This window comes from Chrysoperla carnea, unplaced genomic scaffold (genome assembly GCF_905475395.1).
Source record: "Chrysoperla carnea unplaced genomic scaffold, inChrCarn1.1, whole genome shotgun sequence".
NCBI lineage: Eukaryota > Metazoa > Arthropoda > Insecta > Neuroptera > Chrysopidae > Chrysoperla > Chrysoperla carnea.
The window spans coordinates 1,226,806-1,298,894 of NW_025408233.1; positions in this window are offsets into that span (position 1 = coordinate 1,226,806).

Sequence of the window (72,089 nt, forward strand, 5' to 3'; positions counted from 1 at the left end):
CATAAAAGACCTATATATATGCATATCGACTTACCTGGATCAAAATTTCACTCTTTTGTATAGTCCTGGCACTCTAGTTTCGACATCGAAAATTTTCAAAAAATTTGTTTTTTATCAAAAAATGTCAAATTATGATCATTTTTGGCTTATTTAGACTGGGACCAATCATAAAAGACCTATATATATGCATATCGACTTACCTGGATCAAAATTTCACTCTTTTGTATAGGCCTGGCACTCTAGATTCGACATCGAAAATTTTCAAAAAATTTGTATTATATCAAAAAATGTCAAATTATGATCATTTTTGGCTTATTTAGACTGGGACCAATCATAAAAGACCTATAGATATGCATATCGACTTACCTGGATCAAAATTTCACTCTTTTGTATAATCCTGGCACTCTAGATTCGACATCGAAAATTTTCAAAAATTTGTTTTTTATTAAAAAATGTCAAATTATGATCATTTTTGGCTTATTTAGACTGGGACCAATCATAAAAGACCTATATATATGCATATCATCTTACCTGGATCAAAATTTCACTCTTTTGTATAGTCCTGGCACTCTAGATTCGACATCGAAAATTTTCAAAAAATTTGTTTTTTATCAAAAAATGTCAAATTATGACCATTTTTGGCTTATTTAGACTGGGACCAATCATAAAAGACCTATATATATGCATATCGACTTACCTGGAGCAAAATTTCACTCTTTTGTATAGTCCTGGCACTCTAGATTCGACATCGAAAATTTTCAAAAAATTTGTTTTTTATCAAAAAATGTCAAATTATGATCATTTTTGGCTTATTTAGACTGGGAACAATCATAAAAGACCTATATATATGCATATCGACTTACCTGGATCAAAATTTCACTCTTTTGTATAGTCCTGGCACTCTAGATTCGACATCGAAAATTTTCAAAAAATTTGTATTTTATCAAAAAATGTCAAATTATGATCATTTTTGGCTTATTTAGACTGGGACCAATCATAAAAGACCTATATATATGCATATCGACTTACCTTGATCAAAATTTCACTCTTTTGTATAGTCCTGGCACTCTAGATTCGACATCGAAAATTTTCAAAAAATTTGTTTTTTATCAAAAAATGTCAAATTATGATCATTTTTGGCTTATTTAGACTGGGACCAATCATAAAAGACCTATATATATGCATCTCGACTTACCTGGATCGAAATTTCACTCTTTTGTATAGTCCTGGCACTCTAGATTCGACATCGAAAATTTTCAAAAAAATTGTATTTTATCAAAAAATGTCAAATTATGATCATTTTTGGCTTATTTAGACTGGGACCAATCATGTAAGACCTATATATATGCATATCGACTTACCTGGATCAAAATTTCACTCTTTTGTATAGGCCTGGCACTCTAGATTCGACATCGAAAATTTTCAAAAAATTTGTATTATATCAAAAAATGTCAAATTATGATCATTTTTGGCTTATTTAGACTGGGACCAATCATAAAAGACCTATATATATGCATATCGACTTACCTGGATCAAAATTTCACTCTTTTGTATAGTCCTGGCACTCTAGATTCGACATCGAAAATTTTCAAAAAATTTGTATTTTATCAAAAATTGTCAAATTATGATCATTTTTGGCTTATTTAGACTGGGACCAATCATAAAAGACCTATATATATGCATATCGACTTACCTGGATCAAAATTTCACTCTTTTGTATAGTCCTGGCACTCTAGATTCGACATCGAAAATTTTCAAAAAATTTGCATTTTATCAAAAAATGTCAAATTATGATCATTTTTGGCTTATTTAGACTGGGACCAATCATAAAAGACCTATATATATGCATATCGACTTACCTGGATCAAAATTTCACTCTTTTGTATAGTCCTGGCACTCTAGATTCGACATCGAAAATTTTCAAAAAATTTGTTTTTTATCAAAAAATGTCAAATTATGATCATTTTTGGCTTATTTAGACTGGGACCAATCATAAAAGACCTATATATATGCATATCGACTTACCTGGATCAAAATTTCACTCTTTTGTATAGTCCTGGCACTCTAGATTCGACATCAAAAATTTGTATTTTATCAAAAAATGTCAAATTATGATCATTTTTGGCTTATTTAGACTGGGACCAATCATAAAAGACCTATATATATGCATATCTACTTACCTGGATCAAAATTTCACTCTTTTGTATAGTCCTGGCACTCTAGATTCGACATCGAAAATTTTCAAAAAATTTGTATTTTATCAAAAAATGTCAAATTATGATCATTTTTGGCTTATTTAGACTGGGACCAATCATAAAAGACCTATATATAAGCATATCGACTTACCTGGATCAAAATTTCACTCTTTTGTATAGTCCTGGCACTCTAGATTCGACATCGAATATTTTCAAAAAATTTGTATTTGATCAAAAAATGTCAAATTATGATCATTTATGGCTTATTTAGACTGGGACCAATCATAAAAGACCTATATATATGCATATCGACTTACCTGGATCAAAATTTCACTCTTTTGTATAGTCCTGGCACTCTAGATTCGACATCGAATATTTTCAAAAAATTTGTATTTTATCAAAAAATGTCAAATTATGATCATTTTTGGCTTATTTAGACTGGGACCAATCATAAAAGACCTATATATATGCATATCGACTTACCTGGATCAAAATTTCACTCTTTTGTATAGTCCTGGCACTCTAGATTCGACATCGAAAATTTTCAAAAAATTTGTATTTTATCAAAAAATGTCAAATTATGATCATTTTTGGCTTATTTAGACTGGGACCAATCATAAAAGACCTATATATATGCATATCGACTTACCTGGATCAAAATTTCACTCTTTTGTATAGTCCTGGCACTCTAGTTTCGACATCGAAAATTTTCAAACAATTTGTTTTTTATCAAAAAATGTCAAATTATGATCATTTTTGGCTTATTTAGACTGGGACCAATCATAAAAGACCTATATATATGCATATCGACTTACCTGGATCAAAATTTCACTCTTTTGTATAGGCCTGGCACTCTAGATTCGACATCGAAAATTTTCAAAAAATTTGTATTATATCAAAAAATGTCAAATTATGATCATTTTTGGCTTATTTAGACTGGGACCAATCATAAAAGACCTATAGATATGCATATCGACTTACCTGGATCAAAATTTCACTCTTTTGTATAATCCTGGCACTCTAGATTCGACATCGAAAATTTTCAAAAATTTGTTTTTTATTAAAAAATGTCAAATTATGATCATTTTTGGCTTATTTAGACTGGGACCAATCATAAAAGACCTATATATATGCATATCATCTTACCTGGATCAAAATTTCACTCTTTTGTATAGTCCTGGCACTCTAGATTCGACATCGAAAATTTTCAAAAAATTTGTTTTTTATCAAAAAATGTCAAATTATGACCATTTTTGGCTTATTTAGACTGGGACCAATCATAAAAGACCTATATATATGCATATCGACTTACCTGGATCAAAATTTTACTCTTTTGTATAGTCCTGGCACTCTAGATTCGACATCGAAAATTTTCAAAAAATTTGTATTTTATCAAAAAATGTCAAATTATGATCATTTTTGGCTTATTTAGACTGGGACCAATCATAAAAGACCTATATATATACATATCGACTTACCTGGATCAAAATTTCACTCTTTTGTATAGTCCTGGCACTCTAGATTCGACATCGAATATTTTCAAAAAATTTGTATTTTATCAAAAAATGTCAAATTATGATCATTTTTGGCTTATTTAGACTGGGACCAATCATAAAAGACCTATATATATGCATATCGACTTACCTGGATCAAAATTTCACTCTTTTGTATAGTCCTGGCACTCTAGATTCGACATCGAAAATTTTCAAAAAATTTGTATTTTATCAAAAAATGTCAAATTATGATCATTTTTGGCTTATTTAGACTGGGACCAATCATAAAAGACCCATATATATGCATATCGACTTACCTGGATCAAAATTTCACTCTTTTGTATAGTCCTGGCACTCTAGATTCGACATCGAAAATTTTCAAAAAATTTGCATTTTATCAAAAAATGTCAAATTATGATCATTTTTGGCTTATTTAGACTGGGACCAATCATAAAAGACCTATATATATGCATATCGACTTACCTGGATCCAAATTTCACTCTTTTGAATAGTCCTGGCACTCTAGATTCGACATCGAAAATTTTCAAGAAATTTGTATTTTATCAAAAAATGTCAAATTATGATCATTTTTGTCTTATTTAGACTGGGACCAATCATAAAAGACCTATATATATGCATATCGACTTACCTGGATCAAAATTTCACTCTTTTGTATAGTCCTGGCACTCTAGATTCGACATCGAAAATTTTCAAAAAATTTGTATTTTATCAAAAAATGTCAAATTATGATCATTTTTGGCTTATTTAGACTGGGACCAATCATAAAAGACCTATATATATGCATATCGACTTACCTGGATCAAAATTTCACTCTTTTGTATAGTCCTGGCACTCTAGATTCGACATCGAAAATTTTCAAAAAATTTGTATTTTATCAAAAAATGTCAAATTATGATCATTTTTGGCTTATTTAGACTGGGACCAATCATAAAAGACCTATATATATGCATATCGACTTACCTGGATCAAAATTTCACTCTTTTGTATAGTCCTGGCACTCTAGATTCGACATCGAAAATTTTCAAAAAATTTGTATTTTTACAAAAAATGTCAAATTATGATCATTTTTGGCTTATTTAGACTGGGACCAATCATAAAAGACCTATAGATATGCATATCGACTTACCTGGATCAAAATTTCAATCTTTTGTATAGTCCTGGCACTCTAGATTCGACATCGAAAATTTTCAAAAAATTTGTATTTTATCAAAAAATGTCAAATTATGATCATTATTGGCTTATTTAGACTGGGACCAATCATAAAAGACCTATAGATATGCATATCGACTTACCTGGATCAAAATTTCACTCTTTTGTATAGTCCTGGCACTCTAGATTCGACATCGAAAATTTTCAAAAAATTTGTATTTTATCAAAAAATGTCAAATTATGATCATTTTTGGCTTATTTAGACTGGGACCAATCATAAAAGTTCTATATATATGCATATCGACTTACCTGGATCAAAATTTCACTCTTTTGTATAGTCCTTGCACTCTAGATTCGACATCGAAAATTTTCAAAAAATTTGTATTTTATCAAAAAATGTCAAATTATGATCATTTTTGGCTTATTTAGACTGGGACCAATCATTAAGACCTATATATATGCATATCGACTTACCTGGATCAAAATTTCACTCTTTTGTATAGTCCTGGCACTCTAGATTCGACATCGAAAATTTTCAAAAAATTTGTTTTTTATCAAAAAATGTCAAATTATGATCATTTTTGGCTTATTTAGACTGGGACCAATCATAAAAGACCTATATATATGCATATCGACTTACCTGGATCAAAATTTCACTCTTTTGTATAGTCCTGGCACTCTAGATTCGACATCGAAAATTTTCAAAAAATTTGTATTTTATCAAAAAATGTCAAATTATGATCATTTTTGGCTTATTTAGACTGGGACCAATCATAAAAGACCTATATAAATGCATATCGACTTACCTGGATCAAAATTTCACTCTTTTGTATAGTCCTGGCACTCTAGATTCGACATCGAAAATTTTCAAAAAAATTGTATTTTATCAAAAAATGTCAAATTATGATCATTTTTGGCTTATTTAGACTGGGACCAATCATGTAAGACCTATATATATGCATATCGACTTACCTGGATCAAAATTCCACTCTTTTGTATAGTCCTGGCACTCTAGATTCGACATCGAAAATTTTCAAAAAATTAGTTTTTTATCAAAAAATGTCAAATTATGATCAATTTGGGCTTATTTAGACTGGGACCAATCATAAAAGACCTATATATATGCATATCGACTAACCTGGATCAAAATTTCACTCTTTTGTATAGTCCTGGCACTCTAGATTCGACATCGAAAATTTTCAAAAAATTTGTATTTTATCAAAAATTGTCAAATTATGATCATTTTTGGCTTATTTAGACTGGGACCAATCATGTAAGACCTATATATATGCATATCGACTTACCTGGATCAAAATTTCACTCTTTTGTATAGTCCTGGCACTCTAGATTCGACATCGAAAATTTTCAAAAAATTAGTATTTTATCAAAAAATGTCAAATTATGATCATTTTTGGCTTATTTAGACTGGGACCAATCATAAAAGACCCATATATATGCATATCGACTTACCTGGATCAAAATTTCACTCTTTTGTATAGTCCTGGCACTCTAGATTCGACATCGAAAATTTTCAAAAAATTTCTATTTTATCAAAAAATGTCAAATTATGATCATTTTTGGCTTATTTAGACTGGGACCAATCATAAAAGACCTATATATGAATATCGACTTACCTGGATCAAAATTTCACTCTTTTGTATAGTCCTGGCACTCTAGATTCGACATCGAAAATTTTCAAAAAATTTGTATTTTATCAAAAAATGTCAAATTATGATCATTTTTGGCTTATTTAGACTGGGACCAATCATAAAAGACCTATATATATGCATATCTACTTACCTGGATCAAAATTTCACTCTTTTGTATAGTCCTGGCACTCTAGATTCGACATCGAAAATTTTCAAAAAATTTGTATTTTATCAAAAAATGTCAAATTATGATCATTTTTGGCTTATTTAGACTGGGACCAATCATAAAAGACCTATATATAAGCATATCGACTTACCTGGATCAAAATTTCACTCTTTTGTATAGTCCTGGCACTCTAGATTCGACATCGAATATTTTCAAAAAATTTGTATTTGATCAAAAAATGTCAAATTATGATCATTTATGGCTTATTTAGACTGGGACCAATCATAAAAGACCTATATATATGCATATCGACTTACCTGGATCAAAATTTCACTCTTTTGTATAGTCCTGGCACTCTAGATTCGACATCGAATATTTTCAAAAAATTTGTATTTTATCAAAAAATGTCAAATTATGATCATTTTTGGCTTATTTAGACTGGGACCAATCATAAAAGACCTATATATATGCATATCGACTTACCTGGATCAAAATTTCACTCTTTTGTATAGTCCTGGCACTCTAGATTCGACATCGAAAATTTTCAAAAAATTTGTATTTTATCAAAAAATGTCAAATTATGATCATTTTTGGCTTATTTAGACTGGGACCAATCATAAAAGACCTATATATATGCATATCGACTTACCTGGATCAAAATTTCACTCTTTTGTATAGTCCTGGCACTCTAGTTTCGACATCGAAAATTTTCAAAAAATTTGTTTTTTATCAAAAAATGTCAAATTATGATCATTTTTGGCTTATTTAGACTGGGACCAATCATAAAAGACCTATATATATGCATATCGACTTACCTGGATCAAAATTTCACTCTTTTGTATAGTCCTGGCACTCTAGATTCGACATCGAATATTTTCAAAAAATTTGTATTTTATCAAAAAATGTCAAATTATGATCATTTTTGGCTTATTTAGACTGGGACCAATCATAAAAGACCTATATATATGCATATCGACTTACCTGGATCAAAATTTCACTCTTTTGTATAGTCCTGGCACTCTAGATTCGACATCGAAAATTTTCAAAAAATTTGTTTTTTATCAAAAAATGTCAAATTATGACCATTTTTGGCTTATTTAGACTGGGACCAATCATAAAAGACCTATATATATGCATATCGACTTACCTGGAGCAAAATTTCACTCTTTTGTATAGTCCTGGCACTCTAGATTCGACATCGAAAATTTTCAAAAAATTTGTTTTTTATCAAAAAATGTCAAATTATGATCATTTTTGGCTTATTTAGACTGGGAACAATCATAAAAGACCTATATATATGCATATCGACTTACCTGGATCAAAATTTCACTCTTTTGTATAGTCCTGGCACTCTAGATTCGACATCGAAAATTTTCAAAAAATTTGTATTTTATCAAAAAATGTCAAATTATGATCATTTTTGGATTATTTAGACTGGGACCAATCATAAAAGACCTATATATATGCATATCGACTTACCTTGATCAAAATTTCACTCTTTTGTATAGTCCTGGCACTCTAGATTCGACATCGAAAATTTTCAAAAAATTTGTTTTTTATCAAAAAATGTCAAATTATGATCATTTTTGGCTTATTTAGACTGGGACCAATCATAAAAGACCTATATATATGCATATCGACTTACCTGGATCGAAATTTCACTCTTTTGTATAGTCCTGGCACTCTAGATTCGACATCGAAAATTTTCAAAAAAATTGTATTTTATCAAAAAATGTCAAATTATGATCATTTTTGGCTTATTTAGACTGGGACCAATCATGTAAGACCTATATATATGCATATCGACTTACCTGGATCAAAATTTCACTCTTTTGTATAGGCCTGGCACTCTAGATTCGACATCGAAAATTTTCAAAAAATTTGTATTATATCAAAAAATGTCAAATTATGATCATTTTTGGCTTATTTAGACTGGGACCAATCATAAAAGACCTATATATATGCATATCGACTTACCTGGATCAAAATTTCACTCTTTTGTATAGTCCTGGCACTCTAGATTCGACATCGAAAATTTTCAAAAAATTTGTATTTTATCAAAAATTGTCAAATTATGATCATTTTTGGCTTATTTAGACTGGGACCAATCATAAAAGACCTATATATATGCATATCGACTTACCTGGATCAAAATTTCACTCTTTTGTATAGTCCTGGCACTCTAGATTCGACATCGAAAATTTTCAAAAAATTTGCATTTTATCAAAAAATGTCAAATTATGATCATTTTTGGCTTATTTAGACTGGGACCAATCATAAAAGACCTATATATATGCATATCGACTTACCTGGATCAAAATTTCACTCTTTTGTATAGTCCTGGCACTCTAGATTCGACATCGAAAATTTTCAAAAAATTTGTTTTTTATCAAAAAATGTCAAATTATGATCATTTTTGGCTTATTTAGACTGGGACCAATCATAAAAGACCTATATATATGCATATCGACTTACCTGGATCAAAATTTCACTCTTTTGTATAGTCCTGGCACTCTAGATTCGACATCAAAAATTTGTATTTTATCAAAAAATGTCAAATTATGATCATTTTTGGCTTATTTAGACTGGGACCAATCATAAAAGACCTATATATATGCATATCTACTTACCTGGATCAAAATTTCACTCTTTTGTATAGTCCTGGCACTCTAGATTCGACATCGAAAATTTTCAAAAAATTTGTATTTTATCAAAAAATGTCAAATTATGATCATTTTTGGCTTATTTAGACTGGGACCAATCATAAAAGACCTATATATAAGCATATCGACTTACCTGGATCAAAATTTCACTCTTTTGTATAGTCCTGGCACTCTAGATTCGACATCGAATATTTTCAAAAAATTTGTATTTGATCAAAAAATGTCAAATTATGATCATTTATGGCTTATTTAGACTGGGACCAATCATAAAAGACCTATATATATGCATATCGACTTACCTGGATCAAAATTTCACTCTTTTGTATAGTCCTGGCACTCTAGATTCGACATCGAATATTTTCAAAAAATTTGTATTTTATCAAAAAATGTCAAATTATGATCATTTTTGGCTTATTTAGACTGGGACCAATCATAAAAGACCTATATATATGCATATCGACTTACCTGGATCAAAATTTCACTCTTTTGTATAGTCCTGGCACTCTAGATTCGACATCGAAAATTTTCAAAAAATTTGTATTTTATCAAAAAATGTCAAATTATGATCATTTTTGGCTTATTTAGACTGGGACCAATCATAAAAGACCTATATATATGCATATCGACTTACCTGGATCAAAATTTCACTCTTTTGTATAGTCCTGGCACTCTAGTTTCGACATCGAAAATTTTCAAAAAATTTGTTTTTTATCAAAAAATGTCAAATTATGATCATTTTTGGCTTATTTAGACTGGGACCAATCATAAAAGACCTATATATATGCATATCGACTTACCTGGATCAAAATTTCACTCTTTTGTATAGGCCTGGCACTCTAGATTCGACATCGAAAATTTTCAAAAAATTTGTATTATATCAAAAAATGTCAAATTATGATCATTTTTGGCTTATTTAGACTGGGACCAATCATAAAAGACCTATAGATATGCATATCGACTTACCTGGATCAAAATTTCACTCTTTTGTATAATCCTGGCACTCTAGATTCGACATCGAAAATTTTCAAAAATTTGTTTTTTATTAAAAAATGTCAAATTATGATCATTTTTGGCTTATTTAGACTGGGACCAATCATAAAAGACCTATATATATGCATATCATCTTATCTGGATCAAAATTTCACTCTTTTGTATAGTCCTGGCACTCTAGATTCGACATCGAAAATTTTCAAAAAATTTGTTTTTTATCAAAAAATGTCAAATTATGACCATTTTTGGCTTATTTAGACTGGGACCAATCATAAAAGACCTATATATATGCATATCGACTTACCTGGATCAAAATTTTACTCTTTTGTATAGTCCTGGCACTCTAGATTCGACATCGAAAATTTTCAAAAAATTTGTATTTTATCAAAAAATGTCAAATTATGATCATTTTTGGCTTATTTAGACTGGGACCAATCAAAAAAGACCTATATATATACATATCGACTTACCTGGATCAAAATTTCACTCTTTTGTATAGTCCTGGCACTCTAGATTCGACATCGAATATTTTCAAAAAATTTGTATTTTATCAAAAAATGTCAAATTATGATCATTTTTGGCTTATTTAGACTGGGACCAATCATAAAAGACCTATAGATATGCATATCGACTTACCTGGATCAAAATTTCACTCTTTTGTATAGTCCTGGCACTCTAGATTCGACATCGAAAATTTTCAAAAAATTTGTATTTTATCAAAAAATGTCAAATTATGATCATTTTTGGCTTATTTAGACTGGGACCAATGATAAAAGACCTATAGATATGCATATCGACTTACCTGGATCAAAATTTCACTCTTTTGTATAGTCCTGGCACTCTAGATTCGACATCGAAAATTTTCAAAAAATTTGTATTTTATCAAAAAATGTCAAATTATGATCATTTTTGGCTTATTTAGACTGGGACCAATCATAAAAGACCTATATATATGCATATCGACTTACCTGGATCAAAATTTCACTCTTTTGTATAGTCCTGGAACTCTAGATTCGACATCGAAAATTTTCAAAAAATTTGTATTTTATCAAAAAATGTCAAATTATGATCATTTTTGGCTTTTTTAGACTGGGACTAATCATAAAAGACCTATATATATGCATATCGACTTACCTGGATCAAAATTTCACTCTTTTGTATAGTCCTGGCACTCTAGATTCGACATCGAAAATTTTCAAAAAATTTGTATTTTATCAAAAAATGTCAAATTATGATCATTTTTGGCTTATTTAGACTGGGACCAATCATAAAAGACCTATATATATGCATATCGACTTACCTGGATCAAAATTTCACTCTTTTGTATAGTCCTGGCACTCTAGATTCGACATCGAAAATTTTCAAAAAATTTGTATTTTATCAAAAAATGTCAAATTATGATCATTTTTGGCTTATTTAGACTGGGACCAATCATAAAAGACCTATATATATGCATATCGACTTACCTGGATCAAAATTTCACTCTTTTGTATAGTCCTGGCACTCTAGATTCGACATCGAAAATTTTCAAAAAATTTGTATTTTTACAAAAAATGTCAAATTATGATCATTTTTGGCTTATTTAGACTGGGACCAATCATAAAAGACCTATAGATATGCATATTGACTTACCTGGATCAAAATTTCAATCTTTTGTATAGTCCTGGCACTCTAGATTCGACATCGAAAATTTTCAAAAAATTTGTATTTTATCAAAAAATGTCAAATTATGATCATTATTGGCTTATTTAGACTGGGACCAATCATAAAAGACCTATAGATATGCATATCGACTTACCTGGATCAAAATTTCACTCTTTTGTATAGTCCTGGCACTCTAGATTCGACATCGAAAATTTTCAAAAAATTTGTATTTTATCAAAAAATGTCAAATTATGATCATTTTTGGCTTATTTAGACTGGGACCAATCATAAAAGTTCTATATATATGCATATCGACTTACCTGGATCAAAATTTCACTCTTTTGTATAGTCCTTGCACTCTAGATTCGACATCGAAAATTTTCAAAAAATTTGTATTTTATCAAAAAATGTCAAATTATGATCATTTTTGGCTTATTTAGACTGGGACCAATCATTAAGACCTATATATATGCATATCGACTTACCTGGATCAAAATTTCACTCTTTTGTATAGTCCTGGCACTCTAGATTCGACATCGAAAATTTTCAAAAAATTTGTTTTTTATCAAAAAATGTCAAATTATGATCATTTTTGGCTTATTTAGACTGGGACCAATCATAAAAGACCTATTTATGCATATCGACTTACCTGGAGCAAAATTTCACTCTTTTGTATAGTCCTGGCACTCTAGATTCGACATCGAAAATTTTCAAAAAATTTGTTTTTTATCAAAAAATGTCAAATTATGATCATTTTTGGCTTATTTAGACTGGGACCAATCATAAAAGACCTATATATATGCATATCGACTTACCTGGATCAAAATTTCACTCTTTTGTATAGTCCTGGCACTCTAGATTCGACATCGAAAATTTTCAAAAAATTTGTATTTTATCAAAAAATGTCAAATTATGATCATTTTTGGCTTATTTAGACTGGGACCAATCATAAAAGACCTATATATATGCATATCGACTTACCTGGATCAAAATTTCACTCTTTTGTATAGTCCTGGCACTCTAGATTCGACATCGAAAATTTTCAAAAAATTTGTTTTTTATCAAAAAATGTCAAATTATGATCATTTTTGGCTTATTTAGACTGGGACCAATCATAAAAGACCTATATATATGCATATCGACTTACCTGGATCGAAATTTCACTCTTTTGTATAGTCCTGGCACTCTAGATTCGACATCGAAAATTTTCAAAAAAATTGTATTTTATCAAAAAATGTCAAATTATGATCATTTTTGGCTTATTTAGACTGGGACTAATCATGTAAGACCTATATATATGCATATCGACTTACCTGGATCAAAATTTCACTCTTTTGTATAGTCCTGGCACTCTAGATTCGACATCGAAAATTTTCAAAAAATTAGTTTTTTATCAAAAAATGTCAAATTATGATCAATTTGGGCTTATTTAGACTGGGACCAATCATAAAAGACCTATATATATGCATATCGACTAACCTGGATCAAAATTTCACTCTTTTGTATAGTCCTGGCACTCTAGATTCGACATCGAAAATTTTCAAAAAATTTGTATTTTATCAAAAATTGTCAAATTATGATCATTTTTGGCTTTTTTAGACTGGGACCAATCATAAAAGACCTATATATATGCATATCGACTAACCTGGATCAAAATTTCACTCTTTTGTATAGTCCTGGCACTCTAGATTCGACATCGAAAATTTTCAAAAAATTTGTATTTTATGAAAAAATGTCAAATTATGATCATTTTTGGCTTTTTTATACTGGGACCAATCATAAAAGACCAATATATATGCATATCGACTTTTTTGGATCAAAATTTCACTCTTTTGTATAGTCCTGGCACTCTAGATTCGACATCGAAAATTTTCAAAAAATTTGTATTTTATCAAAAAATGTCAAATTATGATCATTTTTGGCTTATTTAGACTGGGACCAATCATAAAAGACCTATATATATGCATATCGACTTACCTGGATCAAAATTTCACTCTTTTGTATAGTCCTGGCACTCTAGATTCGACATCGAAAATTTTCAAAAAATTTGTATTTTATCAAAAAATGTCAAATTATGATCATTTTTGGCTTATTTAGACTGGGACCAATCATAAAAGACCTATATATATGCATATCGACTTACCTGGATCAAAATTTCACTCTTTTGTATAGTCCTGGCACTCTAGATTCGACATCGAAAATTTTCAAAAAATTTGTATTTTATCAAAAAATGTTAAATTATGATCATTTTTGGCTTATTTAGACTGGGACCAATCATAAAAGACCTATATATATGCATATCGACTTACCTGGATCAAAATTTCACTCTTTTGTATAGTCCTGGCACTCTAGATTCGACATCGAAAATTTTCAAAAAATTTGTATTTTATCAAAAAATGTCAAATTATGATCATTTTTGGCTTATTTAGACTGGGACCAATCATAAAAGACCTATATAAATGCATATCGACTTACCTGGATCAAAATTTCACTCTTTTGTATAGTCCTGGCACTCTAGATTCGACATCGAAAATTTTCAAAAAATTTGTATTTTATAAAAAAATGTCAAATTATGATCATTTTTGGCTTATTTAGACTGGGAACAATCATAAAAGACCTATATATATGCATATCGACTTACCTGGATCAAAATTTCACTCTTTTGTATAGTCCTGGCACTCTAGATACGACATCGAAAATTTTCAAAAAATTTGTATTTTATAAAAAAATGTCAAATTATGATCATTTTTGGCTTATTTAGACTAGGACCAATCATAAAAGACCTATATATATGCATATCGACTTACCTGGATCAAAATTTTACTCTTTTGTATAGTCCTGGCACTCTAGATTCGACATCGAAAATTTTCAAAAAATTTGTATTTTATCAAAAAATGTCAAATTATGATCATTTTTGGCTTATTTAGACTGGGACCAATCATAAAAGACCTATATATATGCATATCTACTTACCTGGATCCAAATTTCACTCTTTTGTATAGTCCTGGCACTCTAGATTCGACATCGAAAATTTTCAAAAAATTTGTATTTTATCCAAAAACGTCAAATTATGATCATTTTTGGCTTATTTAGACTGGGACCAATCATAAAAGACCTATATATATGCATATCGACTTACCTGGATCAAAATTTCACTCTTTTGTATAGTCCTGGCACTCTAGATTCGACATCGAAAATTTTCAAAAAATTTGTATTTTATCAAAAAATGTCAAATTATGATCATTTTTGGCTTATTTAGACTGGGACCAATCATAAAAGACCTATATATATGCATATCAACTTACCTGGATTAAAATTTCACTCTTTTGTATAGTCCTGGCACTCTAGATTCGACATCGAAAATTTTCAAAAAATTTGTATTTTATCAAAAAATGTCAAATTATGATCATTTTTGGCTTATTTAGACTGGGACCAATCATAAAAGACCTATATATATGCATATCGACTTACCTGGATCAAAATTTCAATTTTTTTGTATAGTCCTGGCACTCTAGATTCGACATCGAAAATTTTCAAAAAATTTGTATTTTATCAAAAAATGTCAAATTATGATCATTTTTGGCTTATTTAGACTGGGACCAATCATAAAAGACCTATATATATGCATATCGACTTACCTGGATCAAAATTTCACTCTTTTGTATAGTCCTGGCACTCTAGATTCGACATCGAAAATTTTCAAAAAATTTGTATTTTATCAAAAAATGTCAAATTATGATCATTTTTGGCTTATTTAGACTGGGACCAATCATAAAAGACCTATATATATGCATATCGACTTACCTGGATCAAAATTTCACTCTTTTGTATAGTCCTGGCACTCTAGATTCGACATCGAAAATTTTCAAAAAATTTGTTTTTTATCAAAAAATGTCAAATTATGATCATTTTTGGCTTATTTAGACTGGGACCAATCATAAAAGACCTACATATATGCATATCGACTTACCTGGATCAAAATTTCACTCTTTTGTATAGTCCTGGCACTCTAGATTCGACATCGAAAATTTTCAAAAAATTTGTATTTTATCAAAAAATGTCAAGTTATGATCATTTTTGGCTTATTTAGACTGGGACCAATCATAAAAGACCTATATATATGCATATCGACTTACCTGGATCAAAATTTCACTCTTTTGTATAGTCCTGGCACTCTAGATTCGACATCGAAAATTTTCAAAAAATTTGTATTTTATCAAAAAATGTCAAATTATGATCATTTTTGGCTTATTTAGACTGGGACCAATCATAAAAGACCTATATATATGCATATCGACTTACCTGGATCAAAATTTCACTCTTGTGTATAGTCCTGGCACTCTAGATTCGACATCGAAAATTTTCAAAAAATTTGTATTTTATCAAAAAATGTCAAATTATGGTCATTTTTGGCTTATTTACACTGGGACAAATCATAAAAGGATTATATATATGCATATCGACTTACCTGGATCAAAATTTCACTCTTTTGTATAGTCCTGGCACTCTAGATTCGACATCGAAAATTTTCAAAAAATTAGTATTTTATCAAAAAATGTCAAATTATGATCATTTTTGGCTTATTTAGACTGGGACCAATCATAAAAGACCTATATATATGCATATCGACTTACCTGGATCAAAATTTTACTCTTTTGTATAGTCCTGGCACTCTAGATTTTACATCGAAAATTTTCAAAAAATTTGTATTTTATCAAAAAATGTCAAATTATGATCATTTTTGGCTTATTTAGACTGGGAACAATCATAAAAGACCTATATATATGCATATCGACTTACCTGGATCAAAATTTCACTCTTTTGTATAGTCCTGGCACTCTAGATTCGACATCGAAAATTTTCAAAAAATTTGTATTTTATCAAGAAATGTCAAATTATGATCATTTTTGGCTTATTTAGACTGGGACCAATCATAAAAGACCTATATATATGCCTATCGACACACCTGGATCAAAATTTCACTCTTTTTTATAGTCCTGGCACTCTAGATTCGACATCGAAAATTTTCAAAAAATTTGTATTTTATCAAAAAATGTCAAATTATGATCATTTTTGGCATATTTAGACTGGGACCAATCATAAAAGACCTATATATATGCATATCGACTTACCTGGATCAAAATTTCACTCTTTTGTATAGTCCTGGCACTCTAGATTCGACATCGAAAATTTTCAAAAAATTTGTATTTTATCAAAAAATGTCAAATTATGATCATTTTTGGCTTATTTAGTCTGGGACCAATCATAAAAGACCTATATATATGCATATCGACTTACCTGGATCAAAGTTTCACTCTTTTGTATAGTCCTGGCACTCTAGATTCGCCTTCGAAAATTTTCAAAAAATTTGTATTTTATCAAAAAATGTCAAATTATGATCATTTTTGGCTTATTTAGACTGGGACCAATCATAAAAGACCTATATATATGCATATCGACTTACCTGGATCAAAATTTCACTCTTTTGTATAGTCCTGGCACTCTAGATTCGACATCGAAAATTTTCAAAAAATTTGTATTTTATCAAAAAATGTCAAATTATGATCATTTTTGGCTTATTTAGACTGGGACCAATCATAAAAGACCTATATATATGCATATTGACTTACCTGGATCAAAATTTCACTCTTTTGTATAGTCCTGGCACTCTAGATTCGACATCGAAAATTTTCAAAAAATTTGTTTTTTATCAAAAAATGTCAAATTATGATCATTTTTTGCTTATTTAGTCTGGGACCAATCATAAAAGACCTATATATATGCATATCGACTTACCTGGATCAAAGTTTCACTCTTTTGTATAGTCCTGGCACTCTAGATTCGCCTTCGAAAATTTTCAAAAAATTTGTATTTTATCAAAAAATGTCAAATTATGATCATTTTTGGCATATTTAGACTGGGACCAATCATAAAAGACCTATATATATGCATATCGACTTACCTGGATCAAAATTTCACTCTTTTTTATAGTCCTGGCACTCTAGATTCGACATCGAAAATTTTCAAAAAATTTGTATTTTATCAAAAAATGTCAAATTATGATCATTTTTGGCTTATTTAGACTGGGACCAATCATAAAAGACCTATATATATGCATATCGACTTACCTGGATCAAAATTTCACTCTGTTGTATAGTCCTGGCACTCTAGATTCGACATCGAAAATTTTCAAAAAATTTTTATTTTATCAAAAAATGTCAAATTATGATCATTTTTGGCTTATTTAGACTGGGACCAATCATAAAAGACCTATATATATGCATATCGACTTACCTGGATCAAAATTTCACTCTTTTGTATAGTCCTGGCACTCTAGATTCGACATCGAAAATTTTCAAAAAATTTGTATTTTATCAAAAAATGTCAAATTATGATCATTTTTGGCTTATTTAGACTGGGACCAATCATGAAAGACCTATATATATGCATATCGACTTACCTGGATCAAAATTTCACTCTTTTGTATAGTCCTGGCACTCTAGATTCGACATCGAAAATTTTCAAAAAATTTGTATTTTATCAAAAAATGTCAAATTATGATCATTTTTGGCTTATTTAGACTGGGACCAATCATAAAAGACCTATATATATGCATATCGACTTACCTGGATCAAAATTTCACTCTTTTGTATAGTCCTGGCACTCTAGATTCGACATCGAAAATTTTCAAAAAATTTGTTTTTTATCAAAAAATGTCAAATTATGATCATTTTTGGCTTATTTAGTCTGGGACCAATCATAAAAGACCTATATATATGCATATCGACTTACCTGGATCAAAGTTTCACTCTTTTGTATAGTCCTGGCACTCTAGATTCGCCTTCGAAAATTTTCAAAAAATTTGTATTTTATCAAAAAATGTCAAATTATGATCATTTTTGGCTTATTTAGACTGGGACCAATCATAAAAGACCTATATATATGCATATCGACTTACCTGGATCAAAATTTCACTCTGTTGTATAGTCCTGGCACTCTAGATTCGACATCGAAAATTTTCAAAAAATTTTTATTTTATCAAAAAATGTCAAATTATGATCATTTTTGGCTTATTTAGACTGGGACCAATCATAAAAGACCTATATATATGCATATCGACTTACCTGGATCAAAATTTCACTCTTTTGTATAGTCCTGGCACTCTAGATTCGACATCGAAAATTTTCAAAAAATTTGTATTTTATCAAAAAATGTCAAATTATGATCATTTTTGGCTTATTTAGACTGGGACCAATCATGAAAGACCTATATATATGCATATCGACTTACCTGGATCAAAATTTCACTCTTTTGTATAGTCCTGGCACTCTAGATTCGACATCGAAAATTTTCAAAAAATTTGTATTTTATCAAAAAATGTCAAATTATGATCATTTTTGGCTTATTTAGACTGGGACCAATCATAAAAGACCTATATATATGCATATCGACTTACCTGGATCAAAATTTCACTCTTTTGTATAGTCCTGGCACTCTAGATTCGACATCGAAAATTTTCAAAAAATTTGTTTTTTATCAAAAAATGTCAAATTATGATCATTTTTGGCTTATTTAGTCTGGGACCAATCATAAAAGACCTATATATATGCATATCGACTTACCTGGATCAAAGTTTCACTCTTTTGTATAGTCCTGGCACTCTAGATTCGCCTTCGAAAATTTTCAAAAAATTTGTATTTTATCAAAAAATGTCAAATTATGATCATTTTTGGCTTATTTAGACTGGGACCAATCATAAAAGACCTATATATATGCATATCGACTTACCTGGATCAAAATTTCACTCTTTTGTATAGTCCTGGCACTCTAGATTCGACATCGAAAATTTTCAAAAAATTTGTATTTTATCAAAAAATGTCAAATTATGATCATTTTTGGCTTATTTAGACTGGGACCAATCATGAAAGACCTATATATATGCATATCGACTTACCTGGATCAAAATTTCACTCTTTTGTATAGTCCTGGCACTCTAGATTCGACATCGAAAATTTTCAAAAAATTTGTATTTTATCAAAAAATGTCAAATTATGATCATTTTTGGCTTATTTAGACTGGGACCAATCATAAAAGACCTATATATATGCATATCGACTTACCTGGATCAAAATTTCACTCTTTTGTATAGTCCTGGCACTCTAGATTCGACATCGAAAATTTTCAAAAAATTTGTTTTTTATCAAAAAATGTCAAATTATGATCATTTTTTGCTTATTTAGTCTGGGACCAATCATAAAAGACCTATATATATGCATATCGACTTACCTGGATCAAAGTTTCACTCTTTTGTATAGTCCTGGCACTCTAGATTCGCCTTCGAAAATTTTCAAAAAATTTGTATTTTATCAAAAAATGTCAAATTATGATCATTTTTGGCTTATTTAGACTGGGACCAATCATAAAAGACCTATATATATGCATATCGACTTACCTGGATCAAAATTTCACTCTTTTGTATAGTCCTGGCACTCTAGATTCGACATCGAAAATTTTCAAAAAATTTGTGTTTTATCAAAAAATGTCAAATTATGATCATTTTTGGCTTATTAAGACTGGTACCAATCATAAAAGACCTATATATATGCATATCGACTTACCTGGATCAAAATTTCACTCTTTTGTATAGTCCTGGCACTCTAGATTCGACATCGAAAATTTTCAAAAAATTTGTATTTTATCAAAAAATGTCAAATTATGATCATTTTTGGCTTATTTAGACTGGGACCAATCATAAAAGACCTGTATATATGCATATCGACTTACCTGGATCAAAATTTCACTCTTTTGTATAGTCCTGGCACTCTAGATTCGACATCGAAAATTTTCAAAAAATTTGTATTTTATCAAAAAATGTCAAATTATGATCATTTTTGGCTTATTTAGACTGGGACCAATCATAAAAGACCTATATATATGCATATCGACTTACCTGGATCAAAATTTCACTCTTTTGTATAGTCCTGGCACTCTAGATTCGACATCGAAAATTTTCAAAAAATTTGTATTTTATCAAAAAATGTCAAATTATGATCATTTTTGGCTTATTTAGACTGGGACCAATCATAAAAGACCTATATATATGCATATCGACTTACCTGGATCAAAATTTCACTCTTTCGTATAGTCCTGGCACTCTAGATTCGACATCGAAAATTTTCAAAAAATTTGTATTTTATCAAAAAATGTCAAATTATGATCATTTTTGGCTTATTTAGACTGGGACCAATCATAAAAGACCTATATATATGCATATCGACTTACCTGGATCAAAATTTCACTCTTTTGTATAGTCCTGGCACTCTAGATTCGACATCGAAAATATTCAAAAAATTTGTATTTTATCAAAAAATGTCAAATTATGATCATTTTTGGCTTATTTAGACTGGGACCAATCATAAAAGACCTATATGTATGCATATCGACTTACCTGGATCAAAATTTCACTCTTTTGTATAGTCCTGGCACTCTAGATTCGACATCGAAAATTTTCAAAAAATTTGTATTTTATCAAAAAATGTCAAATTATGATCATTTTTGGCTTATTTAGACTGGGACCAATCATAAAAGACCTATATATATGCATATCGACTTACCTGGATCAAAATTTCACTCCTTTGTATAGTCCTGGCACTCTAGATTCGACATCGAAATTTTTCAAAAAATTTTTATTTTATCAAAAAAAGTCAAATTATGATCATTTTTGGCTTATTTAGACTGGGACAAATCATAAAAGACCTATATATATGCATATCGACTTACCTGGATCAAAGTTTCACTCTTTTGTATAGTCCTGGCACTCTAGATTCGACATCGAAAATTTTCAAAAAATTTGTTTTTTATCAAAAAATGTCAAATTATGATCATTTTTGGCTTATTTAGACTGGGACCAATCATAAAAGACCTATATATATGCATATCGACTTACCTGGATCAAAATTTCACTCTTTTGTATAGTCCTGGCACTCTAGATTCGACATCGAAAATTTTCAAAAAATTTGTATTTTATCAAAAAATGTCAAATTATGGTCATTTTTGGATTATTTAGACTGGGACCAATCATAAAAGACCTATATATATGCATATCGACTTACCTGGATCAAAATTTCACTCTTTTGTATAGTCCTGGCACTCTAGATTCGACATCGAAAATTTTCAAAAAATTTGTATTTTATAAAAAAATGTCAAATTATGAACATTTTTGGCTTATTTAGACTGGGACCAATCATAAAAGACATATATATATTCATATCGACTTACCTGGATCAAAGTTTCACTCTTTTGTATAGTCCTGGCACTCTAGATTCGACATCGAAAATTTTCAAAAAATTTGTTTTTTATCAAAAAATGTCAAATTATGATCATTTTTGGCTTATTTAGACTGGGACCAATCATAAAAGACCTATATATATGCATATCGACTTACCTGGATCAAAATTTCACTCTTTCGTATAGTCCTGGCACTCTAGATTCGACATCGAAAATTTTCAAAAAATTTGTTTTTTATCAAAAAATGTCAAATTATGATCATTTTTGGCTTATTTAGACTGGGACCAATCATAAAAGACCTATATATATGCATATCGACTTACCTGGATCAAAATTTCACTCTTTTGTATAGTCCTGGCACTCTAGATTTGACATCGAAAATTTTCAAAAAATTTGTATTTTATCAAAAAATGTCAAATTATGATCATTTTTGGCTTATTTAGACTGGGACCAATCATAAAAGACCTATATATATGCATATCGACTTACCTGGATCAAAATTTCACTCTTTTGTATAGTCCTGGCACTCTAGATTCGACATCGAAAATTTTCAAAAAATTTGTATTTTATCAAAAAATGTCAAATTATGATCATTTTTGGCTTATTTAGACTGGGACCAATCATAAAAGACCTATATATATGCATATCGATTTACCTGGATCAAAATTTCACTCTTTTGTATAGTCCTGGCACTCTAGATTCGACATCGAAAATTTTCAAAAAATTTGTATTTTATCAAAAAATGTCAAATTATGATCATTTTTGGCTTATTTAGACTGGGACCAATCATAAAAGACCTATATATATGCATATCGACTTACCTGGATCAAAATTTCACTCTTTTGTATAGTCCTGGCACTCTAGATTCGAGATCGAAAATTTTCAAAAAATTTGTTTTTTATCAAAAAATGTCAAATTATGATCATTTTTGGCTTATTTAGACTGGGACCAATCATAAAAGACCTATATATATGCATATCGACTTACCTGGATCAAAATTTCACTCTTTCGTATAGTCCTGGCACTCTAGATTCGACATCGAAAATTTTCAAAAAATTTGTATTTTATCAAAAAATGTCAAATTATGATCATTTTTGGCTTATTTAGACTGGGACCAATCATAAAAGACCTATATATATGCATATCGACTTACCTGGATCAAAATTTCACTCTTTTGTATAGTCCTGGCACTCTAGATTCGACATCGAAAATTTTCAAAAAATTTGTATTTTATCATAAAATGTCAAATTATGATCATTTTTGGCTTATTTAGACTGGGACCAATCATAAAAGACCTATATATATGCATATCGACTTACCTGGATCAAAATTTCACTCTTTTGTATAGTCCTGGCACTCTAGATTCGACATCGAAAATTTTCAAAAAATTTGTATTTTATCAAAAAATGTCAAATTATGATCATTTTTGGCTTATTTAGACTGGGACCAATCATAAAAGACCTATATATATGCATATCGACTTACCTGGATCAAAATTTCACTCTTTTGTATAGTCCTGGCACTCTAGATTCGACATCGAAAATTTTCAAAAAATTTGTATTTTATCAAAAAATGTCAAATTATGATCATTTTTGGCTTATTTAGACTGGGACCAATCATAAAAGACCTATATATATGCATATCGACTTACCTGGATCAAAATTACACTCTTTTGTATAGTCCTGGCACTCTAGATTCGACATCGAAAATTTTCAAAAAATTTGTATTTTATCAAAAAATGTCAAATTATGATCATTTTTGGCTTATTTAGACTGGGACCAATCATAAAAGACCTATATATATGCATATCGACTTACCTGGATCAAAATTTCACTCTTTTGTATAGTCCTGGCACTCTAGATTCGACATCGAAAATTTTCAAAAAATTTTTATTTTATCAAAAAAAGTCAAATTATGATCATTTTTGGCTTATTTAGACTGGGACCAATCATAAAAGACCTATATATATGCATATCGACTTACCTGGATCAAAGTTTCACTCTTTTGTATAGTCCTGGCACTCTAGATTCGACATCGAAAATTTTCAAAAAATTTGTTTTTTATAAAAAAATGTCAAATTATGATCATTTTTGGCTTATTTAGACTGGGACCAATCATAAAAGACCTATATATATGCATATCGACTTACCTGGATCAAAATTTCACTCTTTTGTATAGTCCTGGCACTCTAGATTCGACATCGAAAATTTTCAAAAAATTTGTATTTTATCAAAAAATGTCAAATTATGATCATTTTTGGATTATTTAGACTGGGACCAATCATAAAAGACCTATATATATGCATATCGACTTACCTGGATCAAAACTTCACTCTTTTGTATAGTCCTGGCACTCTAGATTCGCCATCGAAAATTTTCAAAAAATTTGTATTTTATCAAAAAATGTCAAATTATGATCATTTTTGGCTTATTTAGACTGGGACCAATCATAAAAGACCTATATATATGCATATCGACTTATCTGGATCAAAATTTCACTCTTTTGTATAGTCCTGGCACTCTAGATTCGACATCGAAAATTTTCAAAAAATTTGTATTTTATCAAAAAATGTCAAATTATGATCATTTTTGGCTTATTTAGACTGGGACCAATCATAAAAGACCTATATATATGCATATCGACTTACCTGGATCAAAATTTCACTCTTTTGTATAGTCCTGGCAATCTAGATTCGACATCGAAAATTTTCAAAAAATTTGTATTTTATCAAAAAATGTCAAATTATGATCATTTTTGGCTTATTTAGACTGGGAACAATCATAAAAGACCTATATATATGCATATCGACTTACCTGGATCGAAATTTCACTCTTTTGTATAGTCCTGGCACTCTAGATTCGACATCGAAAATTTTCAAAAAATTTGTATTTTATCAAAAAATGTCAAATTATGATCATTTTTGGCTTATTTAGACTGGGACCAATCATAAAAGACCTATATATATGCATATCGACTTACCTGGATCAAAATTTCACTCTTTTGTATAGTCCTGGCACTCTAGATTCGCCATCAAAAATTTTCAAAAAATTTGTTTTTTATCAAAAAATGTCAAATTATGATCATTTTTGGATTATTTAGACTGGGACCAATCATAAAAGACCTATATATATGCATATCGACTTACCTGGATCAAAATTTCACTCTTTTGTATAGTCCTGGCACTCTAGATTCGACATCGAAAATTTTCAAAAAATTTGTATTTTATCAAAAAATGTCAAATTATGATCATTTTTGGCTTATTTAGACTGGGACCAATCATAAAAGACCTATATATATGCATATCGACTTACCTGGATCAAAATTTCACTCTTTTGTATAGTCCTGGCACTCTAGATTCGACATCGAAAATTTTAAAAAAATTTGTATTTTATCAAAAAATGTCAATTATGATCATTTTTGGCTTATTTAGACTGGGACCAATCATAAAAGTCCTATATATATGCATATCGACTTACCTGGATCAAAATTTCACTCTTTTGTATAGTCCTGGCACTCTAGATTCGACATCGAAAATTTTCAAAAAATTTGTATTTTATCAAAAAATGTCAAATTATGGTCATTTTTGGCTTATTTAGACTGGGACCAATCATAAAAGACCTATATATATGCATATCGACTTACCTGGATCAAAATTTCACTCTTTTGTATAGTCCTGGCACTCTAGATTCGACATCGAAAATTTTCAAAAAATTTGTATTTTATCAAAAAATGTCAAATTATGATCATTTTTGGCTTATTTAGACTGGGACCAATCATAAAAGACCTATATATATGCATATCGACTTACCTGGATCAAAATTTCACTCTTTTGTATAGTCCTGGCACTCTAGATTCGACATCGAAAATTTTCAAAAAATTTGTATTTTATCAAAAAATGTTAAATTATGATCATTTTTGGCTTATTTAGACTGGGACCAATCATAAAAGACCTATATATATGCATATCGACTTACCTGGATCAAAATTTCACTCTTTTGTATAGTCCTGGCAATCTAGATTCGACATCGAAAATTTTCAAAAAATTTGTATTTTATCAAAAAATGTCAAATTATGATCATTTTTGGCTTATTTAGACTGGGAACAATCATAAAAGACCTATATATATGCATATCGACTTACCTGGATCAAAATTTCACTCTTTTGTATAGTCCTGGCACTCTAGATTCGACATCGAAAATTTAAAAAAAATTTGTATTTTATCAAAAAATGTCAAATTATGATCATTTTTGGCTTATTTAGATTGGGACCAATCATAAAAGACCTATATATATGCATATCGACTTACCTGGATCAAAATTTCACTCTTTTGTATAGTCCTGGCACTCTAGATTCGCCATCGAAAATTTTCAAAAAATTTGTTTTTTATCAAAAAATGTCAAATTATGATCATTTTTGGATTATTTAGACTGGGACCAATCATAAAAGACCTATATATATGCATATCGACTTACCTGGATCAAAATTTCACTCTTTTGTATAGTCCTGGCACTCTAGATTCGACATCGAAAATTTTCAAAAAATTTGTATTTTATCAAAAAATGGCAAATTATGATCATTTTTGGCTTATTTAGACTGGGACCAATCATAAAAGACCTATATTTATGCATATCGACTTACCTGGATCAAAATTGCACTCTTTTGTATAGTCCTGGCACTCTAGATTCGACATCGAAAATTTTCAAAAAATTTGTATTTTATCAAAAAATGTCAAATTATGATCATTTTTGGCTCATTTGGACTGGGACCAATCATAAAAGACCTATATATATGCATATCGACTTACCTGGATCAAAATTTCACTCTTTTGTATAGTCCTGGCACTCTAGATTCTAAATCGAAAATTTTCAAAAAATTTGTATTTTATCAAAAAATGCGAAATTATGATCATTTTTGGCTTATTTAGACTGGGACCAATCATAAAAGACCTATATATATGCATATCGACTTACCTGGATCAAAATTTCACTCTTTTGTATAGTCCTGGCACTCTAGAATCGACATCGAAAATTTAAAAAAAATTTGTATTTTATCAAAAAATGTCAAATTATGATCATTTTTGGTTTATTTAGACTGGGACCAATCATAAAAGACCTATATATATGCATATCGACTTACCTGGATCAAAATTTCACTCTTTTGTATAGTCCTGGCACTCTAGATTCGACATCGAAAATTTTCAAAAAATTTCTATTTTATCAAAAAATGTCAAATTATGATCATTTTTGGCTTATTTAGACTGGGACCAATCATAAAAGACCTATATATATGCATATCGACTTACCTGGATCAAAATTTCACTCTTTTGTATAGTCCTGGCACTCTAGATTCGACATCGAAAATTTTCAAAAAATTTTTATTTTATCAAAAAATGTCAAATTATGATCATTTTTGGCTTATTTAGACTGGGACCAATCATAAAAGACCTATATATATGCATATCGACTTACCTGGATCAAAATTTCACTCTTTTGTATAGTCCTGGCACTCTAGATTCGACATCGAAAATTTTCAAAAAATTTGTTTTTTATCAAAAAATGTCAAATTATGATCATTTTTGGCTTATTTAGACTGGGACCAATCATAAAAGACCTATATATATGCATATCGACTTACCTGGATCAAAATTTCACTCTTTTGTATAGTCCTGGCACTCTAGATTCGACATCGAAAATTTTCAAAAAATTTGTATTTTATCAAAAAATGCCAAATTATGATCATTTTTGGCTTATTTAGACTGGGACCAATCATAAAAGACCTATATATATGCATATCGACTTACCTGGATCAAAATTTCACTCTTTTGTATAGTCCTGGCACTCTAGATTCGACATCGAAAATTTAAAAAAAATTTGTATTTTATCAAAAAATGTCAAATTATGATCATTTTTGGTTTATTTAGACTGGGACCAATCATAAAAGACCTATGTATATGCATATCGACTTACCTGGATCAAAATTTCACTCTTTTGTATAGTCCTGGCACTCTAGATTCGACATCGAAAATTTTCAAAAAATTTCTATTTTATCAAAAAATGTCAAATTATGATCATTTTTGGCTTATTTAGACTGGGACCAATCATAAAAGACCTATATATATGCATATCGACTTACCTGGATCAAAATTTCACTCTTTTGTATAGTCCTGGCACTCTAGATTCGACATCGAAAATTTTCAAAAAATTTTTATTTTATCAAAAAATGTCAAATTATGATCATTTTTGGCTTATTTAGACTGGGACCAATCATAAAAGACCTATATATATGCATATCGACTTACCTGGATCAAAATTTCACTCTTTTGTATAGTCCTGGCACTCTAGATTCGACATCGAAAATTTTCAAAAAATTTGTTTTTTATAAAAAAATGTCAAATTATGATCATTTTTGGCTTATTTAGACTGGGACCAATCATAAAAGACCTATATATATGCATATCGACTTACCTGGATCAAAATTTCACTCTTTTGTATAGTCCTGGCACTCTAGATTCGACATCGAAAATTTTCAAAACTTGTTTTTTATCAAAAAATGTCAAATTATGATCATTTTTGGCTTATTTAGACTGGGACCAATCATAAAAGACCTATATATATGCATATCGACTTACCTGGATCAAAATTTCACTCTTTTGTATAGGCCTGGCACTCTAGATTCGACATCGAAAATTTTCAAAAAATTTGTATTTTATCAAAAAATGTCAAATTATGATCATTTTTGGCTTATTTAGACTGGGACCAATCATAAAAGACCTATATATATATGCATATCGACTTACCTGGATCAAAATTTCACTCTTTTGTATAGTCCTGGCATTCTAGATTCGACATCGAAAATTTTCAAAAAATTTGTATTTTATCAAAAAATGTCAAATTATGATCATTTTTGGCTTATTTAGACTGGGACCAATCATAAAAGACCTATATATATGCAAATCGACTTACCTGGATCAAAATTTCACTCTTTTGTATAGTCCTGGCACTCTAGATTCGACATCGAAAATTTGCAAAAAATTTGTATTTTATCAAAAAATGTCAAATTATGATCATTTTTGGCTTATTTAGACTGGGACCAATCATAAAAGACCTATATATATGCATATCGACTTACCTGGATCAAAATTTCACTCTTTTGTATAGTCCTGGCACTCTAGATTCGACATCGAAAATTTTCAAAAAATTTGTTTTTTATCAAAAAATGTCAAATTATGATCATTTTTGGCTTATTTAGACTGGGACCAATCATAAAAGACCTATATATATGCATATCGACTTACCTGGATCAAAATTTCACTCTTTTGTATAGTCCTGGCACTCTCGATTCGACATCGAAAATTTTCAAAAAATTTGTATTTTATCAAAAAATGTCAAATTATGATCATTTTTGGCTTATTTAGACTGGGACCAATCATAAAAGACCTATATATATGCATATCGACTTACCTGGATCAAAATTTCACTCTTTTGTATAGTCCTGGCATTCTACATTCGACATCGAAAATTTTCAAAAAATTTGTATTTTATCAAAAAATGTCAAATTATGATCATTTTTGGCTTATTTAGACTGGGACCAATCATAAAAGACCTATATATATGCAAATCGACTTACCTGGATCAAAATTTCACTCTTTTGTATAGTCCTGGCACTCTAGATTCGACATCGAAAATTTTCAAAAAATTTGTATTTTATCAAAAAATGTCAAATTATGATCATTTTTGGCTTATTTAGACTGGGACCAATCATAAAAGACCTATATATATGCATATCGACTTACCTGGATCAAAATTTCACTCTTTTGTATAGTCCTGGCACTCTAGATTCGACACCGAAAATTTTCAAAAAATTTGTATTTTATCAAAAAATGTCAAATTATGATCATTTTTGGCTAATTTGGACTGGGACCAATCATTAAAGACCTATATATATGCATATAGACTTACCTGGATCAAAATTTCACTCTTTTGTATAGTCCTGGCACTCTAGATTCGACATCGAAAATTTTCAAAAAATTTGTATTTTACCAAAAAATGTCAAATTATGATCATTTTTGGCTTATTTAGACTGGGACCAATCATAAAAAACCTATATATATGCATATCGACTTACCTGGATCAAAATTTCACTCTTTTGTATAGGCCTGGCACTCTAGATTCGACATCGAAAATTTTCAAAAAATTTGTATTTTATCAAAAAATGTCAAATTATGATCATTTTTGGCTTATTTAGACTGGGACCAATCATAAAAGACCTATATATATATGCATATCGACTTACCTGGATCAAAATTTCACTCTTTTGTATAGTCCTGGCATTCTAGATTCGACATCGAAAATTTTCAAAAAATTTGTATTTTATCAAAAAATGTCAAATTATGATCATTTTTGGCTTATTTAGACTGGGACCAATCATAAAAGACCTATATATATGCAAATTGACTTACCTGGATCAAAATTTCACTCTTTTGTATAGTCCTGGCACTCTAGATTCGACATCGAAAATTTTCAAAAAATTTGTATTTTATCAAAAAATGTCAAATTATGATCATTTTTGGCTTATTTAGACTGGGACCAATCATAAAAGACCTATATATATGCATATCGACTTACCTGGATCAAAATTTCACTCTTTTGTATAGTCCTGGCACTCTAGATTCGACATCGAAAATTTTCAAAAAATTTGTATTTTATCAAAAAATGTCAAATTATGATCATTTTTGGCTTATTTAGACTGGGACCAATCATAAAAGACCTATATATATGCATATCGACTTACCTGGATCAAAATTTCACTCTTTTGTATAGTCCTGGCACTCTAGATTCGACATCGAAAATTTTCAAAAAATTTGTATTTTATCAAAAAATGTCAAATTGTGATCATTTTTGGCTAATTTGGACTGGGACCAATCATAAAAGACCTATATATATGCCTATAGACTAACCTGGATCAAAATTTCACTCTTTTGTATAGTCCTGGCACTCTAGATTCGACATCGTAAATTTTCAAAAAATTTGTATTTTATCAAAAAATGTCAAATTATGATCATTTTTGGCTTATTTAGACTGGGACCAATCATAAAAGACCTATATATATGCATATCGACTTACCTGGATCAAAATTTCACTCTTTTGTATAGTCCTGGCACTCTAGATTCGACATCGAAAATTTTCAAAAAATTTGTTTTTTATCAAAAAATGTCAAATTATGATCATTTTTGGCTTATTTAGACTGGGACCAATCATAAAAGACCTATATATATGCATATCGACTTACCTGGATCAAAATTTCACTCTTTTGTATAGTCCTGGCACTCTAGATTCGACATCGAAAATTTTCAAAAAATTTGTTTTTTATCAAAAAATGTCAAATTATGATCATTTTTGGCTTATTTAGACTGGGACCAATCATAAAAGACCTATATATATGCATATCGACTTACCTGGATCAAAATTTCACTCTTTTGTATAGGCCTGGCACTCTAGATTCGACATCGAAAATTTTCAAAAAATTTGTATTTTATCAAAAAATGTCAAATTATGATCATTTTTGGCTTATTTAGACTGGGACCAATCATAAAAGACCTATATATATATGCATATCGACTTACCTGGATCAAAATTTCACTCTTTTGTATAGTCCTGGCATTCTAGATTCGACATCGAAAATTTTCAAAAAATTTGTATTTTATCAAAAAATGTCAAATTATGATCATTTTTGGCTTATTTAGACTGGGACCAATCATAAAAGACCTATATATATGCAAATCGACTTACCTGGATCAAAATTTCACTCTTTTGTATAGTCCTGGCACTCTAGATTCGACATCGAAAATTTGCAAAAAATTTGTATTTTATCAAAAAATGTCAAATTATGATCATTTTTGGCTTATTTAGACTGGGACCAATCATAAAAGACCTATATATATGCATATCGACTTACCTGGATCAAAATTTCACTCTTTTGTATAGTCCTGGCACTCTAGATTCGACATCGAAAATTTTCAAAAAATTTGTTTTTTATCAAAAAATGTCAAATTATGATCATTTTTGGCTTATTTAGACTGGGACCAATCATAAAAGACCTATATATATGCATATCGACTTACCTGGATCAAAATTTCACTCTTTTGTATAGTCCTGGCACTCTCGATTCGACATCGAAAATTTTCAAAAAATTTGTATTTTATCAAAAAATGTCAAATTATGATCATTTTTGGCTTATTTAGACTGGGACCAATCATAAAAGACCTATATATATGCATATCGACTTACCTGGATCAAAATTTCACTCTTTTGTATAGTCCTGGCATTCTACATTCGACATCGAAAATTTTCAAAAAATTTGTATTTTATCAAAAAATGTCAAATTATGATCATTTTTGGCTTATTTAGACTGGGACCAATCATAAAAGACCTATATATATGCAAATCGACTTACCTGGATCAAAATTTCACTCTTTTGTATAGTCCTGGCACTCTAGATTCGACATCGAAAATTTTCAAAAAATTTGTATTTTATCAAAAAATGTCAAATTATGATCATTTTTGGCTTATTTAGACTGGGACCAATCATAAAAGACCTATATATATGCATATCGACTTACCTGGATCAAAATTTCACTCTTTTGTATAGTCCTGGCACTCTAGATTCGACACCGAAAATTTTCAAAAAATTTGTATTTTATCAAAAAATGTCAAATTATGATCATTTTTGGCTAATTTGGACTGGGACCAATCATTAAAGACCTATATATATGCATATAGACTTACCTGGATCAAAATTTCACTCTTTTGTATAGTCCTGGCACTCTAGATTCGACATCGAAAATTTTCAAAAAATTTGTATTTTACCAAAAAATGTCAAATTATGATCATTTTTGGCTTATTTAGACTGGGACCAATCATAAAAAACCTATATATATGCATATCGACTTACCTGGATCAAAATTTCACTCTTTTGTATAGGCCTGGCACTCTAGATTCGACATCGAAAATTTTCAAAAAATTTGTATTTTATCAAAAAATGTCAAATTATGATCATTTTTGGCTTATTTAGACTGGGACCAATCATAAAAGACCTATATATATATGCATATCGACTTACCTGGATCAAAATTTCACTCTTTTGTATAGTCCTGGCATTCTAGATTCGACATCGAAAATTTTCAAAAAATTTGTATTTTATCAAAAAATGTCAAATTATGATCATTTTTGGCTTATTTAGACTGGGACCAATCATAAAAGACCTATATATATGCAAATTGACTTACCTGGATCAAAATTTCACTCTTTTGTATAGTCCTGGCACTCTAGATTCGACATCGAAAATTTTCAAAAAATTTGTATTTTATCAAAAAATGTCAAATTATGATCATTTTTGGCTTATTTAGACTGGGACCAATCATAAAAGACCTATATATATGCATATCGACTTACCTGGATCAAAATTTCACTCTTTTGTATAGTCCTGGCACTCTAGATTCGACATCGAAAATTTTCAAAAAATTTGTATTTTATCAAAAAATGTCAAATTATGATCATTTTTGGCTTATTTAGACTGGGACCAATCATAAAAGACCTATATATATGCATATCGACTTACCTGGATCAAAATTTCACTCTTTTGTATAGTCCTGGCACTCTAGATTCGACATCGAAAATTTTCAAAAAATTTGTATTTTATCAAAAAATGTCAAATTGTGATCATTTTTGGCTAATTTGGACTGGGACCAATCATAAAAGACCTATATATATGCCTATAGACTAACCTGGATCAAAATTTCACTCTTTTGTATAGTCCTGGCACTCTAGATTCGACATCGTAAATTTTCAAAAAATTTGTATTTTATCAAAAAATGTCAAATTATGATCATTTTTGGCTTATTTAGACTGGGACCAATCATAAAAGACCTATATATATGCATATCGACTTACCTGGATCAAAATTTCACTCTTTTGTATAGTCCTGGCACTCTAGATTCGACATCGAAAATTTTCAAAAAATTTGTTTTTTATCAAAAAATGTCAAATTATGATCATTTTTGGCTTATTTAGACTGGGACCAATCATAAAAGACCTATATATATGCATATCGACTTACCTGGATCAAAATTTCACTCTTTTGTATAGTCCTGGCACTCTAGATTCGACATCGAAAATTTTCAAAAAATTTGTATTTTATCAAAAAATGTCAAATTATGATCATTTTTGGCTTATTTAGACTGGGACCAATCATAAAAGACCTATATATATGCATATCGACTTACCTGGATCAAAATTTCACTCTTTTGTATAGTCCTGGCACTCTAGATTCGACATCGAAAATTTTCAAAAAATTTGTATTTTATCAAAAAATGTCAAATTATGATCATTTTTGGCTTATTTAGACTGAAACCAATCATAAAAGACCAATATATATGCATATAGACTTACCTGGATCAAAATTTCACTCTTTTGTATAGTCCTGGCACTCTAGATTCGACATCGAAAATTTTCAAAAAATTTGTATTTTACCAAAAAATGTCAAATTATGATCATTTTTGGCTTATTTAGACAGGGACCAATCATAAAAGACCTATATATATGCATATCGACTTACCTGGATCAAAATTTCACTCTTTTGTATAGTCCTGGCACTCTAGATTCGACATCGAAAATTTTCAAAAAATTTGTATTTTATCAAAAAATGTCAAATTATGATCATTTTTGGCTTATTTAGACTGGGACCAATCATAAAAGACCTATATATATGCATATCGACTTACCTGGATCAAAATTTCACTCTTTTGTACAGTCCTGGCACTCTAGATTCGACATCGAAAATTTTCCAAAAATTTGTATTTTATCAAAAAATGTCAAATTATGATCATTTTTGGCTTATTTAGACTGAGACCAATCATAAAAGACCTATATATATGCATATCGACTTACCTGGATCAAAATTTCACTCTTTTGTATAGTCCTGGCATTCTAGATTCGACATCGAAAATTTTCAAAAAATTTGTATTTTATAAAAAATGTCAAATTATGATCATTTTTGGCTTATTTAGACTGGGACCAATCATAAAAGACCTATATATATGCAAGTCGACTTACCTGGATCAAAATTTCACTCTTTTGTATAGTCCTGGCACTCTAGATTCGACATCGAAAATTTTCAAAAAATTTGTATTTTATCAAAAAATGTCAAATTATGATCATTTTTGGCTTATTTAGACTGGGACCAATCATAAAAGACCTATATATATGCATATCGACTTACCTGGATCAAAATTTCACTCTTTTGTATAGTCCTGGCACTCTAGATTCGACATCGAAAATTTTAAAAAAATTTGTATTTTATCAAAAAATGTCAAATTATGATCATTTGTGGCTTATTTAGACTGGGACCAATCATAAAAGACCTATATATATGCATATCGACTTACCTGGATCAAAATTTCACTCTTTTGTATAGTCCTGGCACTCTAGATTCGACATCGAAAATTTTCAAAAAATTTGTATTTTATCAAAAAATGTCAAATTATGATCATTTTTGGCTAATTTGGACTGGGACCAATCATAAAAGACCTATATATATGCATATAGACTTACCTGGATCAAAATTTCACTCTTTTGTATAGTCCTGGCACTCTAGATTCGACATCGAAAATTTTCAAAAACATTTTTTTTTATCAAAAAATGTCAAATTATGATCATTTTTGGCTTATTTAGACTGAAACCAATCATAAAAGACCTATATATATGCATATAGACTTACCTGGATCAAAATTTCACTCTTTTGTATAGTCCTGGCACTCTAGATTCGACATCGAAAATTTTCAAAAAATTTGTATTTTACCAAAAAATGTCAAATTATGATCATTTTTGGCTTATTTAGACTGGGACCAATCATAAAAGACCTATAAATATGCATATCGACTTACCTGGATCAAAATTTCACTCTTTTGTATAGGCCTGGCACTCTAGATTCGACATCGAAAATTTTCAAAAAATTTGTATTTTATCAAAAAATGTCAAATTATGATCATTTTTGGCTTATTTAGACTGGGACCAATCATAAAAGACCTATATGTATGCATATCGACTTACCTGGATCAAAATTTCACTCTTCTGTATAGTCCTGGCACTCTAGATTCGACATCGAAAATTTTCAAAAAATTTGTTTTTTATCAAAAAATGTCAAATTATGATCATTTTTGGCTTATTTAGACTGGGACCAATCATAAAAGACCTATATATATGCATATCGACTTACCTGGATCAAAATTTCACTCTTTTGTATAGTCCTGGCACTCTAGATTCGACATCGAAAATTTTCAAAAAATTTACATTTTATCAAAAAATGTCAAATTATGATCATTTTTGGCTTATTTAGACTGGGACCAATCATAAAAGACCTATATATATGCATATCGACTTACCTGGATCAAAATTTCACTCTTTTGTATAGTCCTGGCACTCTAGATTCGACATCGAAAATTTTCAAAAAATTTGTATTTTATCAAAAAATGTCAAATTATGATCATTTTTGGCTTATTTAGACTGGGACCAATCATAAAAGACCTATATATATGCATATCGACTTACCTGGATCAAAATTTCACTCTTTTGTATTGTCCTGGCACTCTAGATTCGACATCGAAAATTTTCAAAAAATTTGTATTTTATCAAAAAATGTCAAATTATGATCATTTTTGGCTTATTTAGACTGGGACCAATCATAAAAGACCTATATATATGCATATCGACTTACCTGGATCAAAATTTCACTCTTTTGTATAGTACTGGCACTCTAGATTCGACATCGAAAATTTTCAAAAAATTTGTATTTTATCAAAAAATGTCAAATTATGATCATTTTTGGCTTATTTAGACTGGGACCAATCATAAAAGACCTATAGATATGCATATCGACTTACCTGGATCAAAATTTCACTCTTTTGTATAGTCCCGGCACTCTAGATTCGACATCGAAAATTTTCAAAAAATTTGTATTTTATCAAAAAATGTCAAATTATGATCATTTTTGGCTTATTTAGACAGGGACCAATCATAAAAGACCTATATATATGCATATCGACTTACCTGGATCAAAATTTCACTCTTTTGTATAGTCCTGGCTCTCTAGATTCGACATCGAAAATTTTCAAAAAATTTGTATTTTATCAAAAAATGTCAAATTATGATCATTTTTGGCTTATTTAGACTGGGACCAATCATAAAAGACCTATATATATGCATATCGACTTACCTGGATCAATATTTCACTATTTTGTATAGTCCTGGCACTCTAGATTCGACATCGTAAATTTTCAAAAAATTTGTATTTTATCAAAAAATGTCAATTTATGATCATTTTTGGCTTATTTAGACTGGGACCAATCATAAAAGTCCTATATAAATGCATATCGACTTACCTGGATCAAAATTTCACTCTTTTGTATAGTCCTGGCACTCTAGATTCGACATCGAAAATTTTCAAAAAATTTGTTTTTTATCAAAAAATGTCAAATTATGATCATTTTTGGCTTATTTAGACTGGGACCAATCATAAAAGACCTATATATATGCATATCGACTTACCTGGATCAAAATTTCACTCTTTTGTATAGTCCTGGCACTCTAGATTCGACATCGAAAATTTTCAAAAAATTTATATTTAATCAAAAAATGTCAAATTACGATCATTTTTGGCTTATTTAGACTGAAACCAATCATAAAAAACCTATATATATGCATATCGACTTACCTGGATCAAAATTTCACTCTTTTGTATAGTCCTGGCACTCTAGATTCGACATCGAAAATTTTCAAAAAATTTGTATTTTATCAAAAAATGTCAAATTATGATCATTTTTGGCTTATTTAGACTGCTACCAATCATAAAAGACCTATAGATATGCATATCGACTTACCTGGATCAAAATTTCACTCTTTTGTATAGTCCTGGCACTCTAGATTTGACATCGAAAATTTTCAAAAAATTTGTATTTTATCAAAAAATGTCAAATTATGATCATTTTTGGCTTATTTAGACTGGGACCAATCATAGAAGGCCTATAGATATGCATATCGACTTACCTGGATCAAAATTTCACTCTTTTGTATAGTCCTGGCACTCTAGATTCGACATCGAAAATTTTCAAAAAATTTGTATTTTATCAAAAAATGTCAAATTATGATCATTTTTGGCTTATTTAGACTGGGACCAATGATAAAAGACCTATAGATATGCATATCGACTTACCTGGATCAAAATTTCACTCTTTTGTATAGTCCTGGCTCTCTAGATTCGACATCGAAAATTTTCAAAAAATTTGTATTTTATCAAAAAATGTCAAATTATGATCATTTTTGGCTTATTTAGACAGGGACCAATCATAAAAGACCTATATATATGCATATCGACTTACCTGGATCAAAATTTCACTCTTTTGTATAGTCCTGGCTCTCTAGATTCGACATCGAAAATTTTCAAAAAATTTGTATTTTATCAAAAAATGTCAAATTATGATCATTTTTGGCTTATTTAGACTGGGACCAATCATAAAAGACCTATATATATGCATATCGACTTACCTGGATCAATATTTCACTATTTTGTATAGTCCTGGCACTCTAGATTCGACATCGTAAATTTTCAAAAAATTTGTATTTTATCAAAAAATGTCAATTTATGATCATTTTTGGCTTATTTAGACTGGGACCAATCATAAAAGTCCTATATAAATGCATATCGACTTACCTGGATCAAAATTTCACTCTTTTGTATAGTCCTGGCACTCTAGATTCGACATCGAAAATTTTCAAAAAATTTGCATTTTATCAAAAAATGTCAAATTATGATCATTTTTAGCTTATTTAGACTGGGACCAATCATAAAAGACCTATATATATGCATATCGACTTGCCTGGATCAAAATTTCACTCTTTTGTATAGTCCTGGCACTCTAGATTCGACATCGAAAATTTTCAAAAAATTTGTATTTTATCAAAAAATGTCAAATTATGATCATTTTTGGCTTATTTAGACTGGGACCAATCATAAAAGACCTATATATATGCATATCGACTTACCTGGATCAAAATTTCACTCTTTTGTATAGTCCAGGCACTCTAGATTCGACATCGAAAATTTTCAAAAAATTTGTTTTTTATCAAAAAATGTCAAATTATGATCATTTTTGGCTTATTTAGACTGGGACCAATCATAAAAGACCTATATATATGCATATCGACTTACCTGGATCAAAATTTCACTCTTTTGTATAGTCCTGGCACTCTAGATTCGACATCGAAAATTTTCAAAAAATTTGTATTTTATCAAAAAATGTCAAATTATGATCATTTTTGGCTTATTTAGACTGGGACCAATGATAAAAGACCTATAGATATGCATATCGACTTACCTGGATCAAAATTTCACTCTTTTGTATAGTCCTGGCACTCTAGATTCGACATCGAAAATTTTCAAAAAATTTGTATTTTATCAAAAAATGTCAAATTATGATCATTTTTGGCTTATTTAGACTGGGACCAATCATAAAAGACCTATATATATGCATATCGACTTACCTGGATCAAAATTTCACTCTTTTGTATAGTCCTGGCACTCTAGATTCGACATCGAAAATTTTCAAAAAATTTGTATTTTATCAAAAAATGTCAAATTATGATCATTTTTGGCTTATTTAGACTGGAACCAATCATAAAAGACCTATATATATGCATATCGACTTACCTGGATCAAAATTTCACTCTTTTGTATAGTCCTGGCACTCTAGATTCGACATCGAAAATTTTCAAAAAATTTGTATTTTATCAAAAAATGTCAAATTATGATCATTTTTGGCTTATTTAGACTGGGACCAATCATAAAAGACCTATATATATGCATATCGACTTACCTGGATCAAAATTTCACTCTTTTGTATAGTCCTGGCACTCTAGATTCGACATCGAAAATTTTCAAAAAATTTATATTTTATCAAAAAATGTCAAATTATGATCATTTTTGGCTTATTTAGACTGGGACCAATGATAAAAGACCTATAGATATGCATATCGACTTACCTGGATCAAAAATTCACTCTTTTGTATAGTCCTGGCACTCTAGATTCGACATCGAAAATTTTCAAAAAATTTGTATTTTATCAAAAAATGTCAAATTATGATCATTTTTGGCTTATTTAGACTGGGACCAATCATAAAAGACCATTATATATGCATATCGACTTACCTGGATCAAAATTTCACTCTTTTGTATAGTCCTGGCACTCTAGATTCGACATCGAATATTTTCAAAAAATTTGTATTTTATCAAAAAATGTCAAATTATGATCATTTTTGGCTTATTTAGACTGGGACCAATCATAGAAGACCTATACATATGCATATCGACTTACCTGGATCAAAATTCCACTCTTTTGTATAGTCCTGGCACTCTAGATTCGACATCGAAAATTTTCAAAAAATTTGCATTTTATCAAAAAATGTCAAATTATGATCATTTTTAGCTTATTTAGACTGGGACCAATCATAAAAGACCTATATATATGCATATCGACTTGCCTGGATCAAAATTTCACTCTTTTGTATAGTCCTGGCACTCTAGATTCGACATCGAAAATTTTCAAAAAATTTGTATTTTATCAAAAAATGTCAAATTATGATCATTTTTGGCTTATTTAGACTGGGACCAATCATAAAAGACCTATATATATGCATATCGACTTACCTGGATCAAAATTTCACTCTTTTGTATAGTCCTGGCACTCTAGATTCGACATCGAAAATTTTCAAAAAATTTGTTTTTTATCAAAAAATGTCAAATTATGATCATTTTTGGCTTATTTAGACTGGGACCAATCATAAAAGACCTATATATATGCATATCGACTTACCTGGATCAAAATTTCACTCTTTTGTATAGTCCTGGCACTCTAGATTCGACATCGAAAATTTTCAAAAAATTTGTATTTTATCAAAAAATGTCAAATTATGATCATTTTTGGCTTATTTAGACTGGGACCAATGATAAAAGACCTATAGATATGCATATCGACTTACCTGGATCAAAATTTCACTCTTTTGTATAGTCCTGGCACTCTAGATTCGACATCGAAAATTTTCAAAAAATTTGTATTTTATCAAAAAATGTCAAATTATGATCATTTTTGGCTTATTTAGACTGGGACCAATCATAAAAGACCTATATATATGCATATCGACTTACCTGGATCAAAATTTCACTCTTTTGTATAGTCCTGGCACTCTAGATTCGACATCGAAAATTTTCAAAAAATTTGTATTTTATCAAAAAATGTCAAATTATGATCATTTTTGGCTTATTTAGACTGGAACCAATCATAAAAGACCTATATATATGCATATCGACTTACCTGGATCAAAATTTCACTCTTTTGTATAGTCCTGGCACTCTAGATTCGACATCGAAAATTTTCAAAAAATTTGTATTTTATCAAAAAATGTCAAATTATGATCATTTTTGGCTTATTTAGACTGGGACCAATCATAAAAGACCTATATATATGCATATCGACTTACCTGGATCAAAATTTCACTCTTTTGTATAGTCCTGGCACTCTAGATTCGACATCGAAAATTTTCAAAAAATTTATATTTTATCAAAAAATGTCAAATTATGATCATTTTTGGCTTATTTAGACTGGGACCAATGATAAAAGACCTATAGATATGCATATCGACTTACCTGGATCAAAAATTCACTCTTTTGTATAGTCCTGGCACTCTAGATTCGACATCGAAAATTTTCAAAAAATTTGTATTTTATCAAAAAATGTCAAATTATGATCATTTTTGGCTTATTTAGACTGGGACCAATCATAAAAGACCATTATATATGCATATCGACTTACCTGGATCAAAATTTCACTCTTTTGTATAGTCCTGGCACTCTAGATTCGACATCGAATATTTTCAAAAAATTTGTATTTTATCAAAAAATGTCAAATTATGATCATTTTTGGCTTTTTTAGACTGGGACCAATCATAAAAGACCTATATATATGCATATCGACTTACCTGGATCAAAATTTCACTCTTTTGTATAGTCCTGGCACTCTAGATTCGACATCGAAAATTTTCAAAAAATTTGTTTTTTATCAACAAATGTCAAATTATGATCATTTTTGGCTTATTTAGACTGGGACCAATCATTAAAGACCTAAATATATGCATATTGACTTACCTGGATCAAAATTTCACTCTTTTGTATAGTCCTGGCACTCTAGATTCGACATCGAAAATTTTCAAAAAATTTGTATTTTATCAAAATATGTCAAATTATGATCATTTTTGGCTTATTTAGACTGGGACCAATCATAAAAGACCTATATATATGCATATCGACTTACCTGGATCAAAATTTCACTCTTTTGTATAGTCCTGGCACTCTAGATTCGACATCGAAAATTTTCAAAAAATTTGTATTTAATCAAAAAATGTCAAATTATGATCATTTTTGGCTTATTTAGACTGGGACCAATCATAAAAGACCTATATATATGCATATCGACTTACCTGGATCAAAATTTCACTCTTTTGTATAGTCCTGGCACTCTAGATTCGACATCGAAAATTTTCAAAAAATTTGTTTTTTATCAAAAAATGTCAAATTATGATCATTTTTGGCTTATTTAGACTGGGACCAATCATAAAAGACCTATATATATGCATATCGACTTACCTGGATCAAAATTTCACTCTTTTGTATAGTCCTGGCACTCTAGATTCGACATCGAAAATTTTCAAAAAATTTGTATTTTATCAAAAAATGTCAAATTATGATCATTTTTGGCTTATTTAGACTGGGACCAATGATAAAAGACCTATAGATATGCATATCGACTTACCTGGATCAAAATTTCACTCTTTTGTATAGTCCTGGCACTCTAGATTCGACATCGAAAATTTTCAAAAAATTTGTATTTTATCAAAAAATGTCAAATTATGATCATTTTTGGCCTATTTAGACTGGGACCAATCATAAAAGACCTATATATATGCATATCGACTTACCTGGATCAAAATTTCACTCTTTTGTATAGTCCTGGCACTCTAGATTCGACATCGAAAATTTTCAAAAAATTTGTATTTTATCAAAAAATGTCAAATTATGATCATTTTCGGCTTATTTAGACTGGAACCAATCATAAAAGACCTATATATATGCATATCGACTTACCTGGATCAAAATTTCACTCTTTTGTATAGTCCTGGCACTCTAGATTCGACATCGAAAATTTTCAAAAAATTTGTATTTTATCAAAAAATGTCAAATTATGATCATTTTTGGCTTATTTAGACTGGGACCAATCATAAAAGACCTATATATATGCATATCGACTTACCTGGTTCAAAATTTCACTCTTTTGTATAGTCCTGGCACTCTAGATTCGACATCGAAAATTTTCAAAAAATTTATATTTTATCAAAAAATGTCAAATTATGATCATTTTTGGCTTATTTAGACTGGGACCAATGATAAAAGACCTATAGATATGCATATCGACTTACCTGGATCAAAATTTCACTCTTTTGTATAGTCCTGGCACTCTAGATTCGACATCGAAAATTTTCAAAAAATTTGTATTTTATCAAAAAATGTCAAATTATGATCATTTTTGGCTTATTTAGACTGGGACCAATCATAAAAGACCATTATATATGCATATCGACTTACCTGGATCAAAATTTCACTCTTTTGTATAGTCCTGGCACTGTAGATTCGACATCGAATATTTTCAAAAAATTTGTATTTTATCAAAAAATGTCAAATTATGATCATTTTTGGCTTTTTTAGACTGGGACCAATCATAAAAGACCTATATATATGCATATCGACTTACCTGGATCAAAATTTCACTCTTTTGTATAGTCCTGGCACTCTAGATTCGACATCGAAAATTTTCAAAAAATTTGTTTTTTATCAACAAATGTCAAATTATGATCATTTTTGGCTTATTTAGACTGGGACCAATCATTAAAGACCTTAATATATGCATATTGACTTACCTGGATCAAAATTTCACTCTTTTGTATAGTCCTGGCACTCTAGATTCGACATCGAAAATTTTCAAAAAATTTGTATTTTATCAAAATATGTCAAATTATGATCATTTTTGGCTTATTTAGACTGGGACCAATCATAAAAGACCTATATATATGCATATCGACTTACCTGGATCAAAATTTCACTCTTTTGTATAGTCCTGGCACTCTAGATTCGACATCGAAAATTTTCAAAAAATTTGTATTTTATCAAAAAATGTCAAATTATGATCATTTTTGGCTTATTTAGACTGGGACCAATCATAAAAGACCTATAGATATGCATATCGACTTACCTGGATCAAAATTTCACTCTTTTGTATAGTCCTGGCACTCTAGATTCGACATCGAAAATTTTCAAAAAATTTGTATTTTATCAAAAAATGTCAAATTATGATCATTTTTGGCTTATTTAGACTGGGACCAATGATAAAAGACCTATAGATATGCATATCGACTTACCTGGATCAAAATTTCACTCTTTTGTATAGTCCTGGCACTCTAGATTCGACATCGAAAATTTTCAAAAAATTTGTATTTTATCAAAAAATGTCAAATTATGATCATTTTTGGCTTATTTAGACTGGGACCAATCATAAAAGACCTATATATATGCATATCGACTTACCTGGATCAAAATTTCACTCTTTTGTATAGTCCTGGAACTCTAGATTCGACATCGAAAATTTTCAAAAAATTTGTATTTTATCAAAAAATGTCAAATTATGATCATTTTTGGCTTTTTTAGACTGGGACTAATCATAAAAGACCTATAGATATGCATATCGACTTACCTGGATCAAAATTTCACTCTTTTGTATAGTCCTGGCACTCTAGATTTGACATCGAAAATTTTCAAAAAATTTGTATTTTATCAAAAAATGTCAAATTATGATCATTTTTGGCTTATTTAGACTGGGACCAATCATAGAAGACCTATACATATGCATATCGACTTACCTGGATCAAAATTTCACTCTTTTGTATAGTCCTGGCACTCTAGATTCGACATCGAAAATTTTCAAAAAATTTGCATTTTATCAAAAAATGTCAAATTATGATCATTTTTAGCTTATTTAGACTGGGACCAATCATAAAAGACCTATATATATGCATATCGACTTGCCTTGATCAAAATTTCACTCTTTTGTATAGTCCTGGCACTCTAGATTCGACATCGAAAATTTTCAAAAAATTTGTATTTTATCAAAAAATGTCAAATTATGATCATTTTTGGCTTATTTAGACTGGGACCAATCATAAAAGACCTATATATATGCATATCGACTTACCTGGATCAAAATTTCACTCTTTTGTATAGTCCTGGCACTCTAGATTCGACATCGAAAATTTTCAAAAAATTTGTTTTTTATCAAAAAATGTCAAATTATGATCATTTTTGGCTTATTTAGACTGGGACCAATCATAAAAGACCTATATATATGCATATCGACTTACCTGGATCAAAATTTCACTCTTTTGTATAGTCCTGGCACTCTAGATTCGACATCGAAAATTTTCAAAAAATTTGTATTTTATCAAAAAATGTCAAATTATGATCATTTTTGGCTTATTTAGACTGGGACCAATGATAAAAGACCTATAGATATGCATATCGACTTACCTGGATCAATATTTCACTCTTTTGTATAGTCCTGGCACTCTAGATTCGACATCGAAAATTTTCAAAAAATTTGTATTTTATCAAAAAATGTCAAATTATGATCATTTTTGGCTTATTTAGACTGGGACCAATCATAAAAGACCTATATATATGCATATCGACTTACCTGGATCAAAATTTCACTCTTTTGTATAGTCCTGGCCCTCTAGATTCGACATCGAAAATTTTCAAAAAATTTGTATTTTATCAAAAAATGTCAAATTATGATCATTTTTGGCTTATTTAGACTGGAACCAATCATAAAAGACCTATATATATGCATATCGACTTACCTGGATCAAAATTTCACTCTTTTGTATAGTCCTGGCACTCTAGATTCGACATCGAAAATTTTCAAAAAATTTGTATTTTATCAAAAAATGTCAAATTATGATCATTTTTGGCTTATTTAGACTGGGACCAATCATAAAAGACCTATATATATGCATATCGACTTACCTGGATCAAAATTTCACTCTTTTGTATAGTCCTGGCACTCTAGATTCGACATCGAAAATTTTCAAAAAATTTATATTTTATCAAAAAATGTCAAATTATGATCATTTTTGGCTTATTTAGACTGGGACCAATGATAAAAGACCTATAGATATGCATATCGACTTACCTGGATCAAAATTTCACTCTTTTGTATAGTCCTGGCACTCTAGATTCGACATCGAAAATTTTCAAAAAATTTGTATTTTATCAAAAAATGTCAAATTATGATCATTTTTGGCTTATTTAGACTGGGACCAATCATAAAAGACCATTATATATGCATATCGACTTACCTGGATCAAAATTTCACTCTTTTGTATAGTCCTGGCACTCTAGATTCGACATCGAATATTTTCAAAAAAATTTGTATTTTATCAAAAAATGTCAAATTATGATCATTTTTGGCTTTTTTAGACTGGGACCAATCATAAAAGACCTATATATATGCATATCGACTTACCTGGATCAAAATTTCACTCTTTTGTATAGTCCTGGCACTCTAGATTCGACATCAAAAATTTTCAAAAAATTTGTTTTTTATCAACAAATGTCAAATTATGATCATTTTTGGCTTATTTAGACTGGGACCAATCATTAAAGACCTAAATATATGCATATTGACTTACCTGGATCAAAATTTCACTCTTTTGTATAGTCCTGGCACTCTAGATTCGACATCGAAAATTTTCAAAAAATTTGTATTTTATCAAAATATGTCAAATTATGATTATTTTTGGCTTATTTAGACTGGGACCAATCATAAAAGACCTATATATATGCATATCGACTTACCTGGATCAAAATTTCACTCTTTTGTATAGTCCTGGCACTCTAGATTCGACATCGAAAATTTTCAAAAAATTTTTATTTTATCAAAAAATGTCAAATTATGATCATTTTTGGCTTATTTAGACTGGGACCAATGATAAAAGACCTATAGATATGCATATCGACTTACCTGGATCAAAATTTCACTCTTTTGTATAGTCCTGGCACTCTAGATTCGACATCGAAAATTTTCAAAAAATTTGTATTTTATCAAAAAATGTCAAATTATGATCATTTTTGGCTTATTTAGACTGGGACCAATCATAAAAGACCTATATATATGCATATCGACTTACCTGGATCAAAATTTCACTCTTTTGTATAGTCCTGGCACTCTAGATTCGACATCGAATATTTTCAAAAAATTTGTATTTTATCAAAAAATGTCAAATTATGATCATTTTTGGCTTTTTTAGACTGGGACCAATCATAAAAGACCTATATATATGCATATCGACTTACCTGGATCAAAATTTCACTCTTTTGTATAGTCCTGGCACTCTAGATTCGACATCGAAAATTTTCAAAAAATTTGTTTTTTATCAACAAATGTCAAATTATGATCATTTTTGGCTTATTTAGACTGGGACCAATCATTAAAGACCTAAATATATGCATATTGACTTACCTGGATCAAAATTTCACTCTTTTGTATAGTCCTGGCACTCTAGATTCGACATCGAAAATTTTCAAAAAATTTGTATTTTATCAAAAAATGTCAAATTATGATCATTTTTGGCTTATTTAGACTGGGACCAATCATAAAAGACCTATAGATATGCATATCGACTTACCTGGATCAAAATTTCACTCTTTTGTATAGTCCTGGCACTCTAGATTCGACATCGAAAATTTTCAAAAAATTAGTTTTTTATCAAAAAATGTCAAATTATGATCATTTTTGGATTATTTAGACTGGGACCAATCATAAAAGACCTATATATATGCATATCGACTTACCTGGATCAAAACTTCACTCTTTTGTATAGTCCTGGCACTCTAGATTCGCCCTCGAATATTTTCAAAAAATTTGTATTTTATCAAAAAATGTCAAATTATGATCATTTTTGGCTTATTTAGACAGGAACCAATCATAAAAGACCTATATATATGCATATCGACTTACCTGGATCAAAATTTCACTCTTTTGCATAGTCCTGGCACTCTAGATTCGACATCGAAAATTTTCAAAAAATTTGTTTTTTATCAAAAAATGTCAAATTACGATCATTTTTGGCTTATTTAGACTGGGACCAATCATAAAAGACCTATATATATGCATATCGACTTACCTGGATCAAAATTTCACTCTTTTGTATAGTCCTGGCACTCTAGATTCGACATCGAAAATTTTCAAAAAATTTGTTTTTTATCAAAAAATGTCAAATTATGATCATTTTTGGCTTATTTAGACTGGGACCAATCATAAAAGACCTATAGATATGCATATCGACTTACCTGGATCAAAATTTCACTCTTTTGTATAGTCCTGGCACTCTAGATTCGACATCGAAAATTTTCAAAAAATTTGTATTTTATCAAAAAATGTCAAATTATGATCATTTTTGGCTTATTTAGACTGGGACCAATGATTAAAGACCTATAGATATGCATATCGACTTACCTGGATCAAAATTTCACTCTTTTGTATAGTCCTGGCACTCTAGATTCGACATCGAAAATTTTCAAAAAATTTGTATTTTATCAAAAAATGTCAAATTATGATCATTTTTGGCTTATTTAGACTGGGACCAATCATAAAAGACCTATATATATGCATATCGACTTACCTGGATCAAAATTTCACTCTTTTGTATAGTCCTGGCACTCTAGATTCGACATCGAATATTTTCAAAAAATTTGTATTTTATCAAAAAATGTCAAATTATGATCATTTTTGGCTTTTTTAGACTGGGACCAATCATAAAAGACCTATATATATGCATATCGACTTACCTAAATTTCACTCTTTTGTATAGTCCTGCCACTCTAGATTCGACATCGAAAATTTTCAAAAAATTTGTTTTTTATCAACAAATGTCAAATTATGATCCTTTTTGGCTTATTTAGACTGGGACCAATCATTAAAGACCTAAATATATGCATATTGACTTACCTGGATCAAAATTTCACTCTTTTGTATAGTCCTGGCACTCTAGATTCGACATCGAAAATTTTATAAAAATTTGTATTTTATCAAAAAATGTCAAATTATGATCATTTTTGGCTTATTTAGACTGGGACCAATCATAAAAGACCTAAAGATATGCATATCGACTTACCTGGATCAAAATTTCACTCTTTTGTATAGTCCTGGCACTCTAGATTCGACATCGAAAATTTTCAAAAAATTAGTTTTTTATCAAAAAATGTCAAATTATGATCATTTTTGGCTTATTTAGACTGGGACCAATCATAAAAGACCTATATATATGCATATCGACTTACCTGGATCAAAACTTCACTCTTTTGTATAGTCCTGGCACTCTAGATTCGCCCTCGAATATTTTCAAAAAATTTGTATTTTATCAAAAAATGTCAAATTATGATCATTTTTGGCTTATTTAGACAGGGACCAATCATAAAAGACCTATATATATGCATATCGACTTACCTGGATCAAAATTTCACTCTTTTGTATAGTCCTGGCACTCTAGATTCGACATCGAAAATTTTCAAAAAATTTGTTTTTTATCAAAAAATGTCAAATTATGATCATTTTTGGCTAATTTAGACTGGGACCAATCATAATAAGCCTATATATATGCATATCGACTTACCTGGATCAAAATTTCACTCTTTTGTATAGTCCTGGCACTCTAGATTCGACATCGAAAATTTTCAAAAAATTTGTATTTTATCAAAAAATGTCAAATTATGATCATTTTTGGCTTATTTAGACTGGGACCAATCATAAAAGACCTATAGATATGCATATCGACTTACCTGGATCAAAATTTCACTCTTTTGTATAGTCCTGGCTCTCTAGATTCGACATCGAAAATTTTCAAAAAATTTGTATTTTATCAAAAAATGTCAAATTATGATCATTTTTGGCTTATTTAGACTGGGACCAATCATAAAAGACCTAAATATATGCATATCGACTTACCTGGATCAAAATTTCAGTCTTTTGTATAGTCCTGGCACTCTAGATTCGACATCGAAAATTTTCAAAAAATTTGTATTTTATAAAAAAATGTCAAATTATGATCATTTTTGGCTTATTTAGACTGGGACCAACCATAAAAGACCTATATATATGCATATCGACTTACCTGGATCAAAATTTCACTCTTTTGTATAGTCCTGGCACTCTAGATTCGACATCGAAAATTTTCAAAAAATTTGTTTTTTATCAAAAAATGTCAAATTATGATCATTTTTGGCTTATTTAGACTGGGACCAATCATAAAAGACCTATATATATGCATATCGACTTACCTGGATCAAAATTTCACTCTTTTGTATAGTCCTGGCACTCTAGATTCGACATCGAAAATTTTCAAAAAATTTGTTTTTTATCAAAAAATGTCAAATTATGATCATTTTTGGCTAATTTAGACTATGACCAATCATAATAAGCCTATATATATGCATATCGACTTACCTGGATCAAAATTTCACTCTTTTGTATAGTCCTGGCACTCTAGATTCGACATCGAAAATTTTCAAAAAATTTGTATTTTATCAAAAAATGTCAAATTATGATCATTTTTGGCTTATTTAGACTGGGACCAATCATAAAAGACCTATAGATATGCATATCGACTTACCTGGATCAAAATTTCACTCTTTTGTATAGTCCTGGCACTCTAGATTCGACATCGAAAATTTTCAAAAAATTTGTATTTTATCAAAAAATGTCAAATTATGATCATTTTTGGCTTATTTAGACTGGGACCAATCATAAAAGACCTATATATATGCATATCGACTTACCTGGATCAAAATTTCACTCTTTTGTATAGTCCTGGCACTCTAGATTCGACATCGAAAATTTTCAAAAAATTTGTATTTTATAAAAAAATGTCAAATTATGATCATTTTTGGCTTATTTAGACTGGGACCAACCATAAAAGACCTATATATATGCATATCGACTTACCTGGATCAAAATTTCACTCTTTTGTATAGTCCTGGCACTCTAGATTCAACATCGAAAATTTTCAAAAAATTTGTTTTTTATCAAAAAATGTCAAATTATGATCATTTTTGGCTTATTTAGACTGGGACCAATCATAAAAGACCTATATATATGCATATCGACTTACATGGATCAAAATTTCACTCTTTTGTATAGTCCTGGCACTCTAGATTCGACATCGAAAATTTTCAAAAAATTTGTATTTTATCAAAAAATGTCAAATTATGATCATTTTTGGCTTATTTAGACTGGGACCCATCATAAAAGACCTTTATATATGCATATCGACTTACCTGGATCAAAATTTCACTCTTTTGTATAGTCCTGGCACTCTAGATTCGACATCGAAAATTTTCAAAAAATTTGTATTTTATCAAAAAATGTCAAATTATGATCATTTTTGGCTTATTTAGACTGAAACCAATCATAAAAAACCTATATATATGCATATCGACTTACCTGGATCAAAATTTCACTCTTTTGTATAGTCCTGGCACTCTAGATTCGACATCGAAAATTTTCAAAAAATTTGTATTTTATCAAAAAATGTCAAATTATGATCATTTTTGGCTTATTTAGACTGGGACCAATCATAAAATACCTATAGATATGCATATCGACTTACCTGGATCAAAATTTCACTCTTTTGTATAGTCCTGGCACTCTAAATTTGACATCGAAAATTTTCAAAAAATTTGTATTTTATCAAAAAATGTCAAACTATGATCATTTTTGGCTTATTTAGACTGGGACCAATCATAGAAGACCTATACATATGCATATCGACTTACCTGGATCAAAATTTCACTCTTTTGTATAGTCCTGGCACTCTAGATTCGACATCGAAAATTTTCAAAAAATTTGTTTTTTATCAAAAAATGTCAAATTATGATCATTTTTGGCTTATTTAGACTGGGACCAATCAAAAAAGACCTATATATATGCATATCGACTTACATGGATCAAAATTTCACTCTTTTGTATAGTCCTGGCACTCTAGATTCGACATCGAAAATTTTCAAAAAATTTGTATTTTATCAAAAAATGTCAAATTATGATCATTTTTGGCTTATTTAGACTGGGACCCATCATAAAAGACCTTTATATATGCATATCGACTTACCTGGATCAAAATTTCACTCTTTTGTATAGTCCTGGCACTCTAGATTCGACATCGAAAATTTTCAAAAAATTTGTATTTTATCAAAAAATGTCAAATTATGATCATTTTTGGCTTATTTAGACTGAAACCAATCATAAAAAACCTATATATATGCATATCGACTTACCTGGATCAAAATTTCACTCTTTTGTATAGTCCTGGCACTCTAGATTCGACATCGAAAATTTTCAAAAAATTTGTATTTTATCAAAAAATGTCAAATTATGATCATTTTTGGCTTATTTAGACTGGGACCAATCATAAAAGACCTATATATATGCATATCGACTTACCTGGATCAAAATTTCACTCTTTTGTATAGTCCTGGCACTCTAGATTCGACATCGAATATTTTCAAAAAATTTGTATTTTATCAAAAAATGTCAAATTATGATCATTTTTGGCTTTTTTAGACTGGGACCAATCATAAAAGACCTATATATATGCATATCGACTTACCTGGATCAAAATTTCACTCTTTTGTATAGTCCTGGCACTCTAGATTCGACATCGAAAATTTTCAAAAAATTTGTTTTTTATCAACAAATGTCAAATTATGATCATTTTTGGCTTATTTAGACTGGGACCAATCATTAAAGACCTAAATATATGCATATTGACTTACCTGGATCAAAATTTCACTCTTTTGTATAGTCCTGGCACTCTAGATTCGACATCGAAAATTTTCAAAAAATTTGTATTTTATCAAAAAATGTCAAATTATGATCATTTTTGGCTTATTTAGACTGGGACCAATCATAAAAGACCTATAGATATGCATATCGACTTACCTGGATCAAAATTTCACTCTTTTGTATGGTCCTGGCACTCTAGATTCGACATCGAAAATTTTCAAAAAATTAGTTTTTTATCAAAAAATGTCAAATTATGTTCATTTTTGGCTTATTTAGACTGGGACCAATCATAAAAGACCTATATATATGCATATCGACTTACATGGATCAAAACTTCACTCTTTTGTATAGTCCAAGCACTCTAGATTCGCCCTCGAATATTTTCAAAAAATTTGTATTTTATCAAAAAATGTCAAATTATGATCATTTTTGGCTTATTTAGACAGGGACCAATCATAAAAGACCTATATATATGCATATCGACTTACCTGGATCAAAATTTCACTCTTTTGTATAGTCCTGGCACTCTAGATTCGACATCGAAAATTTTCAAAAAATTTGTTTTTTATCAAAAAATGTCAAATTATGATCATTTTTGGCTTATTTAGACTGGGACCAATCATAAAAGACCTATATATATGCATATCGACTTACCTGGATCAAAATTTCACTCTTTTGTATAGTCCTGGCACTCTAGATTCGACATCGAAAATTTTCAAAAAATTTGTATTTTATCAAAAAATGTCAAATTATGATCATTTTTGGCTTATTTAGACTGGGACCAATCATAAAAGACCTATAGATATGCATATCGACTTACCTGGATCAAAATTTCACTCTTTTGTATAGTCCTGGCACTCTAGATTCGACATCGAAAATTTTCAAAAAATTTGTATTTTATCAAAAAATGTCAAATTATGTTCATTTTTGGCTTATTTAGACTGGGACCAATCATAAAAGACCTATATATATGCATATCGACTTACATGGATCAAAACTTCACTCTTTTGTATAGTCCAAGCACTCTAGATTCGCCCTCGAATATTTTCAAAAAATTTGTATTTTATCAAAAAATGTCAAATTATGATCATTTTTGGCTTATTTAGACAGGGACCAATCATATAAGACCTATATATATGCATATCGACTTACCTGGATCAAAATTTCACTCTTTTGTATAGTCCTGGCACTCTAGATTCGACATCGAAAATTTTCAAAAAATTTGTATTTTATCAAAAAATGTCAAATTATGATCATTTTTGGCTTATTTAGACTGGGACCAATGATTAAAGACCTATAGATATGCATATCGACTTACCTGGATCAAAATTTCACTCTTTTGTATAGTCCTGGCACTCTAGATTCGACATCGAAAATTTTCAAAAAATTTGTATTTTATCAAAAAATGTCAAATTATGATCATTTTTGGCTTATTTAGACTGGGACCAATCATAAAGGACCTATATATATGCATATCGACTTACCTGGATCAAAATTTCACTCTTTTGTATAGTCCTGGCACTCTAGATTCGACATCGAATATTTTCAAAAAATTTGTATTTTATCAAAAAATGTCAAATTATGATCATTTTTGGCTTTTTTAGACTGGGACCAATCATAAAAGACCTATATATATGCATATCGACTTACCTGGATCAAAATTTCACTCTTTTGTATAGTCCTGGCACTCTAGATTCGACATCGAAAATTTTCAAAAAATTTGTATTTTATCAAAAAATGTCAAATTATGTTCATTTTTGGCTTATTTAGACTGGGACCAATCATAAAAGACCTATATATATGCATATCGACTTACATGGATCAAAACTTCACTCTTTTGTATAGTCCAAGCACTCTAGATTCGCCCTCGAATATTTTCAAAAAATTTGTATTTTATCAAAAAATGTCAAATTATGATCATTTTTGGCTTATTTAGACAGGGACCAATCATAAAAGACCTATATATATGCATATCGACTTACCTGGATCAAAATTTCACTCTTTTGTATAGTCCTGGCACTCTAGATTCGACATCGAAAATTTTCAAAAAATTTGTTTTTTATCAAAAAATGTCAAATTATGATCATTTTTGGCTTATTTAGACTGGGACCAATCATAAAAGACCTATATATATGCATATCGACTTACCTGGATCAAAATTTCACTCTTTTGTATAGTCCTGGCACTCTAGATTCGACATCGAAAATTTTCAACAAATTTGTATTTTATCAAAAAATGTCAAATTATGATCATTTTTGGCTTATTTAGACTGGGACCAATCATAAAAGACCTATAGATATGCATATCGACTTACCTGGATCAAAATTTCACTCTTTTGTATAGTCCTGGCACTCTAGATTCGACATCGAAAATTTTCAAAAAATTTGTATTTTATCAAAAAATGTCAAATTATGATCATTTTTGGCTTATTTAGACTGGGACCAATCATAAAAGACCTATATATATGCATATCGACTTACCTGGATCAAAATTTCACGCTTTTGTATAGTCCTGGCACTCTAGATTCGACATCGAATATTTTCAAAAAATTTGTATTTTATCAAAAAATGTCAAATTATGATCATTTTTGGCCTTTTTAGACTGGGACCAATCATAAAAGACCTATATATATGCATATCGACTTACCTGGATCAAAATTTCACTCTTTTGTATAGTCCTGGCACTCTAGATTCGACATCGAAAATTTTCAAAAAATTTGTTTTTTATCAACAAATGTCAAATTATGATCATTTTTGGCTTATTTAGACTGGGACCAATCATTAAAGACCTAAATATATGCATATTGACTTACCTGGATCAAAATTTCACTCTTTTGTATAGTCCTGGCACTCTAGATTCGACATCGAAAATTTTCAAAAAATTTGTATTTTATCAAAAAATGTCAAATTATGATCATTTTTGGCTTATTTAGACTGGGACCAATCATAAAAGACCTAAAGATATGCATATCGACTTACCTGGATCAAAATTTCACTCTTTTGTATAGTCCTGGCACTCTAGATTCGACATCGAAAATTTTCAAAAAATTAGTTTTTTATCAAAAAATGTCAAATTATGATCATTTTTGGCTTATTTAGACTGGGACCAATCATAAAAGACCTATATATATGCATATCGACTTTCCTGGATCAAAACTTCACTCTTTTGTATAGTCCTGGCACTCTAGATTCGCCCTCGAATATTTTCAAAAAATTTGTATTTTATCAAAAAATGTCAAATTATGATCATTTTTGGCTTATTTAGACAGGGACCAATCATAAAAGACCTATATATATGCATATCGACTTACCTGGATCAAAATTTCACTCTTTTGTATAGTCCTGGCACTCTAGATTCGACATCGAAAATTTTCAAAAAATTTGTTTTTTATCAAAAAATGTCAAATTATGATCATTTTTGACTAATTTAGACTGGGACCAATCATAATAAGCCTATATATATGCATATCGACTTACCTGGATCAAAATTTCACTCTTTTGTATAGTCCTGGCACTCTAGATTCGACATCGAAAATTTTCAAAAAATTTGTATTTTATCAAAAAATGTCAAATTATGATCATTTTTGGCTTATTTAGACTGGGACCAATCATAAAAGACCTATATATATGCATACTGACTTACCTGGATCAAAATTTCACTCTTTTGTATAGTCCTGGCACTCTAGATTCGACATCGAAAATTTTCAAAAAATTTGTATTTTATAAAAAAATGTCAAATTATGATCATTTTTGGCTTATTTAGACTGGGACCAATCATAAAAGACCTATATATATGCATATCGACTTACCTGGATCAAAATTTCACTCTTTTGTATAGTCCTGGCACTTTAGATTCGACATCGAAAATTTTCAAAAAATTTGTATTTTATCAAAAAATGTCAAATTATGATCATTTTTGGCTTATTTAGACTGGGACCAATCATAAAAGACCTATATATATGCATATCGACTTACCTGGATCAAAATTTCACTCTTTCGTATAGTCCTGGCACTCTAGATTCGACATCGAAAATTTTCAAAAAATTTGTATTTTATCAAAAAATGTCAAATTATGATCATTTTTGGCTTATTTAGACTGGGACCAATCATAAAAGACCTATAGATATGCATATCGACTTACCTGGATCAAAATTTCACTCTTTTGTATAGTCCTGGCACTCTAGATTCGACATCGAAAATTTTCAAAAAATTTGTATTTTATCAAAAAATGTCAAATTATGATCATTTTTGGCTTATTTAGACTGGGACCAATCATAAAAGACCTATATATATGCATATCGACTTACCTGGATCAAAATTTTACTCTTTTGTATAGTCCTGGCACTCTAGATTCGACATCGAAAATTTTCAAAAAATTTGTATTTTATCAAAAAATGTCAAATTATGATCATTTTTGGCTTATTTAGACTGGGACCAATCATAAAAGACCTATATATATGCATATCGACTTACCTGGATCAAAATTTCACTCTTTTGTATAGTCCTGGCACTCTAGATTCAACATCGAAAATTTTCAAAAAATTTGTATTTTATCAAAAAATGTCAAATTATGATCATTTTTGGCTTATTTAGACTGGGACCAATCATAAAAGGCCTATATATATGCATATCGACTTACCTGGATCAAAATTTCACTCTTTTGTATAGTCCTGGCACTCTAGACTCGACATCGAAAATTTTCAAAAAATTTGTTTTTATCAAAAAATGTCAAATTATGATCATTTTTGGCTTATTTAGACTGGGACCAATCATAAAAGACCTATATATATGCATATCGACTTACCTGGATCAAAATTTCACTCTTTTGTATAGTCCTGGCACTCTAGACTCGACATCGAAAATTTTCAAAAAATTTGTATTTTATCAAAAAATGTCAAATTATGATCATTTTTGGCTTATTTAGACTGGAACCAATCATAAAAGACCTATATATATGCATATCGACTTATCTGGATCAAAATTTCACTCTTTTGTATAGTCCTGGCACTCTAGATTCGACATCGAAAATTTTCAAAAAATTTGTATTTTATCAAAAAATGTCAAATTATGATCATTTTTGGCTTATTTAGACTGGGACCAATCATAAAAGACCTATATATATGCATATCGACTTACCTGGATCAAAATTTCACTTTTTTGTATAGTCCTGGCACTCTAGACTCGACATCGAAAATTTTCAAAAAATTTGTTTTTATCAAAAAATGTCAAATTATGATCATTTTTGGCTTATTTAGACTGGGACCAATCATAAAATACCTATAGATATGCATATCGACTTACCTGGATCAAAGTTTCACTCTTTTGTATAGTCCTGGCACTCTAAATTTGACATCGAAAATTTTCAAAAAATTTGTATTTTATCAAAAAATGTCAAACTATGATCATTTTTGGCTTATTTAGACTGGGACCAATCATAGAAGACCTATACATATGCATATCGACTTACCTGGATCAAAATTTCACTCTTTTGTATAGTCCTGGCACTCTAGATTCGACATCGAAAATTTTCAAAAAATTTGTTTTTTATCAAAAAATGTCAAATTATGATCATTTTTGGCTTATTTAGACTGGGACCAATCATAAAAGACCTATATATATGCATATCGACTTACATGGATCAAAATTTCACTCTTTTGTATAGTCCTGGCACTCTAGATTCGACATCGAAAATTTTCAAAAAATTTGTATTTTATCAAAAAATGTCAAATTATGATCATTTTTGGCTTATTTAGACTGGGACCCATCATAAAAGACCTTTATATATGCATATCGACTTACCTGGATCAAAATTTCACTCTTTTGTATAGTCCTGGCACTCTAGATTCGACATCGAAAATTTTCAAAAAATTTGTATTTTATCAAAAAATGTCAAATTATGATCATTTTTGGCTTATTTAGACTGAAACCAATCATAAAAAACCTATATATATGCATATCGACTTACCTGGATCAAAATTTCACTCTTTTGTATAGTCCTGGCACTCTAGATTCGACATCGAAAATTTTCAAAAAATTTGTATTTTATCAAAAAATGTCAAATTATGATCATTTTTGGCTTATTTAGACTGGGACCAATCATAAAAGACCTATATATATGCATATCGACTTACCTGGATCAAAATTTCACTCTTTTGTATAGTCCTGGCACTCTAGATTCGACATCGAATATTTTCAAAAAATTTGTATTTTATCAAAAAATGTCAAATTATGATCATTTTTGGCTTTTTTAGACTGGGACCAATCATAAAAGACCTATATATATGCATATCGACTTACCTGGATCAAAATTTCACTCTTTTGTATAGTCCTGGCACTCTAGATTCGACATCGAAAATTTTCAAAAAATTTGTTTTTTATCAACAAATGTCAAATTATTATCATTTTTGGCTTATTTAGACTGGGACCAATCATTAAAGACCTAAATATATGCATATTGACTTACCTGGATCAAAATTTCACTCTTTTGTATAGTCCTGGCACTCTAGATTCGACATCGAAAATTTTCAAAAAATTTGTATTTTATCAAAAAATGTCAAATTATGATAATTTTTGGCTTATTTAGACTGGGACCAATCATAAAAGACCTATAGATATGCATATCGACTTACCTGGATCAAAATTTCACTCTTTTGTATGGTCCTGGCACTCTAGATTCGACATCGAAAATTTTCAAAAAATTAGTTTTTTATCAAAAAATGTCAAATTATGTTCATTTTTGGCTTATTTAGACTGGGACCAATCATAAAAGACCTATATATATGCATATCGACTTACATGGATCAAAACTTCACTCTTTTGTATAGTCCAAGCACTCTAGATTCGCCCTCGAATATTTTCAAAAAATTTGTATTTTATCAAAAAATGTCAAATTATGATCATTTTTGGCTTATTTAGACAGGGACCAATCATATAAGACCTATATATATGCATATCGACTTACCTGGATCAAAATTTCACTCTTTTGTATAGTCCTGGCACTCTAGATTCGACATCGAATATTTTCAAAAAATTTGTATTTTATCAAAAAATGTCAAATTATGATCATTTTTGGCTTTTTTAGACTGGGACCAATCATAAAAGACCTATATATATGCATATCGACTTACCTGGATCAAAATTTCACTCTTTTGTATAGTCCTGGCACTCTAGATTCGACATCGAAAATTTTCAAAAAATTTGTTTTTTATCAACAAATGTCAAATTATTATCATTTTTGGCTTATTTAGACTGGGACCAATCATTAAAGACCTAAATATATGCATATCGACTTACCTGGATCAAAATTTCACTCTTTTGTATAGTCCTGGCACTCTAGATTCGACATCGAAAATTTTCAAAAAATTTGTATTTTATCAAAAAATGTCAAATTATGATCATTTTTGGCTTATTTAGACTGGGACCAATGATTAAAGACCTATAGATATGCATATCGACTTACCTGGATCAAAATTTCACTCTTTTGTATAGTCCTGGCACTCTAGATTCGACATCGAAAATTTTCAAAAAATTTGTATTTTATCAAAAAATGTCAAATTATGATCATTTTTGGCTTATTTAGACTGGGACCAATCATAAAAGACCTATATATATGCATATCGACTTACCTGGATCAAAATTTCACTCTTTTGTATAGTCCTGGCACTCTAGATTCGACATCGAAAATTTTCAAAAAATTTGTATTTTATCAAAAAATGTCAAATTATGATCATTTTTGGCTTTTTTAGACTGGGACCAATCATAAAAGACCTATATATATGCATATCGACTTACCTGGATCAAAATTTCACTCTTTTGTATAGTCCTGGCACTCTAGATTCGACATCGAAAATTTTCAAAAAATTTGTTTTTTATCAACAAATGTCAAATTATGATCATTTTTGGCTTATTTAGACTGGGACCAATCATTAAAGACCTAAATATATGCATATTGACTTACCTGGATCAAAATTTCACTCTTTTGTATAGTCCTGGCACTCTAGATTCGACATCGAAAATTTTCAAAAAATTTGTATTTTATAAAAAAATGTCAAATTATGATCATTTTTGGCTTATTTAGACTTGGACCAATCATAAAAGACCTAAAGATATGCATATCGACTTACCTGGATCAAAATTTCACTCTTTTGTATAGTCCTGGCACTCTAGATTCGACATCGAAAATTTTCAAAAAATTAGTTTTTTATCAAAAAATGTCAAATTATGATCATTTTTGGCTTATTTAGACTGGGACCAATCATAAAAGACCTATATATATGCATATTGACTTACCTGGATCAAAACTTCACTCTTTTGTATAGTCCTGGCACTCTAGATTCGCCCTCGAATATTTTCAAAAAATTTGTATTTTATCAAAAAATGTCAAAATATGATCATTTTTGGCTTATTTAGACAGGGACCAATCATAAAAGACCTATATATATGCATATCGACTTACCTGGATCAAAATTTCACTCTTTTGTATAGTCCTGGCACTCTAGATTCGACATCGAAAATTTTCAAAAAATTTGTTTTTTATCAAAAAATGTCAAATTATGATCATTTTTGACTAATTTAGACTGGGACCAATCATAATAAGCCTATATATATGCATATCGACTTACCTGGATCAAAATTTCACTCTTTTGTATAGTCCTGGCATTCTAGATTCGACATCGAAAATTTTAAAAAAATTTGTATTTTATCAAAAAATGTCAAATTATGATCATTTTTGGCTTATTTAGACTAGGACCAATCATAAAAGACCTATATATATGCATATCGACTTACCTGGATCAAAATTTCACTCTTTTGTATAGTCCTGGCACTCTAATTCGGCATCGAAAATTTTCAAAAAATTTGTATTTTATCAAAAAATGTCAAATTATGATCATTTTTTGCTTATTTAGACTGGGACCAATCATTAAAGACCTATATATATGCATATCGACTTACCTGGATCAAAATTTCACTCTTTTGTATAGTCCTGGCACTCTAGATTCGACATCGAAAATTTTCAAAAAATTTGTATTTTATCAAAAAATGTCAAATTATGATCATTTTTGGCTTATTTAGACTGGGACCAATCATAAAAGACCTATATATATGCATATCGACTTACCTGGATCAAAATTTCACTCTTTTGTATAGTCCTGGCACTCTAGATTCGACATCGAAAATTTTCAAAAAATTTGATTTTTATCAAAAAATGTCAAATTATGATCATTTTTGGCTTATTTAGACTGGGACCAATCATAAAAGACCTATATATATGCATATCGACTTACCTGGATCAAAATTTCACTCTTTTGTATAGTCCTGGCACTCTAGATTCGACATCGAAAATTTTCAAAAAATTTGTTTTTTATCAAAAAATGTCAAATTATGATCATTTTTGACTAATTTAGACTGGGACCAATCATAATAAGCCTATATATATGCATATCGACTTACCTGGATCAAAATTTCACTCTTTTGTATAGTCCTGGCACTCTAGATTCGACATCGAAAATTTTCAAAAAATTTGTATTTTATCAAAAAATGTCAAATTATGATCATTTTTGGCTTATTTAGACTGGGACCAATCATAAAAGACCTATATATATGCATATTGACTTACCTGGATCAAAATTTCACTCTTTTGTATAGTCCTGGCACTCTAGATTCGACATCGAAAATTTTCAAAAAATTTGTATTTTATAAAAAAATGTCAAATTATGATCATTTTTGGCTTATTTAGACTGGGACCAATCATAAAAGACCTATATATATGCATATCGACTTACCTGGATCAAAATTTCACTCTTTTGTATAGTCCTGGCACTTTAGATTCGACATCGAAAATTTTCAAAAAATTTGTATTTTATCAAAAAATGTCAAATTATGATCATTTTTGGCTTATTTAGACTGGGACCAATCATAAAAGACCTATATATATGCATATCGACTTACCTGGATCAAAATTTCACTCTTTCGTATAGTCCTGGCACTCTAGATTCGACATCGAAAATTTTCAAAAAATTTGTATTTTATCAAAAAATGTCAAATTATGATCATTTTTGGCTTATTTAGACTGGGACCAATCATAAAAGACCTATAGATATGCATATAGACTTACCTGGATCAAAATTTCACTCTTTTGTATAGTCCTGGCACTCTAGATTCGACATCGAAAATTTTCAAAAAATTTGTATTTTATCAAAAAATGTCAAATTATGATCATTTTTGGCTTATTTAGACTGGGACCAATCATAAAAGACCTATATATATGCATATCGACTTACCTGGATCAAAATTTTACTCTTTTGTATAGTCCTGGCACTCTAGATTCGACATCGAAAATTTTCAAAAAATTTGTATTTTATCAAAAAATGTCAAATTATGATCATTTTTGGCTTATTTAGACTGGGACCAATCATAAAAGACCTATATATATGCATATCGACTTACCTGGATCAAAATTTCACTCTTTTGTATAGTCCTGGCACTCTAGATTCAACATCGAAAATTTTCAAAAAATTTGTATTTTATCAAAAAATGTCAAATTATGATCATTTTTGGCTTATTTAGACTAAGACCAATCATAAAAGGCCTATATATATGCATATCGACTTACCTGGATCAAAATTTCACTCTTTTGTATAGTCCTGGCACTCTAGACTCGACATCGAAAATTTTCAAAAAATTTGTTTTTATCAAAAAATGTCAAATTATGATCATTTTTGGCTTATTTAGACTGGGACCAATCATAAAAGACCTATATATATGCATATCGACTTACCTGGATCAAAATTTCACTCTTTTGTATAGTCCTGGAACTCTAGATTCGACATCGAAAATTTTCAAAAAATTTGTATTTTATCAAAAAATGTCAAATTATGATCATTTTTGGCTTATTTAGACTGGAACCAATCATAAAAGACCTATATATATGCATATCGACTTATCTGGATCAAAATTTCACTCTTTTGTATAGTCCTGGCACTCTAGATTCGACATCGAAAATTTTCAAAAAATTTGTATTTTATCAAAAAATGTCAAATTATGATCATTTTTGGCTTATTTAGACTGGGACCAATCATAAAAGACCTATATATATGCATATCGACTTACCTGGATCAAAATTTCACTCTTTTGTATAGTCCTGGCACTCTAGATTCGACATCGAAAATTTTCAAAAAATTTGTATTTTATCAAAAAATGTCAAATTATGATGATTTTTGGCTTATTTAGACTGGGACCAATCATAAAAGACCTATATATATGCATATCGACTTACCTGGATCAAAATTTCACTCTTTTGTATAGTCCTGGCACTCTAGATTCGACACCGAAAATATTCAAAAAATTTGTATTTTATCAAAAAATGTCAAATTATGATCATTTTTGGCTTATTTAGACTGGGACCAATCATAAAAGACCTATATATATGCATATCGACTTACCTGGATCAAAATTTCACTCTTTTGTATAGTCCTGGCACTCTAGATGCGACATCGAAAATTTTCAAAAAATTTGTATTTTTTCAAAAAATGTCAAATTATGATCATTTTTGGCTCATTTTTTGACTGGGACCAATCATAAAAGACCTATATATATGCATATCGACTTACCTGGATCAAAATTTCACTCTTTTGTATAGTCCTGGCACTCTAGATTCGACATCGAAAATTTTCAAAAAATTTGTATTTTATCAAAAAATGTCAAATTATGATCATTTTTGGCTTATTTAGACTGGGACCAGTCATAAAAGACCTATATATATGCATATCGACTTACCTGGATCAAAATTTCACTCTTTTGTATAGTCCTGGCACTCTAGATTCGACATCGAAAATTTTCAAAAAATTTTTATTTTATCAAAAAATGTCAAATTATGATCATTTTTGGCTCATTTAGACTGGAACCAATCATAAAAGACCTATATATATGCATATCGACTTACCTGGATCAAAATTTCACTCTTTTGTATAGTCCTGGCACTCTAGATTCGACATCGAAAATTTTCAAAAAATTTGTATTTTATCAAAAAATGTCAAATTATGATCATTTTTGGCTTATTTAGACTGGGACCAATCATAAAAGACCTATATATATGCATATCGACTTACCTGGATCAAAATTTCACTCTTTTGTATAGTCCTGGCATTCTAGATTCGACATCGAAAATTTTCAATAAATTTGTATTTTATCAAAAAATGTCAAGTTATGATCATTTTTGGCTTATTTAGACTGGGACCAATCATAAAAGACCTATATATATGCATATCGACTTACCTGGATCAAAATTTCACTCTTTTGTATAGTACTGGCATTCTAGATTCGACATCGAAAATTTTCAAAAAATTTGTATTTTATCAAAAAATGTCAAATTATGATCATTTTTGGCTTATTTAGACTGGGACCAATCATAAAAGACCTATATATATGCATATCGACTTACCTGGATCAAAATTTCACTCTTTTGTATAGTCCTGGCACTCAAGATTCGGCATCGAAAATTTTCAAAAAATTTGTATTTTATCAAAAAATGTCAAATTATGATCATTTTTGGCTTATTTAGACTGGGACCAATCATAAAAGACCTATATATATGCATATCGACTTACCTGGATCAAAATTTCACTCTTTTGTATAGTCCTGGCATTCTAGATTCGACATCGAAAATTTTAAAAAAATTTGTATTTTATCAAAAAATGTCAAATTATGATCATTTTTGGCTTATTTAGACTAGGACCAATCATAAAAGACCTATATATATGCATATCGACTTACCTGGATCAAAATTTCACTCTTTTGTATAGTCCTGGCACTCTAATTCGGCATCGAAAATTTTCAAAAAATTTGTATTTTATCAAAAAATGTCAAATTATGATCATTTTTTGCTTATTTAGACTGGGACCAATCATTAAAGACCTATATATATGCATATCGACTTACCTGGATCAAAATTTCACTCTTTTGTATAGTCCTGGCACTCTAGATTCGACATCGAAAATTTTCAAAAAATTTGTATTTTATCAAAAAATGTCAAATTATGATCATTTTTGGCTTATTTAGACTGGGACCAATCATAAAAGACCTATATATATGCATATCGACTTACCTGGATCAAAATTTCACTCTTTTGTATAGTCCTGGCACTCTAGATTCGACATCGAAAATTTTCAAAAAATTTGATTTTTATCAAAAAATGTCAAATTATGATCATTTTTGGCTTATTTAGACTGGGACCAATCATAAAAGACCTATATATATGCATATCGACTTACCTGGATCAAAATTTCACTCTTTTGTATAGTCCTGGCACTCTAGATTCGACATCGAAAATTTTCAAAAAATTTGTATTTTATCAAAAAATGTCAAATTATGATCATTTTTGGCTTATTTAGACTGGGACCAATCATAAAAGACCTATATATATGCATATCGACTTACCTGGATCAAAATTTCACTCTTTTGTATAGTCCTGGCACTCTAGATTCGACATCGAAAATTTTCAAAAAATTTGTATTTTATCAAAAAATGTCAAATTATGATCATTTTTGGCTTATTTAGACTGGGACCAATCATAAAAGACCTATATATATGCATATCGACTTACCTGGATCAAAATTTCACTCTTTTGTATAGTCCTGGCACTCTAGATTCGACATCGAAAATTTTCAAAAAATTTGTTTTTTATCAAAAAATGTCAAATTATGATCATTTTTGGCTTATTTAGACTGGGACCAATCATAAAAGACCTATATATATGCATATCGACTTACCTGGATCAAAATTTCACTCTTTTTTATAGTCCTGGCACTCTAGATTCGACATCGAAAATTTTCAAAAAATTTGTATTTTATCAAAAAATGTCAAATTATGATCATTTTTGGCTTATTTAGACTGGGACCAATCATAAAAGACCTATATATATGCATATCGACTTACCTGGATCAAAATTTCACTCTTTTGTATAGTCCTGGCACTCTAGATTCGACATCGAAAATTTTCAAAAAATTTGTATTTTATCAAAAAATGTCAAATTATGATCATTTTTGGCTTATTTAGACTGGGACCAATCATTAAAGACCTATATATATGCAAATCGACTTACCTGGGTCAAAATTTCACTCTTTTGTATAGTCCTGGCACTCTAGATTCGACATCGAAAATTTTCAAAAAATTTGTATTTTATCAAAAAATGTCAAATTATGATCATTTTTGGCTTATTTAGACTGGGACCAATCATAAAAGACCTATATATATGCATATCGACTTACCTGGATCAAAATTTCACTCTTTTGTATAGTCCTGGCACTCTAGATTCGACATCGAAAATTTTCAAAAAATTTGTATTTTATCAATAAATGTCAAATTATGATCAATTTTGGCTTATTTAGACTGGGACCAATCATAAAAGACCTATATATATGCATATCGACTTACCTGGATCAAAATTTCACTCTTTTGTATAGTCCTGGCACTCTAGATTCGACATCGAAAATTTTCAAAAAATTTGTATTTTATCAAAAAATGTCAAATTATGATCATTTTTGGCTTATTTAGACTGGGACCAATCATAAAAGACCTATATATATGCATATCGACTTACCTGGATCAAAATTTCACTCTTTTGTATAGTCCTGGCACTCTAGATTCGACATCGAAAATTTTCAAAAAATTTGTATTTTATCAAAAAATGTCAAATTATGATCATTTTTGGCTTATTTAGACTGGGACCAATCATAAAAGACCTATATATATGCATATCGACTTACCTGGATCAAAATTTCACTCTTTTGTATAGTCCTGGCACTCTAGATTCGACATCGAAAATTTTCAAAAAATTTGTTTTTTATCAAAAAATGTCAAATTTTGATCATTTTTGGCTTATTTAGACTGGGACCAATCATAAAAGACCTATATATATGCATATCGACTTACCTGGATCAAAATTTCACTCTTTTGTATAGTCCTGGCACTCTAGATTCGACATCGAAAATTTTCAAAAAATTTGTTTTTTATCAAAAAATGTCAAATTATGATCATTTTTGGCTTATTTAGACTGGGACCAATCATAAAAGACCTATATATATGCATATCGACTTACCAGGATCAAAATTTCACTCTTTTGTATAGTCCTGGCACTCTAGATTCGACATCGAAAATTTTCAAAAAATTTTTTTTTTATCAAAAAATGTCAAATTATGATGATTTTTGGCTTATTTAGACTGGGACCAATCATAAAAGACCTATATATATGCATATCGACTTACCTGGATCAAAATTTCACTCTTTTGTATAGTCCTGGCACTCTAGATTCGACATCGAAAATTTTCAAAAAATTTGTATTTTATCAAAAAATGTCAAATTATGATCATTCTTGGCTTATTTAGACTGGGACCAATCATAAAAGACCTATATATATGCATATCGACTTACCTGGATCAAAATTTCACACTTTTGTATAGTCCTGGCACTCTAGATTCGACATAGAAAATTTTCAAAAAATTTGTTTTTTATCAAAAAATTTCAAATTATGATCATTTTTGGCTTATTTAGACTGGGACCAATCATAAAAGACCTATATATATGCATATCGACTTACCTGGATCAAAATTTCACTCTTTTGTATAGTCCTGGCACTCTAGATTCGACTTCGAAAATTTTCCAATAAATTGTATTTTATCAAAAAATGTCAAATTATGATCATTTTTGGCTTATTTAGACTGGGACCAATCACAAAAGACCTATATATATGCATGTCGACTTACCTGGATCAAAATTTCACTCTTTTGTATAGTCCTGGCACTCTAGATTCGACATCGAAAATTTTCAAAAAATTTGTATTTTATCAAAAAATGTCAAATTATGATCATTTTTGGCTTATTTAGACTGGGACCAATCATAAAAGACCTATATATATGCATATCGACTTACCTGGATCAAAATTTCACTCTTTTGTATAGTCCTGGCATTCTAGATTCGACATCGAAAATTTTCAAAAAATTTGTATTTTATCAAAAAATGTCAAGTTATGATCATTTTTGGCTTATTTAGACTGGGACCAATCATAAAAGACCTATATATATGCATATCGACTTACCTGGATCAAAATTTCACTCTTTTGTATAGTCCTGGCACTCTAGATTCGACATCGAAAATTTTCAAAAAATTTGTATTTTATCAAAAAATGTCAAATTATGATCATTTTTGGCTTATTTAGACTGGGACCAATCATAAAAGACCTATATATATGCATATCGACTTACCTGGATCAAAATTTCACTCTTTTGTATAGTACTGGCATTCTAGATTCGACATCGAAAATTTTCAAAAAATTTGTGTTTTATCAAAAAATGTCAAATTATGATCATTTTTGGCTTATTTAGACTGGGACCAATCATAAAAGACCTATATATATGCATATCGACTTACCTGGATCAAAATTTCACTCTTTTGTATAGTCCTGGCACTCAAGATTCGGCATCGAAAATTTTCAAAAAATTTGTATTTTATCAAAAAATGTCAAATTATGATCATTTTTGGCTTATTTAGACTGGGACCAATCATAAAAGACCTATATATATGCATATCGACTTACCTGGATCAAAATTTCACTCTTTTGTATAGTCCTGGCATTCTAGATTCGACATCGAAAATTTTAAAAAAATTTGTATTTTATCAAAAAATGTCAAATTATGATCATTTTTGGCTTATTTAGACTAGGACCAATCATAAAAGACCTATATATATGCATATCGACTTACCTGGATCAAAATTTCACTCTTTTGTATAGTCCTGGCACTCTAGATTCGACATCGAAAATTTTCAAAAAATTTGTATTTTATCAAAAAATGTCAAATTATGATCATTTTTTGCTTATTTAGACTGGGACCAATCATTAAAGACCTATATATATGCATATCGACTTACCTGGATCAAAATTTCACTCTTTTGTATAGTCCTGGCACTCTAGATTCGACATCGAAAATTTTCAAAAAATTTGTATTTTATCAAAAAATGTCAAATTATGATCATTTTTGGCTTATTTAGACTGGGACCAATCATAAAAGACCTATATATATGCATATCGACTTACCTGGATCAAAATTTCACTCTTTTGTATAGTCCTGGCTGGCACTCTAGATTCGACATCGAAAATTTTCAAAAAATTTGATTTTTATCAAAAAATGTCAAATTATGATCATTTTTGGCTTATTTAGACTGGGACCAATCATAAAAGACCTATATATATGCATATCGACTTACCTGGATCAAAATTTCACTCTTTTGTATAGTCCTGGCACTCTAGATTCGACATCGAAAATTTTCAAAAAATTTGTATTTTATCAAAAAATGTCAAATTATGATCATTTTTGGCTTATTTAGACTGGGACCAATCATAAAAGACCTATATATATGCATATCGACTTACCTGGATCAAAATTTCACTCTTTTGTATAGTCCTGGCACTCTAGATTCGACATCGAAAATTTTCAAAAAATTTGTATTTTATCAAAAAATGTCAAATTATGATCATTTTTGGCTTATTTAGACTGGGACCAATCATAAAAGACCTATATATATGCATATCGACTTACCTGGATCAAAATTTCACTCTTTTGTATAGTCCTGGCACTCTAGATTCGACATCGAAAATTTTCAAAAAATTTGTTTTTTATCAAAAAATGTCAAATTATGATCATTTTTGGCTTATTTAGACTGGGACCAATCATAAAAGACCTATATATATGCATATCGACTTACCTGGATCAAAATTTCACTCTTTTTTATAGTCCTGGCACTCTAGATTCGACATCGAAAATTTTCAAAAAATTTGTATTTTATAAAAAAATGTCAAATTATGATCATTTTTGGCTTATTTAGACTGGGACCAATCATAAAAGACCTATATATATGCATATCGACTTACCTGGATCAAAATTTCACTCTTTTGTATAGTCCTGGCACTCTAGATTCGACATCGAAAATTTTCAAAAAATTTGTATTTTATCAAAAAATGTCAAATTATGATCATTTTTGGCTTATTTAGACTGGGACCAATCATTAAAGACCTATATATATGCAAATCGACTTACCTGGGTCAAAATTTCACTCTTTTGTATAGTCCTGGCACTCTAGATTCGACATCGAAAATTTTCAAAAAATTTGTATTTTATCAAAAAATGTCAAATTATGATCATTTTTGGCTTATTTAGACTGGGACCAATCATAAAAGACCTATATATATGCATATCGACTTACCTGGATCAAAATTTCACTCTTTTGTATAGTCCTGGCACTCTAGATTCGACATCGAAAATTTTCAAAAAATTTGTATTTTATCAAAAAATGTCAAATTATGATCAATTTTGGCTTATTTAGACTGGGACCAATCATAAAAGACCTATATATATGCATATCGACTTACCTGGATCAAAATTTCACTCTTTTGTATAGTCCTGGCACTCTAGATTCGACATCGAAAATTTTCAAAAAATTTGTATTTTATCAAAAAATGTCAAATTATGATCATTTTTGGCTTATTTAGACTGGGACCAATCATAAAAGACCTATATATATGCATATCGACTTACCTGGATCAAAATTTCACTCTTTTGTATAGTCCTGGCACTCTAGATTCGACATCGAAAATTTTCAAAAAATTTGTATTTTATCAAAAAATGTCAAATTATGATCATTTTTGGCTTATTTAGACTGGGACCAATCATAAAAGACCTATATATATGCATATCGACTTACCTGGATCAAAATTTCACTCTTTTGTATAGTCCTGGCACTCT